At 43.8% G+C, this 72,089-nt stretch overlaps 1 protein-coding gene across 3 annotated transcripts; it reads left to right on the top strand.

The window, feature by feature from the left end:
• Nucleotides 1-40,974: 40,974 nt before the first annotated feature.
• On the top strand, nucleotides 40,975-71,602 carry SLC14A1 (solute carrier family 14 member 1 (Kidd blood group)). 3 transcript variants are annotated; one of them, XM_016228483.3, is made up of 11 exons: nucleotides 40,975-41,302; nucleotides 41,973-42,039; nucleotides 44,932-45,089; nucleotides 47,816-47,966; nucleotides 48,160-48,349; nucleotides 50,462-50,590; nucleotides 52,709-52,901; nucleotides 57,532-57,679; nucleotides 58,115-58,249; nucleotides 68,220-68,269; nucleotides 69,376-71,602. In XM_016228483.3, exons 3-11 carry the CDS (start codon nucleotides 44,943-44,945, stop codon nucleotides 69,547-69,549), a joined length of 1,317 nt encoding a protein of 438 aa, XP_016083969.1. In that variant the 5' UTR covers nucleotides 40,975-41,302; nucleotides 41,973-42,039; nucleotides 44,932-44,942; the 3' UTR covers nucleotides 69,550-71,602. The 3 variants fall into 3 exon arrangements, with proteins under 3 accessions (XP_016083969.1, XP_007670877.1, XP_016083970.1); XM_007672687.4 differs by lacking the exon at nucleotides 44,932-45,089 and having other exon boundaries at nucleotides 40,977-41,302; XM_016228484.3 differs by lacking the exon at nucleotides 44,932-45,089 and having other exon boundaries at nucleotides 40,977-41,302; nucleotides 41,973-42,043.
• Nucleotides 71,603-72,089: the final 487 nt, after the last annotated feature.

Raw genomic sequence — 72,089 nt, 5'->3', positions numbered from 1 at the left:
TCTCTGCCATGAACCTCCTCACTGGGCTTCATTCTCTCCTGTCCTGCCACTGACCCCTGGCCCACATCCTTCCTCTGGCCTGGAAATCGCCCCCCTCCTCACATCCGCCAAATGAGCTCTCTTCCCCGCTTCAAAGTCCTACTGAGAGCTCACTTCCTCCAAGAGGCCTTCTCAGACTAAGCCCCCCTTTTCCTCAGCTCCGCCTGACCTCACCCTGACTCACTCCCTTTGCTCTACTCCACTCCCCACCCCTCAGCACTTATGTATATATGTACATACTTATAATTCTATTTATATTAATGATGTATATATATATCTCTATAATTCTATTTATTTATATTGATGCCTATTTACTTGTTTTGATGTCCCTCTCCCTCCTTATAGACTGTGAGTCCACTGTGGGCAGGAATTGTCTCTGTTGCTGAACTGTATTTTCCAAGCACTTAGTGCAGTGTTCTGCACAGATTAAATGCTTCTAAATAGACTGAATGAATGAAGTGCAGTTTCTAGTACAATATCTACCCTCTGCCCTCCCAGTCCACACCCCTGCTGACTTGAGAAGCAGCATGGCTCAGTGGAAAGGGGATGGGCTGGGGAGTCAGAGGTCATGGGTTCAAATCCAGGCTCTGCCACTTGTCAGCAGTGTGACTTTGGGCAAGTCACTTAACTTCTCTGTGCCTCAGTTACCTCCAAAGTAAAATGGGCATTAAGACTGCGAGCCCCACGTGGGACAACCTGGTCACCTTGTATCCTCTCCAGCTCTTAGAAAAATGTTTTGCACATAGTAAGTGTTTAACAAATGCCATCATCATCATCATCATCATCACCTGATCTCAGCTAGGAACCCACACAACTCTGTTCTTGGGGGATTTTCTCCCCCTTCAGATTCAGGCGCTCAGTGTATGAGTCCTTCCCTGGGGATTGTCTCCCCTTTCAGTGCTGGTGCTCAACAGATGAGCCTGTTTCAGGGGAATTGTTTCCCCTTCAGTTTCAGGCTCTCAGGGATAAGTTCAAAACTGAAACCAAGCCAATACTATATTCAGCGGAAACATTTTATTTCACGCTTAGCCTAATTAAAAGGTGTGGGGGAGCGTTTAGATCCCTACACACTTACACACAATTATGACAAAAAATAGCTACCAAACCGACTGGCTTCCCCACCTTTCATGAAGATAGTCCCACATCAGAGGAGTTTGAAGGAGTCTGGCCCCCCACAGCATGCCATCCTCTTTCAAGTCTTAGGGGCTTTGGCTTCGGGCCCAGGAAGGTGTCTCTGCGCAAGTCTTAGGTGTTTTTTTCAGTTCTCAGACTTTTGAGCATTATAGTTCAGTTTCTCCTCAGCCTTTCAAGTTCTCCTCAGACTTTTGAGCAAGATAATTCAGTTTCTCCTCAGGAATTCAAGGCCTCCTTAAACTTTTTGGCAAGGTAATTCAGTTTCCCTTCCAATTCCTCCTTTGTCCTTGTTGCTCACATGGTCGCAGAATAATCTCTGAGGAAATGGATTCTGCACTCCTGCTCACCACAAACTCTATTTCTCAGAGAGGAATGGGATAGACACACTGCTTGACATATGGTCCTCGTCCTTCTGACGTAGATCCCCAGAAGCCATGCCGTTTCTAGTACAATACCTGCCTGCTGTCCTCTCAGCCAACACTATCGCTGACTTGATCTCAGCAGGAGGCTGCACACTCTGCTTCTGGTGGCACTGATTTTTTTTTCCCCATAATGTTTGTGAAGCACTTACTATGTCCCAGGCACTGACCTAAATGCTGAGATAAGAGATAAACTCATCAGGTTGGACACATTCCAGGTTCCATGTGGGGCTTGCGATCTTAATCCCTCTTTTAAGATTCAAAGGGAGATGCAGCATGACGTAGTAGAAAGAGTACGGGGCTGGAAATCAGAAGATGTGGGGTCTAATCCCACCTCCGCCACTTAGCAGCTATGTGACTTTGGGCGAGCCACTTAACTTCTCTGTGCCTCACTTCCCTCATCTGTACAATGAAGATTAGGGCTCTGAGCTCTACATGGGATAACCTGATGACCTCATATCTACCCCAGAGCTTAGAACAGTGCTTAGCACATAGTAAATGCTTAACAAATGCCATCATTATGATTATTATCATCTCCGCCACATGTCTGCAGTGTGACCTTGGGCAAATTACTTCACTTCTCTGAACTTCAGTTACTTCATCTGTAAAATGGGAATTAAGACTATGAGCCCTATTTGGGACAGGGACTTTGTCCAACCTGTTATTTTGTATCTACCTCACCACTTAGTACGGTGCTTGGCATGCACTGGTCTGCTGTGTTACCTTGGGTAAGTCACTTCACTTTTCTGTGCTCCGATCCCTTCATCTGTAAAATGAGGATTAAGAATGTGAGCCCCATGTGGAACAGGGACTGTGTCTAACCTGATCAGCTTGTATATACCACAGCACTTTGTACAGTGCTTTGCACACAGTAAGCGTTTAACAAATGCCATTTAAAAAAAAAAACTACTGCTGCTGCTGCTCCTCTTCCTCCTCCTCCTCCTAACCCCCATTCCCAGTGCTGACAACTCTGCTGAGACAACAGAAGCACAAACCCTGGAGAGCTGCTGGTGTTGCCAGCAACAGGGAGTTCTTGGCAGCTGCTCTTACAGTGAGTGAGCCAGGAAGTGTCTGCAGGAGAAATCCATCTATCATTTCTATTGAGCACTTACTGTATGCAGATCACTGTCCACAGAGCTGGGAAGAGGTCAATATAAACAGGGTTGGTAGACATATTACCTGCCCATAATGACCTTACCGACTAGAGGGGTAGATGGTGATATAATAATAATAATAATGTTGCTATTTGTTAAGCGCTTACTATGTGTAGAGCACTGTTCTAAGCGTTGGGGTAGATACAGGGTAATCAGGTTGTCCCTCGTGAGACTCACAGTCTTAATCCCCATTTTACAGATGAGGTAACAGAGAAGTGAAGTGACTTGCCCACAGTCACACAGCTGGCAAGTGGCAGAGGCGGGTATCGAACCTATGACCTCTGAGTCCCAAAAAGTAGATAAATTACATATATGGACATAAATGCTGTGGGGCTGAGGGGTCAATAAAGGGTGGGCAAAGGCAACGCAGGAAAGAGTGGGAAAAGAGGAAATGAGATAAGAATTAGTGAGACAAAGAGTTTTAGGCTGCGGGGTGGAGGAATGGGGGTCCGGGGTTGAATCTTTGGTCCAAGCCTTACTGACAGGCAGTCCAAGCAGCATTAACAAGGAACAGGCGTAACACATCCCACCATGAAATCTGAAGCCAAGGACGTGGAAGAAAGCCTGCAGACTGCTTTCAAGAAGCTAAGAGTCACCCTCGATCTCGTCATCTCCTACCGCTGCACTATCTCCTCCCTCACCAACTCTGAAATCCCTCTCTCAGACCACAACCTTCTCACCTGCCTCCTCTCTCACACTCTCTCCCCCTGCAAATCTGTACTAATCTCTCACAGAGACCTCCGCTCTCTTGGTCCCATCTCTCCAAAAGCATCCTCTCTTCCCACTCTCGATGATCAGGTCACTGCTCTCAACTCCACCCTCTCTACTCATCTCAACTCTCTCGCCCCCCTTTCCCTCCGCCGCTCCAGCTCCACTAACCCCCAGCCCTGGGTCACTGCCTCTGTCCGCCTCCTACACTCTTATGCTCAAGCTGCTGAGCGGTGCTGGTGAAGGTCCAAGCACCAAGCCAATCTTATCCATTTTGAAATTTATCCTTTCCTGCCTTAACTCTGCCCTCTCCTCTGCCAGGCAAAACTACTTTTCTTCCCTCATTGACACCCATGCCCGTCACCCCCGCCAATTGTTCTGGACCTTTAATTCTCTCCTCAGGCCCCCTGTTCCTCCCCCTCCCCCATCCCTCACCCCCAACGATCTGGCCTCCTACTTCATCACGAAAATTAATACAATCAGGTCTGAGCTCCCCAAAGTCACCCCTCCCTCTTCTGCTTCACCCTTCCCAACCCTCTCCCCTACTTTCCCAACTTTCCCTGCAGTATCCTTAGAGGAGATCTCCTCCCTCCTCACAAGTGCCACCCCCTCCACCTGTGCCTCAGACCCCATTCCCACTCACCTTATAAAAACCATTGCCCTTTCCCTGCTCCCCTCCTTAACTTCTATCTTTAACCACTCACTCCCCAATGGCTTCTTCCCCTCTGCCTTCAAACATCCTTATGTCTCCCCCATCCTAAAAAAACCCTCTCTCGACCCCACTTCCCCTTCCACTTATCGCCCTATCTCCCTACTACCCTTCCTTTCCAAGCTCCTAGAACGAGACATCTACACTCGCTGCCTAGACTTCCTTAACTTCAATTCTCTCCTAGACCCTCTCCAATCTGGCTTCCGTCCCCTCCACTCTACCGAGATTGCTCTCTCAATGGTCACCCATGACCTCTTTCCGGCCAAATCCAATAGCTCCTACTCTATCCTAATCCTCCTTGACCTCTCAGTTGCCTTTGACATTGTAGACCGTCCTCTTCTCCACACCTTATCTCACCTTGGCTTCATGGACTCCGTCCTCTCCTGGTTCTCCTATCTTTCTGGCCGTTCATTCTCGGTCTTCTTCGCAGGCTCCTCCTCCCCCTCCCATCCTCTAACTGTAGGAGTTCTTCAAGGGTCTCTTGGGCCTCTTCTGTTCTCCACCTATATTCACTCCCTTGGTGAACTCATTCGCTCTTACAGCTTCAACTATCATCTCTGCAGATGACACACAAATCTACATCTCTGCCCCGTCCTCTCCCCCTTCCTTCAGGCTTGTATCTCCTCCTGCCTCCAGGACGTCTCTACCTGGATGTTTGCCCACCACCTAAAACTCAACATGTCCAAAACTGAGCTCCTTATCTTCCCTCCCAAGCCCCGTCCTCTTCCTGACTTTCCTATCACTGTGGATGATAGGACCATCCTTCCCGTCTCTCAGGCCCACAACCTCGGTGTCATCATTGACTCAGCTCTCTCATTCACCCCACACCCCACCCCATGTCACCAAGACTTGCCGGACTCACCTTTATAATATTGCCAAGATCCACCCTTTTCTCTCCACTCAAACGGCTATTTTACTGGTACAGGCTCTCATAATATCCCTGCTGGATTACTGTGTCAGCCTTCTCTCTGATCTCCCTTCCTCCTGTCTCTCCCGGCTCCAGTCTATTCTTCATTCCGCTGCCCGGCTCATCTTCCTGCAGAAACGCTCTGGGCATGTCACTCCCCTTCTTAAAAACCTCCAGTGGTTGCTTATCAACCTCCGCATGAAACAAAAACTTCTCACTCTAGGCTTCAAGGCTCTCCATCAACTTGCCCCCTCCTACCTCTCCTCCTTTCTCTCTTTCCACTGCCCACCCCATAGGCTCTGCTCCTCTGCCGCCCACCTCCTCACCGTCCCCCATACTCGCCTATCCAGCCGTCGACCCCTGGGCCACGTCCTCCCGCGGTCCTGGAATGCCCTCCCTCCTCACTTCCGCCAAACTAATTCTCTTCCCCTCTTCACAGCCCTACTAAGGGCTCATCTCCTCTAAGAGGCCTTCCCAGACTGAGCTTCCCCTTCTCCCTCTGCTCCCTCTGCTGCCTCTCTTCACCTTCCTTCAGCTAAGCTCCCTTTCCCTCTGCTCCTCCCCCTCTCCCTTCCCCTCCCCTCAGCACTGTGCTCGTCAGCTCATTTGTATATGGAGAAGCAGCGTGGCTCAGTGGAAAGAGCACGGGCTTGGGAGTCAGAGGTCATGGGTTCAAAACCCTGCTCTGCCACTTCTCAGCTGTGTGACTTTGGGCAAGTCACTTAACTTCTCTATGCCTCAGTTACCTCATCTGTAAAATGGGGATGAAGACTGTGAACTCTTCGTGGGACAACCTGATGGCCCTGTATCTCCCCCAGTACTTAGAACAGTGCTCTGCACATAGTGAGCGCTTAACAAATACCAACATTATTAGAGAAGCAGTGTGGCTCAGTGAAAAGAGGTCTGGCTTGGGAGTCAGAGGTCATGGGTTCGACTCCCAGCTCTGCCACTTGTCAGCTGTGTGACTGTGGGCAAGTCACTTAACTTCTCTGTGCCTCAGTTACCTCATCTGGAAAATGGGGATTAACTGTGAGCCTCACGTGGGACAACCTGATTACCTTGTAACTACCCCAGTGCTTAGAACAGTGCTCTGCACATAGTAAGCGCTTAACAAATACCAACATCATTATAATTACTTATCCCCATTTTACACGAGGTAACTGTAACAACGAGAAGCTAAGTGACTTACCCAAAGTCACACAGCAGACAAGTATTGGAGCTGGGATTAGAACCCAGGTCCTTCTGACTCCCAGGCCCATGCTCTATGTAATAATAATAACCGTGGTATTTGTTGTGGAAGCACAGTGGTCAAGGTCCTGCTTTTGTCCACCTTTCTCTCTGACCAGTCCCTCTACCTAAGGCCCACTTGACCACTTTGGGTGTGCCTGATGGGTTGATTGACTCAAACTGAGGAGCCAAACTCGATCTCAGTCAAGATCAATACAACATGGTAAAACCACGCCCTTGAACCAATTAAGCCCCTGGCCCTACTTATCACCTTATCAAAGTAAGGCCAGGACTAAACAGGAAATGCCCCAAGGACACACTGCTTTCTATCCGAAAGTACTTCTCCTACTGTATTGTTCTGATCCTTATGAATGCTGTACTAATGGTATATAAAGAAGCTCTGTATTGCTTGAAATTGAGTGCCAGATGAAGCACTAATAGTAATAAAACTTGTCTCTGACATACCTTTTTCTGAACACAACGCAGAGTCTCTAATCCCAGCCTTGCCACTTGTCTGCTGTGTGAGCCTCGTGTGGGACAGGGAATGTGTCCAACTCAATTTGCTTTTATCTATATCAATGCTTAGGACAGTGCCTGGTAAATAGTAAGCACTTAACAAACACCACTAATACTATTATTATTAATAATAACCAGAATGCTTCCCACTCTGGTGCCCCCAGGAGCTCTGTGCTTTCAAAACAGGTAGGTTTGAATCCCAGCCCCTCCCGATCCCTCTTTTGGTCTTGCCATTCTTGACCAGTCACCCCAGGTATTTCCCCAGGATGCGGTTTCCTCTGCTTTCACGACTCCAGTAAGCACCTTCCCCCAACTGACTGTTGTTAAACACCTCTTTGGCATTTTGTCAGAAGTAGGGAAACCAACAAAATGTAAACGTAGATTCTTTCCCCAGAATTCCTTCTGCCATTAGTTGCTCCCACACGTGCATAAACATGGAACCCAGTCAAATAAATGAGATGATGATTGTGGAATTTTAAGTGCTTACCTGGGCCAAGCACTGAACTAAGCACTGGGACCTAGACCTAGCTGAGCACCCGTGCTGCAGCAGGGCTGAGCTGCTTGAATCACTTTTATTTCCAGAATTGGAAACCTTCCTCCTGGAAGGGCAAAGATGGTAAGCATTCAGGGAAGCCTCTTCGAGGTCATTTTCAATCCCTAATTTGGCAAAGGCTTCAAGGTTCTCCATCACCTTGCTCCCTCCTTCCTCGCCTCTCTTATCTCTTTCCACTGCCCACCCCGCACGCTCCGCTCCTCTGCCACCCACCTCCTCACTGTCCCCCGTTCTCGCCTATCCCGCCTTCGACCCCTAGGCCACGTCCTCCTGCTGTCCTGGAATGCCCTCCCCCCTCACCTCCGCCAAACTAATTCTCTTCCCCTCTTCAAAACCCTACTTAAAGCTCATCTCTTCCAAGAGGCCTTCCCAGACTGAGCTCCCCTTTTCCCTCTGCTCCCTCTACTTCCCCTCACCTCTTCGTCTCTCCGCAGCTAAACCCTCTTCTCCTCCCTTTCCCTCTGCTCCTCCCCCTCTCCCTTCCCATCCCCTCAGCACCGTACTCGTCCGCTCAACTGTATATATCTTCATTACCCTATTTATTTTGTTAATGAGATGTACATCACCTTGATTCTATTTATTTGCTATTGTTTTAATGAGACGTTCTTCCCCTTAATTCTATTTATCGCTATTGTTCTTGTCTGTCTGTCTCCCCCGATTAGACCGTAAGCCCATCAAAGGGCAGGGACTGTCTCTATCTGTTACTGATTTGTACATTCCAAGCACTTAGTACAGTGCTCTGCACATAGTAAGCGCTCAATAATACTACTGAATGAATGAAAGACACTGGATTACAAGCTTTGTGATTCTTTATGGGAGAAGCACTTTGGCCTAGACTGAGCTCGTTGTGGGCAGGAATCTTTCTGTTTGTTGTTATACTGTACTCTCCTAAGAGCTTAGTACAGTGCTTTGCACACAGTAAGCTCTCATACGATGGAATGAATTGAATGAATGGATGAATGATGGAAATAAATCCATCGGTAACATTTGCAGACATATTGCCTGTGGGTTGCAATAGTGAGCACAGATGAGCTCCTGCTCTCAAGGAGCTTACAATCCTGCCCTCAAGGAGCAATGATCGAGGGCCAACCTTTGAGTAATGTACAACTGGGAGCAGGAGAGCTGGGAGCCCAGGAGCAGCTGTCTGGATCAGATCTGCACACCGGATCTCCTGGTAACAAGCAGGGAAGAAGTGGCAGCCATGGAGGAAATGGGGGCTGTCAAAGGCCAGAGAACATATTTTGGATTTTACTCGATCAATAGTTTGGGCCCAGTACCACACAGACAGGGACTGCCTGACCTCTCCAATGTTCCCTGGGTAAGGCTTGCTTTTTTAAAAAAAAGACAAAAGTAATAATATTTGTTAAGCATTTACTATGTGCCAGGCACTGTTCTGCGTCCTGGGTTAGATACATCTGGTTCATCAGGTAGGACACGCTCCATGTCCCACGTGAGGCTCACAGTTTTCAATCTCCATTTCACAGATGAGGTAACTGAGGCACAGAGTGACTTGCCCAAGGTCACACAGCAGACGAGTGACATACCACAGTTAAAATCCAGGTTATCTGACTCTCAGTCTTATGCTCTATCCATGAGGTTAGAGGTTCATGCCCACCTGTTCTGCAGAGCCCACAGCCAGCTCTGTTCATTTGGCAAGAAGGAGATCATTGATGATCTTTGAGAGGGTGGTTTCTGTGGAGCGAAGGGGTTGGGCGCTAGATTGGAGGGAGTCAAGGAGAGAGTTGGAGGAGAGGATCTTGAGATGGTGGGTGTAGACATCTCGTGTAAGGAGTTTGGAGAGGAATGAAAGGAGGAAGACAGGGCAGAAACTTGAGGAAGTTGGGAGGTCAAGGGAGGGTATTTTTAGGTTAGGAGAGACATGGGCATGTTTGAAAGCAGTGGGAAAGAAGCCATTGAAGAGCAAACCACTGAAGATGACAGTTTGGGAGGGAAGAAGGGAAAAGGCAAGCATTTTGATAAGGTGAGAAGGAATAGGGCAGGATGCACAGGTAGAGGGTATGGATTTTTAGAGGAGGCAGGAGATTTCCTCTAGAGATACTGTTGGGAAATCTGGGAGAGTTGAAGAAGGGGTGGGAGGGAGGAGGGACTGGGGAGAGGCAGGGGAGATCATCATAGTGCCAACTGTCTCAAAACAGATCACTAGGGGCAAGGGATGGGGGAGGTGGAGGAAAGAGAGTTTGAGGAGGAAGGTGAACATCTGGAACAACGGGTGAGGGCAATGGGCGTGGGTAGGGGATGGTCCTCAAGGCCAGGGTGAGTTGTTGAGTGGTCTCTGTTTGAAGAGTAATAGCCAGTCAGACTCTCCCTCAAGTCATTCTACCCTGAGCTGTGCACTGCAGGCTACTGGGGCTGCAGAACTCCTGTCTGCATCAGAGCCTTTCAGACATAGACCTCGGGTTGTTTTGGGGGAGACTTGTTACTCACCACCAAGGCCTCCTCTGGGTAGGGGCAGTAGAACCTGGACCATGGTCCTGTGGGAGTCAAGGTGTCACTGGAGCTTCTCCATCAGTCCTGGCTGGAACCTACCTGAGTTGTGGAATCTGGCCTTAAGACACATGTGGATTAGTGAACCTAAGGGTTTTGGTTCCCCTATCTTACCCTCTGAGGTCCACCTCTGCGGCTAAACCCTTCAGGCTCCAGCAGACTCAATTGTCTCAAAGCTGGAGAATGAGGGGTAGGAGATTGCAGACAACTTTTTTGGTTTTGTTTTTTTCTGTGGGGGGAAACATTTCACCTAACCCCAAACACTCTGCCCTAATAATAGTTAGCTGTCTACTCAGAACCCCAGCTTTGTTAGTCCAGGAGGGACTCATTCTCCAGACTGGGCTTGTAAATAATAATGATTATGGTACTTGTTAAGTGGTTACTCTGTGCCAGGCACTGTTGAAAGCATTGGGGTAGATACAAGCTAATCAGGTTGGACACAGTCCCTGTACCCCATGGGGTTCACCCTCTTAATACCTATTTTCCTGATGATAGAGCCGAGGCCCAGAGAAGTGAAGTGACTTGCCCAGGTCACTCTACTCGGGGTCTTGCTCAACCCAGAAATGAGGAAAGCTTGACCACTCTGCAGAATAAAGATTTGAGACCGATCCAAGCTCTGACGCCTCGTTGACCGGGCAGAGCAATGAATGGACAGGGATTGTCTGAAACATCACACAGTTGATAAATGGCAAAGTAGGAATTAGAACCCATGTCCTCTGACTTCCAGGTCTGTGGTCTTTTCACTAGGCCATGCTGCAACTCCCCTTTAATCTTAAAAGGGGGATTAAGATCACGAGCCCCATGTAGGACCTGGACTGTGTCCAACCTGAAGAGCTTCACTCTATCCCAGCGCTTCGTTTGATGCTTGGGACACAGTAAGGGCTTCAGAAACACCATGGGAAAAAAAATCAGTGCCACTGGAAGCAGAGTAAACAGACTCCCAACTAAGATCAAATCAGGAAGGGTGTTGGCTGGGAGGACAGAAGGCAGGTATTGTACTGACACTGCACTGGCAACTGGCGAGAAGCAGTGTGGCTTAGCGAAAAGAGCAGGGGCTTGGGAGTCAGAGGTTGTGGCTTCTAATTCTGACTCTGCCACCTGTCAGCTGTGTGATTTGGGGCCAGTCATTTAACTTCTCTGTGCCTCAGTTACCTCATCTGTACAATGGGGATTAAGACTGTTAGCCCCACGTGGATCAACCTGATTACCTTGTATCTATCCTAGAGCTTAGAACAGGACTTGGCACATAGTAAGTGCTTAACAAATACCATTATTATTATTATTATCTATGTCAGGAGGAGGATGTCAAACAGTGTGTCCATCCCATTCCTCTCTGAGAACTAGAGATTGTGGTGAGCAAGAGCGCAGAATAAATTTCTTCAGAGATTAGTCTATGATTCCGTGAGCAACAGGGGCAAAGGAGGCATTGGAAGGGAAACTGAATTACCTTCCCGAAAAGTTTGAGGAGGACTTGAATTGCTGAGGAGAAACTGAATTTATTTTTCTCAAAAGTCTGAGGAGAAATGGAATTGCTGAGGAGAAATCGAATTCTTTTGCTCAAAAGGTTGAGGAGAATTTGAATTGCTGGGGAGAAACAGTAATTTTGTGGAAAAGTTTGAGGAGGACTTGAACGGCTGAGGAGAAACATAATTGTTTTGCAGAAGGCTTTGAGGAGCAGCTAAATTGTTCTCCTGGCCAGGACAAAGACTGGCAGATGGGTTTGAACCCGAGGATTGTGGTCCTCCCTGTCTTCTTCTGGTAATGAGCTGCCTGAACCGCAGACCCCAGGGAGTCAGAGCAGCAAAGGAGAACTCCCACCTCAACAGCCCCCCGCCCCCACAAAAAACAAAACAAAACAAAATGATAAAAGGGGGAAAGAACTCTTCCCCTGGGGTCGCAGAACCAAGGGCAAAAAATCTAAGACTTGCGCTGAGACACCTTCCAGGGGCCGAGGCCAAAGCACCTAAGACTTGAATGAGGATGGCATGCTGAGGGGGGCCAGACTCCTTCAAACTCCTTTGATGTGGGACTATCTTCACGAAAGGTGGGGAAGCCAGTCGGATTGGTAGTTATTTTTTCTCATAATTGTGTGTGGATGAGTGCAGAGATCTACCCCCCCTTTTAATTAGGCTACACAAGGACTAAAATGTCCCCGCTGTATACAGTGGTGGCTTGGTTTCACTTCTGAACTTGTTCCTGAGTGCCTGAAACTGAAGGGGGGACAATTCCCCTTCAGCAGATCTTTCTTTCTTTAAATTGTTTATTATAAATAATGTATTCATATTCATGTCTGACTGGATAGAAGATTAGAGACAAACATTACAGGCAGGGAACCTATCCATTAATTCTCTTGTACTTTACTCTTCCAAGGGTTTAGAACAATGATCTGTACATAGTAAGCACTCTGTAGATATCATTAATTGATTGACTGATTTGGCCAACACTTGCCCCCTCTTAAGAGGTTAGGGGGTCACCCACACTGATAGACCTTCTGTCCTCCTCCTGTCATTAGATGCCACAAACTTCTGCTTTGAGCCCAGAAAGGTCTCCAAAGGAGGGACCAAGTCTGTTCGGTGACCCTGCAGACAGGACTATGGAAATAGGAAGCCTTGATCCATCTGTAGAATTAAGGGCCCCGGCTCTTCTCAATCCCAGTCAAGTCAGACAGAACTAGCTTCCTCCACAGAGCCCCAGTTCCTGTTCTTCCATGAGTCGCAGCCACCTCATCACTCTTCTTCCCCCTTATTATTCACACACACACACACACACACACACACACACACACACCCTTGCTATCCCATCCGCTGTTCTGAGAGTGGCAGCGCTTGGTGGCAGGAAAGTATAGAATAGTGTGGTGGCAGTAGGCTTGTTCTGGGATGTTGCTCCTCTCTACCACCCCATGGTGCTACTAGGCATTGTTCTATTAAGCTGCATCTCTCCATCACACCCTCAGGGCATCAATTCTTGGTCTGGAAGGCTGGCCTCATGGTGGTACTAAGGCATGGTTGTGTGAGGCTGTGATCCTCCATCACCCTCCCATGGCATGATCTTTTTTTTTCCCTCATGCTGTTTGTGAAGCACTTACTATGCACCAATAAACTAACTGAACTAAAAGCTGGGATAGAGATAAGCTCATCAGGTTGGACACACTCCAGGTCCCACATGAAACTCAAGATCTTAAGTCCCATTTTAAGATTAAAGGGGAGCTGCAGCATGTCTAGGTCTCACAGCAGACAGGTGGCAGAGCAGGGATTAGAACCCAGGTCCTATGACTCCCAAGCCTGTGTTCTTTCCACAAAGCCATGCTGTTTTTCTGTAAACTAGAGCCATACCAGTGCTGCTGTCCTCATTCTTGGGGGTACTCCAGTTTCTCTGGAGTCATTTTTTAGTTGATTTGAAATTTTGAACTATTTGAACTTATTCTTTTGCTCCGACTCCCTTTAGTGACTAAGCCACCTTCCCCTTCTCCTCCCCTGTGGCCTCTCCTCTTACCTCTGGCTGGCAGCTCTGCTTGCCCCTCACTGAAACCTCTTGGCTGGCTAGTCAGTGGCTTAGTGACCCAATGGGTCAACAGCAAATGAGATAGGTGCTGAAGTGACCTAATGGGTTACAGAGAGGTCAGGTCAGTGCCTGAGTGACCAAGTGGGTCAACGGGAGGTCAGGTCGGTGCCCGAATAACACAACGGGTCATCGGGAGGTCAGGTCTGTGGCTCAGGGACCCAATGGGCAGAGCCAATGCCATCCCTCTGACTAGCATATTTTCCCTCCACTCCATTGCGCCCTAATTGGAAAAAGAAACCATTTTCCCAACTATTCTTTATAATCCATTTCATTCTGTCTTCTGATATCAAAGTAGCCCCTAAAAATGACGAATACAATGCAGATGTGGAACCCCATTCATCAGTATTCCACCACAAACCATTTGAGGAGATTTCTGTCTGTAATGAATACTTGCAGAAGATCATGGGTTCTAATTCCTACTCTGCCACTTGGGTGCCATGTGACCTTGGGCAAGTCAATTAAGTTCTCTGGGCTTCAGTTCCCTCATCTGTAAAATGGGGATTAAGAGCGGGACTCCCACAGATAGGACAACCTGATTATCTTGAATCCACCCCAGAGCTTAGAACCATGCTTGGCACATAGTAAACATGTAACAAATAACATTATTATTTACATTATTTTTTTTAATGAATGAAGTTGGCTTTTTTGTCTGTTCTGGATTAAGGTCTCCTTTTCCCACATCCTTTCCATTCTTTATCACCTATGCAATTGGATTTGTAACTTTTAAGCACATTACTAGAGGTTTTAGAAGGCTACAATACTGTTGATAGATGTGATCCCTAATCCCAAGGAATTTATAAACGGTAGGGGAAACAGATGAGAAAGTAAATTAGGGGAAGGGATGGAGTATAGAAATATGTTTATGAGGTATTTTTGTCACCTAAACTGCTGGCAGTAGGACATATCTTTCCTGTATTAAACCATGGTGTGGTGTTGGAGTAATGTCCCCCCTAAGACAAGGAACCAGACGAGGGGTCCGATGGTGTTTTCCTGGAGAAAATGTGCAATAGTCTGTCTCAAAAATTCAGATCCTCATAGATGCTGTCACACCAGCAGAGTTACCTGAGACCTGAAAGCCCAATCTCAATCATGCACCAGAAAGTTTACCATGTGAAAAGCAAGGCGTCCCCAGATGAATATCCAGTAGTAACCAAGGATTCTTCTGATGTTAAATAGAACACCCCAATATGGATACCTTCTTTAATGTTTTCCTGTATGCGTGGTTTGTCTTTATAAAAAACAGAATTTAAAAACCTGTATATTTGAAATGTTCCATTGTCATGTAATAGTCACATAACTTTCAGAGGTTCAGTTGTAAAAAAAAATGCTCCATGACTGTTTCCACAATATGAGAAAGGATTTAATTTTTTTTATTACTATTCTGTAGGTCCCTAAATTTAGCAAGGAGGCAGGGATGTCTAAGAAGACCACACCCACAGCCCTTATAGGAAGTTACCAACTTTTACTCCTACACATCAAAGCTCTGCCCTAACTAGATGTCTACAGTAGCTGGTCACTGCATTCTTAGAATAAAATCTCACAGATCCCAAACCAAATCTAGATCTCTTTCTTCCACCATTATCTACAAATATTTGAGGTTAAAAAAGGGAAAGGAAATGAATTAAGGCAGATAAAGGTCACACAATAAAATAAAATATACATCAGATTACACAAAAAAGTGGAGTTTGAACTGAATGCTTTGGGATTACAGATAGTAATCCCTGATGAGTTGTTTCCACATTAGTGACAAAATGTCTGCCGAGAAACAGTACCAACTTACTGAAATGACTAACTCCATCGGACTTTGTTTAGTCATATGGGCACAATAAAGTGCTCCCAGGAGCACAAATTTAAAGTCAAAGGCTTTATCTTTAAAACAGAAACCCTCCTCCTCCTTATTCCGATGCATGATCAGTGATACTTCCCCAGCCATTATTAGCACAGAGGAGAGAGTCTCATTCCTCTAGACTGTAAGCTCGCTGTGGGGAGGGAATGTGTCCTTTTACTGTTACATTGAACTTTCCCACAAACTTAGTACAGTGCTATGAACAAAGTAAGCACCCAATAAATACAATTGAATGAATTTCTAAAGCTTTGCCTAGCCAGGTAATTTAAAAGATTTGATTCACATGAACGGTACAAGAATTAAGGAAATGAAAGGGATTCCGAGAATGAGCCCCAGCAAAATACGTTCCACGGAAAGAAAGAAATGTAATCACTTTGCTATTAATAACTTCCCACATATAAGACGCAATGATCATTAGCCATTTTGCTTATAAAGTCTCTTCTCCTGGCACACTCACAATACCCTAGCTTGCGCGCAAGAGAAAATAAAAAAACAAAAAGGGACCAAAAGGTAAAATAAAGTGGGGTTCACCCATCCAGGAGGCCCAGATTGAAAAGATCAGTTGACTGTGCACTCGGATGCCACACCACACTAACTGCCACACCAAAACAGGAAGTGAAGTGAGATATGTCAGAGCCTGACTGCTCAAACACCCTAATAACCAGCGAAAACTGACACCTCAGCAAGAAAGACTTTCAACGGAGGGCAGGGAACAAGGTCTGAAGAGAGGAGCTTTTGAAGCTGACAGGTGAGCCAGGGCAGAGGGAATGTGCCTTAAGGCGTGGCTTAGTGGACAAAGTCCAGGTTTGGGAGTCAGAAGGTCCTGGGTTCGAATCCCCCCAGCTCTGCCACATGTCTGCTCTGTGACCTTGGGCAAGTCACTTAACTTCTCTGGGCCTCAGTTACCTCATCTGTTAAATGGGGATCGAGAGTGTCAGTCCTATATGGGACAGGGACTTGTCCAACCTGATTAACTTGTATCTACCCGAGTGCTTAACAAGTACCATTAGTATTATTATTAATAATATTAAGGAAGGAGATCTTGGAAGGACCAGCTATGGGACATCAGCAGAGGATGCCTGACCTGGCTGCAGTCCTCCAGAGAAGAGAGAAAACAGAAGGCCAAGAGACAATGTGTTTCTTAGCATGGACCAGCTGGTCATTTGGAAAATGCAATGGGAGAAAAGTGGATGCCCCAAATGTCAGGAAAGAGAAGAATGGGCTTTGTGGAAGGAAGTTTGGAAAAATGAGAGACATGAAGTCAGGGAGGGAGAGGACATTCATTTTAAATGTGAATTGCTCCTAAGAAGGTGGGCTTTTTGGCAGTGGGGGGAGGTTTATCCCAAGCCCTATTAGAAGCCCAAATGTACCCTGGCTCACTGCCAGATTTTTCCCTTTCTCTCTTCCATCTCCTTCGTGGGATGATGGACTGGGTTAGGGGATGAGAGAAGGGCTGGAAAATAAACAGCGTCTTGTTGAGTGTTGAGGGGAGGAAGGACCCTAGAGTCATGGTTTTAAACTTACTTCCAGGGAGAAAGGAGTGAGCCTGGTTTCCCAATTTCTGTTTCCAGAGGCTCAAATGGGGTTCCCCTTTCTGTCTTCTGTAACCCCACAAGGAGAAGGAAAGGCAAGAAGGGAAGGGAGAAGAGATTTTCCAAAGGGGTGAATTCTAGGGTTGGAGACCATCATGGTGAAAACAATAACTTTGCTCCCTCAGCCGGAAACCCACACAGTTGCCACCCACAACTTCCTCTCTACCACCACTTGCCTACTTCAGCCCTTTAAGTAATTGCTGTGGGTAAGAAACTTGTCTACCAACTCTGTTATATTGTAGTCCTCCAAGTGCATAGTCCAGTGTTCTGCACCCAGTAAGCTCTCAGTAAATATGATTCTCCCTGTTATTCCTTCCTTTCTTTCTTTCTCTATTCGACTATGGCCTCAGCTCTCTGCCTGTACCCCATCTGTCAGTGCCATCAGTGCCTCTCACCACTCCTTAGTTCCTCCACTACTATCCCAATTTTAATTTCTCTGAGCCATTTGGAGATCTGAGCTGCCTCTGGAGAAAGGATAACACCAATGCATGAGGCCAATTTGAGAATTTTGCAGGCCATCCAAACACTCTGACACTTCCTCAACTTCCCTCCAGACTGGCAAATGTGTCAGACAAACTCAACTGGGGAATCTTACTGTTAAAATAAAGGGTACAGGGTTGAAAGTCAAGAGGACCTGTGTTCTAATCTCAGCTCTAACCTACCACTTGCTTGCTATGAGACATTGGGTAAGTCATTATACTTCTTTGTGCCTCAGTTTCCTCTTCTGCAAAATGGTGATTCAAAATCCATTCTCCCTCTTATTTAAATTGTGAGCTCCATGCGGGACAGGGACTGTGTCCAACCTGATTACATTGTATCTACGTCACTGCTTAGAACAGTGTTTGTCATAGAGTGAGTGCTTAACAAATTCCTCATTGATTATAATTTTAATTATTAGGGTGAGGGTACCATTGTTCCTTGCCCTTCTAGGGGAACCCATCTGTCCTTAGTCTTAACTTAGCTATAATGTATGAGCAGTAAATATTATTACTTCTATTGTTATTATTCTGCAGCACATTGCTTGGTGTACCAAAAATCGTTTATATTTTGTATTAATTGATAACAACATTACATTACAATATGATAATGTTGTAATAATGTGCTACATAATATACGTTACATATATTACAATACAATATAATGATTTAGGATGAAAATGGGGAGTGTTTACCTTTACACATTCTACAACCACCATTAACAGACCTTTCGGTAACTACGTTCACTCCCAGAGTTCAGTAAGGAGGCTCATACAGCATATTTTTGACTTTTAGATGCTTTGAAATCTGTCACCAGAGGGCACCACAGGCTCAGGGACGGCCTTCTTTATCAACGCTCCAGGATGTCTTGTCGGTTCCAATGACAGTTCCAATTTCTTTTCCCCCTTATGGTACACAAACTACCATCAATTTTAAAGAGGACTATGCCCATTACGAAGATTTTGGCAAGTCGTAACCATAGACTATTAGGGCCATCTCATAATCTAGCTAAAATGCTAGTACTTTATATGTTATGTGAAAGAAAATGAAATGATTTCAATGAGCTCCTATATTTTTCATCCACCAGGTTTGGTCCCACCATAAAGGTGGGCTGCAGTTGGATAGTTTGTTTTTTTTAAAGGCTTTCAACTCTTAACGTTGCTGATTGGATCAGGTAACACAAAATCACTGCATCATCTTGCTCACCTCGGCTTGATTACACACCATCACAATCCAATTCTCCCATAGCACAAGCACCTCAAGATTGAGCCAATCATAATTCTAAGAGGGAAAATCAAAAACAGCACCAGACACTGCTGTGACTAAAATGCAACAGAAATTCTTTTGCACTTGCAGAAAGTAGAAGGCGCTGTGGTTGCACGTAAAAAAGCCCTCCCCACTAGCCATCTGCTCTAAGGTGACCAGTCATCCTGCCTTGAGACACCCCCAAATCACTTGGCCTGCTCCACCACCCTCAGTAGGGTCTACAGAAACCTTTTGTCCCACAGGACCTAAAAGCAAGAATATGTATGTACCGTCAATGGGAGGGGTCATGAAAGATAGGAGATCTGCACTTCATTAGTTAAAATCTCCCTTTCTACATAAGGAAGGAGGATTCTGGGAAGGTGCCAGAGGAGAAGGAGATGGGGAGCACAACTAAAGATATAAGGGTCAGGGGCTTCAGAAGACACCCATTCTGGGGTTTGGGGTCTGGGGCCAGGCCAGGCTGGATAGTCAAAGTGGGCATAGCCAGCCTGGCAGCCCTGGAAGAAGAGTGACCCAGGACAGGTCAGTTTGCCCAGATTCCACACTTCCTCCTTCCCAACCACAACCCAGACAGAAGTGGGGGTGCCAGAGCCCCTGGGAGCCGGCCCATCTGGTATGGGGACCACTGTGTGAAAGAGGCAGAAATGGCAGCAGGAGAGGAAGAAGGAGGTGCTTTCTCTATACTTGCCCTCTAGATATATTGTACTCCGCCAAGTGCTTAGTGTAGAGCTCTGCACACAGTGTCTCAATAAATATGAGTGATTGATTTCTCTGCTGCTCCTTGCCCCTTTTCCTTTCTCCCCGGCCCTATACTCATCCACTTTCCTTTGCATTTTTCCTTTTCTCCCCTTTCATTTCTTTTCTCATTTTCCCTTCCCTCTGGTTGTTGCTCACTGCACTAAGAAGTAGTATGGCTTAGTGAGAAGCAGCGTGGCCTGGTGGCAAGAGCCCGGGCTTGATAGTCAGAGGGCATGGGTTCTAATCCCCGCTCTGCCACTTGTTTGCTGTGTGACCTCGGGCAAGTCACTTAACTTCTCTGTGCCTAAATTATCTTGTCTGTACAAGAGATTAAGACTGTGAGCCCCATGTGGGATTAAGACTGTGAGCCCCATATGGGGCAACCTGATTACCCTGTATCTACCCCAGTGCTTCCAACAGTGCTTGGCACATAGTAAGCGCTTAACAAATATCCTCATTGTTATTATTATTCAATTTCACCTGTCTCACCGCTGATCCCTTGGTTACGTCCCTCTAGACTGTAAGCTCACCGTGGGCAGGGAACATGTCTACCAACTCTGTAATATTGTACTCTTTCAACAGCTTAGTACAGTGCTCTGAACACAGTAAGTGCTCAATAAATACGATTGATCGATCCTCCCTCTGGCCTGGAGGTCCCTCCTTCATATCCAAGAGACCATCTACCCCCACCTTCAAATCTCTACTAAAACTGCACCTCTTCCAAAAGGCCTTCCCTGTCTAACCTTTCATTTCCCCACTCTATTTGCCCTCCCTCTGGGTCACCTATGGACTTGGGTCTGTACCCCTTAGGCTCCTTGACACTCATCAGTGTCATCATCAGCCTTGACCTCAGCACTTAGGTGCATAACTTGGTAGTCTGTTTTTTCCCGTTTCTGCAATTGATTTTAATGTCCATCTCCCCTTCTAGATTGCAAGCTCCTTGTGGGTAGTTATTGTCTTATTGTATTGTGCCCTCCAAAGTGCTCAGTACAGTGCTCTGCTACACAATAAGTGCTCAGTAAGTACCATTAATAATAATAATAGTAATAATAGTAATGAGTGGTATTTGTCAAGTGTTCTAAGAGCTGGGGTGGATATAAGCAAATTGGTTTGGACACAGTCCCTGTCCCATATGAGGCTCACAATCTTAATCCCCATTTTACAGATGAGGTAACTGAGGCACAGAGAAATTAAGTGACTTCCCCAAGGTCACACAGACATGTGGTGGAACTGGGATTAGAACCCAGATCTTTCTGACTCTCAGGTCCGTACTCTAACCACTAGTGCACGCTGCTTCTGCTTAATTTCTTGACTATCTTTTGGGTGCTGGGACTAGAAACTATCCTTGGTCTGAAGAGACCTGAAAGGGTAGCTGGAAGGATATAGTCTATCCTACCCTGCCCCAAGGCTGACCCGCCTTTCCCAGATCTGCCTCTATCTTCCCTGACTCATGGACCGGTTCACTAACAATAACCTCATCTTCAAACATGAAAGACAGAGGATAGGCATTTGTGGCTGGAATTTTTCCCCTTGTTAACTCTTAAAAGCCAAATAATTAAGCCTCACCCTGTTTCGCTCTTTTTGTTTTCCAATTATTTTCACTCTGCCTCATTCTCTGGGCTTTCCATCAGTAAAGTCTCTGCCTTTCTAGAGTTAGTGGCGTGAAGCAATTTATTTCATAAACTAAATCCTGAAGCACTTATGGCTTCACTATTCTAAGTAGCATTAAGCCAAACTTGGATCTCTCCTATTTTTACAGTCACTCACATTCTTATACATTGACCATGACATAATCTACTAAAAGTAACTCTATCTTACTTGTTTTTCCATTTCCTTGCCACTCAAAATGATGAGAAAAATGAAGAAAAATTATTTATCCACATTAACTTGACTTTTCTTTCAGATATTTGATCAGTTTATAGCACAAGCTTTGTGCCCACCCATTGCCTGCAAGGCTGACAATTGCACATTAGCTTCCTCAAAAAAAAAAAATTCAAAATTTCCTTTTCTTGTTTGGTCATGAAATACAGACCAACACCCACTTTAATCTGCCGATCTGAGGGCCCCTGTTGCAAATGCCCAGAGGAAGCACCTGGATAAACTCCAAAGCAAAGAGGCCCGAGGATGCCACTCACCTCTCTTCTAGTGGCCTGCTCAGGTTCTGGGCTTGGCCCCAGATATGAAGGCTTCTGGGAGGTTACCTGTACCCTGGGGTCACTGTGGAGATTTGGATCAATTCTTGAGCACTCTAGTGCAGGCAGGGAGCAGGGTGGGGTCCAGTCCCACATGACCCCCCAGTGAATCGATTCTATCTGCTCCCCCACCCCCATGGTAAGTGATGTCATATGTAGTGCTCAATATGTAGCCATCGGGCACTGGCAGTAGAAGGAGAAATAACAAGAGATAAAGAGAGAGAGGGGAAGGAGAAGAGAGAACTACCCATATTTCCAGGATCTCCCTTCTCTTCCCCCCATCAAATGATTACAAACAGATGGGAAATAACAACTGTGGCATTAAGCGCTTACTACGTGCCAGGCACTGAACTATTCATTCAATCAATCATATTTATTGAGCGCTTACTGTATGCAGAGCACTGTACTAAGTGCTTCAGAGAATACAATATAACCATAAACAGACACATTCCCTGCCCACAACGAGCTTACAGTCTGGAGGATGAGCTTAGCGTTGGGGTAGATTCAAGCTAATCGGGATGGACACAGTCCCTGTCCCACATAGGGCTCACAGCCTTAGTCCCCATTTTACAGATGAGGTAATTGAGGCATGGAGAAGTGAAGTGATTTACGCAAGGTCACACAGCAGACAAGTGGTTGAGCTGGGATTATAACCCAGGTCCTCCTGACTCCCAGGCCCTTGGTCTATCCACTAGGCCACGCTGCTTCCTGCTCCCCGATGATTCCCAGGTTCTTCTAATGACATGCCTAGCAGCCTCAGCTTGGTTTTCCTATGTCTCCCCAAGCCAGGTGTCTGGGCCCAGTGAAATGTGGCACCAGTGAATGAAGGTCAAGCGAGCCTCAGCTAAGGGGTGCCTCAGAGGGGCAGACCATGCCAAGTTGGACAGAGAGCTGAATGGGGGGCAGTCACTTCCTCTTCACCCTGCAGGTGGAGATAGAGGACCAGTAAACAAACTCTTCGGCCCAGGAAGACCAGTTATTCAGATCTTGACCCTTTTCGAGCTCAGTTAACTGGGAGAATGACTGTCTTTTCTTAGAGTGAGGAATCTGGAGATGCTCACTGTTTTATGTTTTGGTTTGATTTTGATGTAAATTTTTTATGGTATTTCTTAAACACTTACTAGGTGCCAGGCACTATACAAAGCACTGGGGTACAGACAGAATACTCAAGTTGGACGCCATCCTGTCCCACATAGGGCTCACAGTCTTAATCCCCATTTTAAAGACAAGGGAACTGAGGCACAGAGAAATGAAGTTACTTATTCAAGGTCACCCAGCAGACAGGTGATGGAATTTAGGATTATTACTCAGGTCCTTCGACTGTCAGTCGGTCCCGTGTCCTGTCCATTAGGGCATGCTGCTTCTAATGGTTCATGGGGTTGCTGCTGGAAAAGCAACAAGGACATAGAACCTGGATGAGGAGGGGGTTGGGAAGGAGGTAGAATGAGAGAGAGAGAGAGACATTGGGAAGGAGAGAGAATATGAGAGAGAGAGCGCTTGTGTGTGTGTACGTGTGTACGCAGAGGCAGGCCTCACCCCTGAGCAGGAAGATGCCCATAGCTGAGCCTAACCTGGCTTCGAGGACAACCAGTCAGTCAGTAAGTCAATCATATTTACTGAGCACTTACTGAGTGCAGAGCACTGTACTAAGCACTTGGGGGTATACAGTATACCCCACAGTATAACAGACACATTCCCTTTCCACTTTGAGTTTATAATCTAGTGGATCGTTTACTATCTGGTTAATCTCTCATACTGAGTAGGAGCAGCTGACGTATGGCTCAGCAGGTTCCCTCCCCAAAGATGCCATCCCCTTCTCTTCCAGCCAACCTCACCTTCCTGACATTCTGCCCAGCCCTTCTCCATCCCCCCAATCCCCAACCCGAGCGCGGGCAGCTCTGCCTGCCAATCACGTGCCAGGATTGACCTCGGAAACAACAGGTCAGAGCCGCAAGGAAGGGGAAGCAGCACTGCCAAAGGAGCAGAAGTGATTGAGAGGGCAAAGGGGGGAAAATCATGCTCAGTGGAAAGAGCACGGGCTTGGGATTCAGAGGTCATGGGTTCAAATTCCAGTTCAGTCGCTTGTCAGCTGTGTGACTTTGGGCAAGTCACTTAACTTCTCTGTGCCTCAGTTACCTCATCTGTAAAATGGGGATTAAGACTGTGAGCTTCATGTGGGACAACCTGATCACCTTGTATCCTCTCCAGCACTTAGAACAGAGCTTTGCACATAGTAAGCGCTTAACAAATGCCATCATTACTATTATTATTATCCAGTCATGGTTCAGGGTGGCTTTGGGCAGGAAGGGGCTGTAATGGCAGCTGGGGGCCATGCAAGGGTAGGGGGGCTAGGTTTTGGGGTCCTGGGCTTCAGTCCCAGGCTCCCCTGTTTTAATTCAGTCCTGAAGTGGGGCTGGTGGACCTAACCAGATTCCCTGTAGGTCAGGCTTGCTTCCCCCTCACCTATGCCTCATCCTGACCCCACCCTCGAAGCCATCTCTCCTGGTGGGATAGCACAGTGGGGAAAAGGGTGAGAAGCAGTGTGATCTAATGAATGGAGCATGAGCCAGGAAGTCAGAAGGACCTGGGTTCTAATTCCAGCTCTGCTGCTTGTTTGCTGGGCAACTTTAGGCAAATCACTTCATTTCTCCATGCCTCAGTTACCATATTTGGGGATTAAGACTGTGAGTCCCATATGGGACACGGACTCTGACCAAACTGATTTGCTTGTATCTACCCCAGTGCTTAGTACCATACCTGGCACGTAGTAAGTGCTTAACAAATATTATGTAAAAAAAGGGGGTGTCCATCACTCCCTCACTCTGTTCCCCTACTGACTTTCTAATCGATTGATCAATCAATCAATGTTATTTTTGAATACTCACTGTGGGGAGAGTACTGTATTAAATGCTTGGAAGAGTACAATACTTTGCTGTACAATGTTCAGTCGCAAGTAAGCATAACACTAATTAGTTCAAGTGGATCCAACCACTGGATATTTTTTCCACTCTGACGACAGAAAACTCCCTGCTTCATGGTATATTCCATTCTCACTGTGGCTGACTTTTTACTAGTACCTAGGGGGAAAACTACTGACTCTCCTATTGACTAATCTCCTAGACCCTAAATGAGTAGGAATTGTTTGTGACAGCCATTCCCTCCCTCTGAAATCTATCGGCGCTATCACTTGTTTGCCTGGGCACCCTGACCTTTTGACTTGAAATTAGGGTAGGAAAAGCACTAGAACAGCAGAACGTGCAATAACATGGTTGTTGTTCAGTATTTCCCGAACATTTGCAAGTTGCAGAGTTTTGTACAGGTTTTCTACTACTTTAAACTGGGGCCTCAGGTAATACACGGGATGATATGTCCGAATGAATGAGCTAAGCAGCTGGGAACTTCATCCCTTGTGAGCTTCTATGTCATCAAAAAGCATTTCTCAAGCCCTTACCTGATCATGGAATTTTGGTGGACCTCATATTCTTTGAAGGGCTTGGGTTCATTTTTAAATGGTACTTCAATGTTTACTATGTGCCAGGCATTGTACTAAGCACTGGGGTAGATAAGAGTTGCTCAGGTTGGACGTAGTTCATGTCCTACATTAGGCTTACATTTTCGCCCACAAACGGTTTACAATTCTAAAACAGACAATTCTGATGCCTTCTCTCTCTCCCTGTTTCTTACATTAAGAGCCCACTGTGAGGGACAGAGACTGTGTCTGGTATAATTATTCCCTTCAGTGCTTAGCACACAGTGAGCACTTAGTAGATTCATTAATTCATTCAGTCGTGTTCATTGAGCGCTTACTGTGTGAAGAGTACTGTACTAAACACTTGGGAAGTACAATTCAGCAACAAATAGAGGCAATCCCTGCCCACAACGGGCTCACAGTCTAGAAATACCATCATCATTATTGATATGAACTGACACAAACCAATACGTGCCTACAAACCCTGGCAACTAAGCCCTTACATTCTGTTTAAATAGTAGGGAACCACTTCCTGTCTATTGATATTTTCAGCTGCCTCATTTTCTGCTTCCAGCAGTTCCCTCTCCTCCTCCTCCTCTTCCTCCTCCTTCATCCCTCACAACTGCTTCTCTTGAGCCTTATAAGGCCCCCCTCTTCCTGGAGCACTAAAGCAATGGGGAGAGTTGGGGGAAGGACCTTTTTTCCAGAGAGTAAGATTCAAATGAATGGTGAGATCCTCATAATTATGTTGGTCAGCTCTATTGTATTATAGACCTCCAAGCACTCTGCACATAGTAAGCGCTCAATAAATACTACTGAATAATTTCATCTCGGGCCAAGCCTGGGCCCAGAAATCTCCTCATTCTGTCTTCCCCTCCTCTGATCCCAAGCAATGGACAGAGAAGGCTATTTTGGTTGCCGCTGATAATGACGGCCTACATCAGAGTTCTCAACGTCTCTTGTTTGGATTCCTCTACTGTAAACAATTCTGAATTCCTAGAATTATTAATGGAAATAAATAGCTTGATAACTATAAAGCACTTAGCAAGATACAAAATTCACAGTTTAGATCAGCTAAAAGGACAAGCACTCACTCTAAATTTATAATAATCATAATAATAATGATGGCATTTGCTAAGTGCTTACTATGTGCTAAGCACTGTTCTAGGTGCTGGGGGAAATACAAGGTAATCAGGTTGTCCCACGTGGGGCTCACAGTCTTAATCCCCGTTTTACAGATGAGGTAACTGAGGCACAGAGAAGTTAAGTGAGGTGCCCAAAGTCACACAGCTGATAAGTGGAGGAGCCAGGAATAGAACCCACGACCTCTGACTCCCAAGCCCTGGCTCTTGCCACTGAACCACACTGCTTCTTGGTACACAGTGCCTAAGAGACTCTTGTTTGAGATTACAATAATACATTCTGCAGATGTAAAATAATGAATCATTCAGTCACTCTAGACAATTTTGCAATTTCACCATCTTCTTCATAGTTGGGTCCCAAATTCATTCCTTCTTTCCTAATTCAGCTTTCAGCTGAAGTTTCCTGCCTGGTGTAAAGTACCGAAGGGGAAGGTTTTTTCTGTTTTGTTTTTTTTTTGGTGTTTGTTAAATGCTTTGTCAAGCACTGTTCTAAGCACTGGGGTAGATACAAGATCATCAGACTGGACCCTTAGTACAGTGCTCTGCACACAGAAAGTGCCCAATAAATACAACAGCAAGTGATTGATACAGTCCCTGTCCCACAGGGGGTTCACAGTCTAGGTCAGAAGAAGGAAAGTTCAATCCTCATTTTACAGATGAGGTAACTGAAGCACGAAGAAGTGAAGTGACTTGGCCAGGGTCTCGCAGCAGTCAAATGGCAGAGCTGGGATTAGAACCCAGGTCCTCCGACTCCTAGGGCCAGGTTCTTTCCACTAGACCACGGTCCTTCCACTAGGCCACGCTGCTTTTACAGCAGCATAGTAACAGCAAGGTTAAGCATAATAGGAGGTATAGCCAGATATGCAAAGGCCAAGGAACTTGGGCAGCAACAGCAGCAACAAGAGAAATTCCGTTGTTCTTCATCTCAGCCATTCCAGTTGCTGCTAGTCAGCTCTGGCTCTTAATGGGTGTACCTCTCCGGGGCTGAAGGGGATGGGAGAGGAAGAGGAAGAGACCACCACCTTCTTTACCTTGCTGATCTCTTATTACAACTGAACCCTCACCCTTCATTCACCAACCTACTCTCTGTAACACCATCTCATCTTTCTTGCCACCAACCACTTGCCCACGTCTTCCCTCTGGTCTTCCTTCCCCTTCAGATCCAATAGACCACCATCTCTCCACCGTCAAAGCCCTACTCAAACAACAGCTCTTCCAAGGGCCCTTCCCTAAGCCCCCTCACTTCTCCCATCTGCTGTCTCTTCTACAGGCACTTGGGTCTGTAACCTATGAGCACTTTGAAATAAATTACAGATGAACATGTACATGAATGCTGTGGGGGTGGGGTGAAAATCAAAGTCTATCTCCCCTTCCTAGACTGTAAGTAGGAGTGTGTCCACCTACTCTACTGTACTGTTCTCTCCCAAGAGCTATGTGCAATGCTCTGCACCTAGTATGAACTCAATAAATACTACTGATTGACTGAAGAGGTGAAACCTTGAAACTGCAAGTATACATTACTAATCAATCTACCCAAGGTATCAAGATATTTCTTGAGGGGCTATAATAATGTTGGCATTTAAGTGCTTACTATGTGCCGAGCACTGTTCTAAGTGCTGGGGGAGATACAGGGTCATCAGGTCATCCCACGTGAGGCTCACAGTTAATCCCCATTTTACAGATGAGGGAACTGAGGCCCAGAGAAGTGAAGTGACTTGCCCACAGTCACACAGCTGACAAGTGGCAGAGCCGTCGAACTCATGACCTCTGACTCCGAAGCCCAGGCTCTTTTCCACTGAGCCACGCTGCTACTGGCTATAGAGTCCAGAGTTTTGAACTAAGCACTTGGGAGAGAAAACCAGAAGCAGAAGGTGCCCCACAAGGAGCTTACGAACAATCAGTGGTGTTTACTGAGCTGCTACTGTGTGCAGGGCGCTGTACTAAGCACTTGGGAGAGTAGAATACAAAAAAGTTGGTAGACACGTTCCTTGCCCATCTAGCGATTATAATCAAGAGAGAGATTTTTTGGTACAAATCTAAATTTTAATGGAGAATGCCTACATTAGACCAACTGTGATTGAAAAAAAAATTAGATCAGGCCTAAAAGAAATCAAGTCAATGCAAGTTCAAATTATGAGTTTTCAAATGCAAGTCAGAACCCTAGTTCTGACCTATGCAGATGCAGCAAATGTGACTAATTGCCGCAGAATAGACTAAGATGGCACTGACAGTTACAATTGACATTGAGCAGTTCCCTCCATACTACACACCAAGACTGTCCTTTGTATGGCAGTGCTATTCAGGGGAAGCAGCGTGGCTCGGCTCTGCCACTTGTCAACTGTGTTACTGTGGGCAAGTCACTTAACTTCTCTGTGCCTCGGTTCCCTCGTCTGTAAAATGGGGATTAACTGTGAGCCTCACGTGGGATGACCTGATGACCCTGTATCTACCCCAGCGCTTAGAACAGTGCTCTGCACGTAGTAAGCGCTTAACAAATACCAACATTATTATTCTCCTTGCTGTTAGAAGTGACGGTCACTGTCTATTGCTTTCTCTCCATTTTCAAGGGCTCCCAGAAGCTTTTGCTCAGAAAGAGTAGCTGCCCTCTGCCATTATACATCTTAGTTTAGGGTTTCATTTTAACACGTCCTTAAAGGAGTTTTGCTTACTATGTGAGAGGCACTGTACTAGGCATTCCTTCATTCAATTCGTGTTTATTGAGCTCTTACTCTGTGCAGAACACCGTATTAAGAGCTTGGGAGAGTACAATAAAACAAATAAGCAGACATGTTCCCTGCCCACAACGAACTTGCAGTGGGGTAGAGACAAGCTAATCACGCTGGACATAGCCTACATCCCATATGGGGTTTACCGTCTTAGTCAGCCAGTCAGTCCATTGCATTTATTGAGCCTTTTCTATGCCAGAGCATGGTGCTAAGTGATTGGGAGAGTACAATCTAACAATAAACAGACACATTCCCTGCCCACATTGAGTTTACAGTCTAGAGGGGGAGATAGACATTAATATAATTTGACAAGTTTAGAATTGCTACACTTGGCCCTGCCGTAGGGAGTTCTGAACCTCCTGGTGAGCAGAAATCCTGGCAAAGGGTGAGGGGAGAAGCAATCATGGGCACAATTCACCAACTTCTCCTTGTCCTCCCCTCTCTCACTGACTGGGACAGGTAGCCTGTCTCTTGCTTCCCTGAGGCTCCTCAGGACCCAGGGCCTGCCCCAAGCCCTGAAGGAAGGGGAGGAAAAGTGTCAGAAAGCATCAGTCTGGGCCCAGGGAGAAGATTTATGGGAATAAATGTCATTCTTTAAACATCCCTACCCCTCAGCCCTCTGACCAACAGGGCCTCACAACAGGTTAAATGACCCAGGCCCCATCACACCTAAAGATAACCCTGTGACCCCCACTTGTGTTTCACACATAGCTGCTCCTTAGGTATTGTGCACTTACCTCTTCTTTACTCATAATAATAATATTAATAATTGTGGTATTTTTTAGGCTCTTTCTATGCGCCAAGCACTGACCTAAGCTCTTCGGGAGATAGAGCCACTTGTCAGCTGTTCTCTGCCACTTGTCAGCTGTGTGACTGTGGGCAAGTCACTTAACTTCTCTGTGCCTCAGTTCCCTCATCTGTAAAATGGGGATTAAAACTGTGAGCCCCACTTGGGGCAACCTGATCACCCTGTATCTCCCCCAGCGCTTAGAACAGTGCTGGGCACATAGTAAGCGCTTTACAAATACCAACATTATTAGAAGATGATCAGATCCCACATGAGGCTCACAGCCTAAATAGGAGGGAGGATGATTCAATCTCCAGTTTACAGAGGAGGGAACTGAGGCACAGAGGAAGTGAAATGACTTGCCCAAGGTCACATAGCAGACAAATGGCAGAGCTGGGATTAGAACCCAGGTCCTCCTACTCATTCATTCATTCACTCATTCAATCATATTTATTTAGCACTTACTGCGTGCACAGCACTGTACTTGGGAAAGTACAATGCAACAATAAATAGGGACATTCCCTGCCCACAATGAGCTCAAAGTCTAGAGGGGGGGAGAAATAAATCAATACAAATAAAATTACAGCTATATACATAAGTACTGTGGGGCTGGGAGGTGGGGGGAAAGCAAAGGGAGTAAGTCAGACTCCCAGGACTATGCTCTTTCCACTAGAACATGCTGCTTCACGCTACTTCATGTCTTGCTCAGTGGAACTGGTAGACTGGGAAAAATAACAAGACAATGGGCAAATAGCTCCCAGGGGTCTTAATGGCCATAGAGTGCTGCCATGGCCTGGTATTTCTGGATGATTCTTAGGACTTTCATGGAAAATTGTTTCCCCAGGAAGTTTGACTACAGAAAAACAGGGGAGAGTGGGGAAGACCAGGACCTCTAATGCTAGGCAGTAGGGAATGGTAGTTTGGGGTAGGTCCTACCCAACTGCAAAGAAAGCTGAGAAAGACATCAGCTTGCATGGAATTCCATCCTCCCCACCCCCCTCCTTTTCTATGCCTATCTTTCAAGCACTCCAGATAATGATCAATGCAAACACAAGTAAAGTCTCTATGGCATAGCACACTTAGTTTGTTCATTCTACCCGGTTTAGTAAGAAGCAAAGGCCCCAATCCATTATACGAACACTGTGAGGACGACATTCAAAAATGGCAGAAGAGGAGCCACTGTAGTGTCTGAAGATGCAAGCAACCCCACTGAACTCTGCCTCTGCTAAGTAAATTTAACACCTTCCTACCAGTATGGCAGCCAAACTTGAAGGTTGCCTGTCTGATACTTTATTCATAATAATAATAATATAATGTTATTATTATCATTTATAACTATTTGTAATGGATGGGGAGAAGATTGAAATAGTTGACAATTTTTCTCGCCTGGGATTGATACTCAATAACAAAGTAAATAGTAGCCAAGGAATACACCGAAGATTAATGTTAGGAAGCCTAGCTATGAAGAGCCTGGACAAAGACACAAAATTTGCTGACGTAACAATTGCCACAAAAATACAAATTGTCAACTCTAGGATATTTCCACTGACAATGTATGACTCTGAAAGCTGGACAGTGAAAAAACAGGATAGAAAGAACATCAATTCTTTTGAAATGTGGTGCTGGAGAAGGCTTTTGCGAATACCATGAACAGCCCAAAAGACAAACAAATGGATTATAAGGCAAATTAAACCAAAGTGGTCTTTGGAAGGCCAAATGACTCGATTTAGATTAGCATATTTTGGACCCATAATCAGGAGGTCTAATTATCTGGATTAGACACTAATGCTAGGAAAAGTCCAGGGAAACCGTGGAAGTCAGACCGGCATCTAGATGGAAAGAGACCATAACAACAATAACAGAAGAACCGTTAGAAAGGTTGTGGATTATGGCAAAGGACAGGAAGTTCTGGAGAAAGTAGATCCATGGGGTCACTATGAATCAGAAATGAATGACTCGACGGCACTTAATAATAAATAATAAATTATTATTATGGTATTTGTTAAGTGTTCACTATGTGCCAAGCACTATTCTAAGCGCTGGGGTAGATACAGGGTAATCAGGTTGTCTCAAGTGGGGCTCACACTTTTAATCTCCATTTTACAGGTAAAGTAACTGAGGCACAGAGAAGTTAAGTGATTTGCCAAGGTCAAACAGAAGACAAGTGACGGAGTTGGAATTAGAGTGCATGTCCTTTGACTACCAAGCCTGTGCTCTTTCCACTAAACCAGGCTGCTTCACTCCATCAGGTCTAGACCTGTCAACCTATTTTATGCTATCCATGAGTATGCCAGAAAAGATCTGGAAACTGGAATCACATTATTGAAAATTTCCAAGACGATCATCTGGGGTGTTGATCATTATGTTCTGGAAGCCCACACAGAAGGTCTTCAGACCCAATAATTAGGGATAGGTACCCACTTGGATCTGTGATCTTTGTTTTTTGTTTTGTTTTATGGCTTTTTTTAAAGTACTTGTTAAGCACTTACTATGTGTCAGGCACTGTACTAAGCAGTAGGGCAGATACAAGCTAATCAGGTTGGACCCAGTCCCTGTCCCTCATGGAGCTCAGTCTTGATCCCCATTTTGCAGATGAGGTAACCATGGCACAGAAAAGTGAAGTGACTTGTCCAAGGTCATGCAGCAGACAAGTGGTAAAGCTGTAGAAACCAGGTCCTTTGATTTCCAGGCCTCTGATTCTCTGTACAAGCCTCTGCTCACAATAAATTCTCAATAATTATCATCTCTAGATTGTGAACTCGTCTGTAGACTGTAAGCTCACTGAGGGCAGGGAACATGTCTGCAAATTCTGTTGCATTATACTCTCCCAAGTGCTTAGTACAGTACTCTGCACATAGTAAGTGCTAAATAAATAAAACTGATTATTGACAATGGATTGACTGATTGAGTATGAATCACACGAGGAAGTGCAAAATGATGAACCAGGCTGCAACCAGGAAATCTTACACAGAAGGAGATATTTTAATCAACAACTCAGGATTTAATACTGTCACCAAGTTCTTCTACCTAGGCAGTACACTATCCACTGAACAGATAAATAATTTTAAAAAACTGAAGTCCCCTTGGGTTGACAGTGTCTGGTGACAAAGTGACATTAGACTTCACACCAGCCTTCATACAGCTGTGAGAACTGAGCTGTACAAAAATGTCTCATCAGACTTCTCAAGCATTTTCATCAGAATCACCAGGAAAAAATGATCGTCCACTACAGAGATCCTTGAAACACTCGGATCATCATCATTAATCGTATTTATTGACAGCTTAGTGTGTGCAGAACACTGTACTAAACACTTTTCAAGTGACTTACCAAAGGTCACACAGGAGACAGGTGGCGGAGCCAGAATTAGAACACAGGCCCATGCTCTTTCCACTAGGTCACACTGTTTATTATGGGCAGCAAACTGTCTACTGATTCCATTATACTGTACTCCAGCATGGCTTAGTGGATAGACCACGGGCCTGGAAGTCAGATGGACCTGGGTTCCCCCACTTGTAAGCTATGAGACGCTGGGCAAGTTGCTAAACTTTTCTGGGTCACAGTTCCCTCAACTGCAAAATGAGGATTCAGAGTGTGAGCCCCATGTGGCACAGTTCCAACCTGATGAACTTGTATCTTCCCCAGAGCTTAGAACAGTGTTTGGCACATATTAAGTGCTTAACCAGTACAATAATTATTATTATTACTCCTCCAAGCACTTACTACTGTGCTCTGCACACTCTGACTACTCAATAAATGCCACTGATTGATAGAGTCTTTGCATCTGACTCTGAGGATAGGTTGGATTGACTCCATTTTGTGAGCTAGAATGGGCATGTGGAAAAGAAAACTGGGACCTCATATCATTACTCGAAACCAAAAGTACACTTAGGGGAAAAGCTTGAGCTCAAAAAAAAAATCTTTAATTTTCCTCAGTCAGTGGTATTTATTGAGAACTTATTGTGTACAGAGCACTATACTAAGCGCTTGGTAGTGTTCAATACAATGGAGCGCTTTATCTGAAAATCTTAAAATAAACAAATAAGCATTAAATGTCATTATCCTCCTTAGGCAGATGTTGAAACTGGATTGTAGTTATGGCAACAGATTCAAAATTATCAAGTAAATGGTGAAAGGGTGGTCAGAAAAGACTCCCGATTTAACCTCTGGCTTTTCTACAATAACCTATATTTCTTCATTACCTTGTACTTTTCAGGCAGAGAAATACAAGCATATAAAGATATTCAAACATCATACCTTTCCCCTAAAACACTGGTCTTCCCACCATGGACCAGTTTTACAAACATATGAAAAGAGACATCAGTCAATTCACTCTCCAAAATCTAGAGGCAACAAGCTTTTACAGAACATTCCTTAGCCTTGGATTGATAGAAAGCTCACATGCAACTTGTTAATAATAATAATAATAATAATAATGTTGGTATTTGTTAAGCGCTTACTATGTGCCGAGCACTGTTCTAAGCGCTGGGGTAGACACAGGGGAATCAGGTTGTCCCACGTGGGGCTCACAGTCTTAATCCCCATTTTACAGATGAGGTAACTGAGGCACAGAGAAGTTAAGTGACTTGCCCAAAGTCACACAGCTGACAAGTGGCCGAGGCGGGATTCGAACCCATGAACTCTGACTCCAAAGCCCGTGCTCTTTCCACTGAGCCACGCTTGTTAACTCTAGGAATCAGTGGTATTTGCTGAGCACTTACTGTGAGCAGAGCATTGTACCTAATAAGCACTTGGGAGAGTACAATACAACAGACTTGGTAGACCTGGTTCCTGCCCACAGTGAGCTTACAGTCTAGAGGACGACACAGACGTTAATATAAATAAATTACAGATATGTACATACATGTTATGGGGTAGAGGGTGGAGCAAATATCAAGCACCCAAAGGGTACAAATCCAAGTCCATAGATGACACAGAAGGACCCTGGATGATGCACTGAGAGAAAAAGAAGATACAAAAAGAATTTGCATTCCCTTTAATAGAAGGTGTGAAGTATTATTGCTATAACTCACAGATGGTTAAAAATGGGAGGGTTAGTGCTGTAAAATGGGTGTGTTTTTAATAAAAGAGATCTAGTCGATTTATCAAATAAACCCATCTGTGACTAATTTAACTTGAATGATACATTTTCCATCAGATATCAAAGATGAGTCACTGTGACATGAATTAAAGGCTTTAAATTTAAAATTACAAGCTCTATTTAGATGTCTGGTCTTTGTTTTTGAAGATGATACTACCCATGATGGGATCCCATACATGTGTACAGATCTGTCCGACAAGACCAAGGGTCTTGGACAATTCTTTTGTTGAGAAGATAGGTTTTGCCACTTGTAGCAGACATTTCACAGTATTAACACTAGATCGCCTCACCCCGCACCGGCCATTTATACGCAGTTTTGAGTTATAGCAGTCCAAGCTTTGCCACCTAGTAAAATAATAAATAATACTAATAATAATTATACTGTTTTTAAAGTGCTTACTACGTGTCAGGAACTGAACTAAACACTGAGGTAGACACAAGGTGATTGAGTTGGACATAGTCCCTGCCTCAGGTGGGGCTTACAGTCTCATTCCCTAATCTACAGATGGGGTAACTGAGGCCCAGAGAAGTGAAGTGACTTGCCTAAGGTCACATAGCAGACAAGTGGCAGAGCCGGGATTAGAGACCATGATCTTCTGACTCCCAGACCTGTGCTTTACCCACTTAGTCACTAGTCACGCTATTTTTGTGTGACCTTGGGCAAGTCACTTAACTTCTCTGTGCCTCAGTCACCCCCTCTCTAAAATGGGTTTTAAATCCTCCTTCCTCCTATTTAGACTGTGAGCTCTATGTGGGATAATAATAATAATGTTGGTATTTGTTAAGCACTTACTATGTGCCGAGCACCATTCTAAGCACTGGGGGAGAGACAGGGTCATCAGGTTGTCCCATGTGAGGCTCTCAGTTAATCCCCATTTTCCAGATGAGGCAACTGAGGCACAGAGAAGTCAAGTGGCTTGCCCACAGTCACACAGCTACCAAGTGGCAGAGCCGGGATTCGAACCCATGCCCTATGACTCCCAAGCCTGGGCTTTTTCCACTGAGCCACGCTGCTTCCCCAAGCAGGGCCTATGTCCAACCTGATTACTTTGTATTTACCCCAGCACTTAGAACACAGCTGGACGCATAGTAAGTGCTTAACAAATACTATTAACAGACAGCATTACAGTCTAGAGGGATAGACAGATATTAATATAAATAAATTATGGATATGTACAAAAGTGCTGCGGGGCTGAGGGGGGTGGTGAATATCAGTGTTTAAAGGGTATAGATTTAAGTGCATAAAACGTTAAGTCTGTTTCAGTCATGTCACGTGGTTCATAATCATGATTGTGATATTTGTTAAGCACTTACTGTGTGCCAAGCACTGTTCCAAGCTCTGGGGTAGATCCAGCTAATCAGGTTGGACACAGTCTCTGTCCCAAATGGGGCTCACAGTCCTAATCACCAATTTACAGATGAGGAAACTGAGGCCCAGAGAAGTGACGTGATTTGCCCAAGGCCACACAGCAGACGGCGTGGAGCCGGGATTAGAACTCAGGTCCTTCTGACTCCCAGGCCTGTGCTCTATCCACTAAGCCACGCTATTGCACATTGCAGAATTGTCATTGCTTAGGCCACTACTGCCTCCGTGTGCTTTGAACAATGGCTACCTTTTGACCCAGGGATTTCAAAACCTCCTTTGCCCCTCTCCCTCCAGCTCTCTCCATGCCCCCTCCAGTGGGATAAGGTTTCTGTGTGAAGTACTGATCAGATTTCAAAATGCCCTTTATGTTACCATACCAATATAGCCAAGCCTTTATTACCCACAATCACGTTCCTCCCTGGCCAACCAGTACCAAAGTTGCTAACAAAATTAAACGGATTCCAGTGTTACCTCCCAACCCAGCCCTTGCCCACCCCTGGGGAGGGTGCCAGAGATGAGTGAAATGCCAGACAGGACAGGGATAATAACAATAATAATAATAATGATAATGGTATTCGTTATGTGCTTACTATGTACAAGGCACTGTACCAAGTACTGGGTTAGATACAAGCAAATTGGGTAGAACACAGTCCCTGTCCCACATGAGGCTCACAGTCTCAAACCCCGTTTTACAGATGAAGATAAGTGAGGCCCAGAGAATAATAATAATGATGATGATGGTATTTGTTAAGCGCTTACTATGTGCCAAGCACTGTTCTAAGCACTGGGGTAGGTACAGGGTAATCAGATTGTCCCACATGGGGCTCACCGTCTTCATCCCCCTTTTACAGATGAGGTAACTGAGGCCCAGAGGAGTGAAGTGACTTGCCCAAAGTCACACAGCTGATCAGTGGCGGAGCCGGGATTACAACCCACAACCTCTGACTCCCAAGCCCGTGCTCTTTCCAGTGAGCCACGCTGGGAAGCGAAGCGACTTCCCCAAGGTCACATAGCAGACAAGTGGCAAAGCCGGAATTAGAACCCGTGACCTTCGGACTTCCCAGTCCCTTGATCTCACCACCTCACCACTTCTTCAGAGGGAGGAGAAGATGTGCATGACCCGGGATCATCGGCTTCCAAATCGAGAGAGAACTTACAGCACTTTTAACATCCGTAAAGGCCCAATTTTCCCTGAACCAATGGTGGCCCAGCTCTTCAACGCCCTTTTGTGTGCTTCCTTATTGAATAAGCACAGCTCTAAATGCTTGTTGATGCACTAATGCCTGCATGCACATAAACGCTTTTGGGTATGCAAAAGTTAAGTAATTGTGTAATTAACTTTAATCAGTTAAAAAAAAAGTGCAGGGACTGGTTTTCGCCACATCCATTCCAATGGACAACATTTCTCTCTGGCCAAACTTGGAATGAGGGGTGGAACAGGAAGGTGATCAGGTCATCCTCCACCACTTTCTGCCCCTGGCCCTCTGCCCCGGATAGCTATGCCCTCTCTTCCCTCTCCAGGACACACCTTCTTTCTTCCCTTTCCTTCTCCAGAAAGAGCTACAGAGCAAGGACTGTCTGTGATCCAGGATGTTACGTCCTATGCAAAATCGACAACCCAGAACCATTCGGCCTCCTTCTCGCTTAGGTTTATAATCAATCAGTAGACATTTCTGAGCACTTAGTCCAGAGCTTGGGAAAGTACAAGATGATCATTCTCCCCAGCTTCAAAACTTATTAAAAGCATATCTCCTCTGAGAAGCCTTCCCTGACTAAGCCCTCTTCTCCCACACCCTTCCTGTTGCCCTTGCCCTTGAATTTGCACCCTTTATTCACACCTCCCTAAGCCCTACAGGGCAAGTCACTTAACTTCTCTGTGCCTCAGTTTACCTCATCTGTAAAATGAGGATGAAGACTGTGAGCCCCACGTGGGACAACCTGATTCCCCTGTGTCTACCCCAGCGCTTAGAACAGTGCTCTGCACATAGTAAGCGCTTAACAAATACCAACATTATTATTATTATTATGTACAAATCCGTACTTTCTAATAATGTCTGTCTCGCCTTCCACCCTGTAAGCTCGTTGTGGATAGGGAACATGTCTACCATCTCTGTTGCAGCGTACTCTCCCAAGTGCTTAATACAGACAGTGCTCAATAATATGACTGATTGATTGACTCATTACAATATAGTAGAGTTGGTAGACTTGTTCCCTGGCCCCAAGGAGCTTCCTGGGCTCAGTGGGCAGTCCTTACCTCTTTTTTTTCGGTGAATTTGCTCCTAATGGATGTCCCAGGCCTCCTCCTCTCTCTTTCCAGGTCAGACCCCCTTCCCACTGCCCCCAACCCAACTTTCACAAGGCTGGTAGCGGGGGGGCACATGACAGTTGGATATCCTTCCTAAGCAGCCTAGCATAGGGGATAGAGTCTGGGCCTGGGAGTCAGAAGGTCATGGGTTCTCATCCCTCTGCTGTGTGACCTTGGTCAGGTCGCTTCACGTCTCTGGGCCACAGTTACCTCATCTGTAAAATGCGAATTGAGACTGTGAGCCCCACGGGAACAGGGACTGTGTCCAACCTGATTTGCTTGTATCCACCCCAGCTCAGTAAAATGCCTGGCATATAATAAGTGCTTAACGAATATCACAGTTATTTTTAGGATTATTATTAACTTAACTTCTCTGTGCTTCATTTTCCTCAACTGTAAAAGGAAGATTAAATCCTTCCTACATAATCCATCAATCTAGACTGTAAACTCGTTGTGGGCAGGGAATGTGTCTGCTATATACTTTCCCAAGCACTTCGTACAGGGCTCTGCACAGAGTAAGCCCTCAATAAATACGATTGACTGACTTATTGAGCGCTCACTTTATGAAGAACAATGTACTAAGCGCTTAAACTGTGAGCCCCCATCTGAGAGAGGACTGTGACCAACCTGATCAATTTGTATCAATTTGTATACCAGCACTTAGAACAGTGCATGACATATAGTTAGGGCTTAACAAATACCATTAAAAAAAACCCAAACAAAAAAAAACTTGGGGGCCTCCCGCTCTGCCAGGCATTCTACAGTGGCCCTAGAATCCGGTTTTCCAAGCACAAGAACTATTGCAAAGTAGCTGTTTCATAGTTGGAGGCTTTAGCTCATTTTCTCAGTCTATTGAAGTCTTTTACAGGGAAACACTGCAGGCTCCGTTACCAAAGACAAGAAGGAATCATTCTGTTTTCAAAAGAATTCTTTTCACAGAGCACTTGTCAGTCAGTCAATCGTACTTAGTGAGCACTTACTGTGTGCAGAGCACTGTACTAAGCATTTGGGTGAGTACATTATAAGAATATAACAGGGAATGTGTCATTCCCTGCCCACAACGAGCTTACAGCCTAGAGTGGGAGATAGATATTACTATAAATAAATAAAATGACAGCTCTATATAAGAATATTGTGGGGCTGGGGCGGGGATGAATAAAGACAGCAGGTCAGAGTGACGCGGAAAGGAGTAGGAGAAACACTTCATTGGAAACTCCCTTCTGCATTGCCTCTGCATTTGGATCTGTGGCCTTTGGACATGGGATATTCATCTCACCCTCCACCCCAGAACGCTTATGTACATATCTTTTATTTAAATATTATAGACTATTCGCTTACATTAATGTCTGTCTCCTCCTCTAGACGTAAACTCGTTATGGACACGGAGCCTGTCCACTAATTCTGTTGTATTGTACTCTTCCAAGTGCTTAGTACAGTGGTCTGCACAGAGTACATGCTCAATAAATACCACTGATTGATTAATGGAAAAGGGAATTTTCTAGGAAGCTCTCTTTATAATTAAAAAGCCCCTTCTAAAATGCCTTCGCTCCCTCAAGCGGCCTGTGGATTATGGGTTTTTGGGAGAGGATTACCAGCCACTTCTGCCTTGGCTCCTCCCCATCCCTCATGCCAAAATTAGAGACAGAGAAATGTCCTGAGAGGAGATCCAACTGAGAGAAAGCAAATTGGACATGGAACATTTGTGCATTTCACGGTTTCAGTAAACTCTGGCCACCCTCCAGAGGGTGGTGCAAGAGAGTTTACTCACTCAGACACCGATGTTAAAGGCAGACAAAAGTTGACACCGATGTTAAAGGCAGACAAAAGTTATCGGCAATTCCACTCTAGTCGGGTGGAGGTTGATTAGAGTTGGAGTTCACTGCCCACACTATCAAAATGTTCTTTCCAAATTCAGCAGCCAGAATAATTCAGCTTCAGGTGAAATGTGTGCCTCACCCATCCACCCACCAAACTGCCTCTATTTTCAAATATTAAAAGCAAAGCCACAAGGCCCAAGTCCAAGAAGAAGGGGAAATGAAGAGGATTTGGGTTTTCCCTTGTCATTTCACCTGCTTTATAAGTGCTTACCTACAACCATTTCAAAACACAGCCTGCCAAAGTTCATTCCTAGTGCTGCTACTTGGAATTGTCTTAACGGAAAAGTCCTCATTTTTGATTAAAAAAAAGCCTAAACAGAAAATGTTTCTAGTTGCAGTGAGTTCATCTCCCCAGCCCATTTTCCTTAATAGTCCCATTCCGGGAAAGTTGGCTTAGGAAAAACTGCAGAAGTAATAGTACCCTATTAACATGCATTCACGTTCTTCAGAACCATTTCTGATGGTTTCATTTTCCTGGTTCTTGCCAAAGCCGTTTGCAGGGAATGCGTCTGCTTCTTGTTGCACTGTACCCTCCCAATCGCTTAGTAAAGTGCTTTCTACACAGTAAGTGCTCAAGAACTACGATTGAATGAATGAATCAAGCTCCGCAAGGTCTAAACGTTTTTGGGCTTCTCTTTTGTGGGGGTAGAAAACCACTGGGGACAATGAAAAGTTGGACTTTTATGGGAAAAGGGGCTGAGCAAGAATACAGAGGAGCAAGCCCAAAGGATGGTGTTTGGTGAGCCACTTGGCAGCCAGACAAGGTGGAAGAAGTCAAATGACCAGTTGCTCAGCATTTCTCTGCAACTGTGTGCTTGAAGTGGGAGGAGAAACTGTAATGAGGTTGACACACCAAGAGTCGGTAAAGAGTATATAAACTGTTAGATACCTCCCTCTAGGCACTACTGAAACTCTGTGTGAGTCGCTCCTTTCTGATGAATTGAACAAGAAGGATTTGATAACCGCCGCCTTACTGAAGTCACTAGGATGTAAGTATCATTTTCATTTCAACTGTTGTGAACCTCCATTCTCTTATGCCTTATTTCTTTGCAATTCTGTATTTCTTTTCTTGGAAAAAACACTGGTCTATTTTCTGTGGTAGGAAAAAACAGGGAAGCAAGAGATCAAGTACTGTTCAGTGTAACCTGGGAGCAGTGGAAATGTACTTACTGCCTTTTGCAAAAGCCTTTACAGCTAAACACATGTTTTTACTCACTGTTGATTTTTGCTTCTTAAAATTATCAGCTTCAGTTATGCCAGTTCTGTAACTGTTGATACACGCGGTGTGTTCCTAGTTGAGAATGTTCATGCTTTAGGCAGCAGAATTTTATTTGAGAACACTGAAAGTGTCTGGGTGCAAAATGTGTGACACCGGATGTAATGTGTGAGAGATGTAATACTGAATTGGCTTTCCAGTTTTGCATCTGAGTTCTACATGCTTCAGGTCCATTGTGAAATGGAGTTATCAAGTGAGTTTATGCAAAAGACAATCTCAATCCCTACAGCAGTTACTACTTGCAGTTGTTTTGCAGCACACTTGCCATGCGTCAATTATAATTCTGTATTAAATGTTCAATGCACTCCATGTAGTTGACTTAAGGGAAAACATAATTTTCACCAGAAGGCAGGAACGTCTGACGGTTTCTTTTCTATTTACAGCTTTGACTGTGAGCCAGTGAGACCCAAGCACACAGACGCCAAAACCGCCAAAAATTTAAAATATTAAGTAGGTAATGAATTAATCATTATTAACTGAAAGATGCATACTATCAATATGCAAATGCCATGCAAAACAGTTGGAACATGTGAATTTTAGAATGTTGTGTGTTTACAGTTGTTTGTAAGAATGTTCTCCAAGTCTTCCAAATGTGCCTCTTTTAGCTGTCGTTTAAAAGAGAATGTGAAAGCCAGTTTCTCTCCAACTTTGCAGGGTTTTAGGAGCATTTTAGAGAAACTGATTTTATTTAGTACAGTGAGAAGCTGTCTGATGAAAAGTGTGAGTCCCTGGAGGGCCCGGGATTGTGTCTGATTTCTGCCAGTGTATTTTTTCCCAGTGCTTTGCACACGGTAAACATTTTCTAAATATACCTGGCTTTTTCGGGAGTCAGCTCAATAGTAACAGAGAACCAATGATTGATCGGCTTTTTCTCATAATTGGTCACCTTGAGTGCTTTCTGACCTCAGCAGTAGGCAACCCCTACAGCAGTAGGGCATTCTACACAAAAGATATCTATTAGAAATTGTGTGCACTGACACCCTCACACAGCATCCCTAATATTGCAAGGCACTAATTAGAGCAGCAAAATGTTAGCACGTCACACAGATCCAACTACTCCAAGCTGGGTAATCAACCGAGTTACTAAATCCTTAAAACACTAAAATCCTTAATCTTCCATGAGCCCTGAGCTCTGGGAAACTGGAACTCCTAATCCATACCTCAAAGGAAGGTGGGAAATAGTACATCCTGAAAAAAGAACTGAAACAGAATCAGAGAAGCAGAGTGGTCTAGTGGTTAGAACAAAGGTCTGGGAGTCAGAAAGGACCTGGGTTCGAATCTCTTTCTAGACTGTAAACTTGTTGTGAGCCAGGAATGTGTCTGTTATATTGTACTCTCCCAAGTGCTTAGTACAGTGTTCTGCACACAGTAAATGCTGAGTAAATGCAATTAACTGACTGGCTCGGTCACTTATCTGCTGTGTGACCTTGAGAAAATCATTTAACTTTTCTGTGCTTCAGTTACCTCATCAGTAAAGTGGGGATTAAGACTGTGAACTCCACGTGGGACAGGGACTGTGTCCAATCTGATTAACTCATATGTACCCCAGCGCTTAGTACAGTACCTGGCAGTAAGCGCTTAACAAATAACATTTTTAAAAAATCATCAGAATTGAGTGCAGCCCTCTGAAACTGCTTTAGGAATATTTCTTCCATTTCTCACCTCATTTATAGGGTTTCTGCCTAATTTTGCTATAACATTATTGCTTCAGACCAACCCAGTGGTAGAAGGAAAGAGAAAACTTAGTTGGAATCTCTGAACAAAAAGTACTATGCTGTTCTTAAATTCAGTCAACCATGAAGACTTTTCATCCATATTATTTTCCAGTGTAGAGTTTTGTTTCCTTAACTAGTAGAGATTTCCTATCATTTTAACCTGCTCCTTTAAAAAAATTATCTGGAATTGAATCATGTTTTTAACTATTTGGAGGAGGGTTTTTGACTTCAGAACTTCAGCTCCTGATTTGAAAGTGAAAATATAGCCTCTGCTAGGTAGATGACCTGCTCCCTGGAGGAAAATGCTAATCTGCCCCATAGAAAGAGAATGTAAAGTTCCTCTTGATTTCAGCGAATGACTGAAGAATTCCCTTTGGTCATTCCTCCTGAATACCATAAGGGTCAACATACACTTGTCAACTGCAGCTGAGAAGCAGCATGGCCTAGTAGATAGAACATGAGCCCGGGAGCCAGAAAGACCTGGGTTCTAATTCTGAGTCTGCCACTGGTATGCTCTGTGACCTTAGGCAAGTCACTTAACTTCTCCGTTCTTCTTCTTCTTCTCCGTTACCTCATCTGTAAAATGGGAATTAAGACTGTGAGCCCCATGTGAGACATAGACTGTGTCCAACCTGATTAACTTGTAGCTACCCCAGTGCTTAGTACAATGCCTAGCTCATAGGAAGCTCTTATACCAAAAAAAAAACCCCAAAACAAACAAAAAAAACTACAGTTGACCACAAGATGGAGATGTTAACAATTCATTGCAAAAGATTTTGGCAGGCAGCAATTTCGGAGCCTCTGTTCTGAGGTGTAAAACTGGAGAAGCAGCTTCCAAGTGTGCTGACAATTTGCTAATGAAGAAAGCAAAAAGACAAACTGATTGGGTTGAGATTCCTTCATCCAAACACTTGGTAATTCACACACCTGCCTTAGGACTTAAGCACACAACTTTAAAGTTGTGAGCCACGAGAAGCAGTGTGGCTTAGTGGAAAGAGCATGGGCTTTGGAGTCAGGGCTCATGAGTTCGAATCCCAGCTCTGCCACTTGTCGGCTGTGTGACTGTGGGCAAGTCACTTAACTTCTCTGTGCCTCAGTTCCCTCATCTGTAAAATGGGGATTAAGACTGTGAGCCCCAGGTGGGACAACCTGATTCCCCTATGTCTACCCCAGTGCTTAGAACAGTGCTCGGCACATAGTAAGCGCTTAACAAATACCAACATTATTAAACACTGGTCCTTCCCCAAGAGTTTAGTACAATGCCCTGCTTGGAACAAGTGCTCAATAAATACTATTGCTTGATTCATTTTCCAACGACATGTGACTTTTGCAGATAAGTGATGAGAGGGGAAAACTTGACAACGGGATAGCTCACTCTGAGAAAATTGTAATCTCCTTTTTATCCACCTGCATTTTGCTACCCCTCAGATGACCAGAAAGCGCTACCAAGGCCTGACCTACAGGACGATCACTTTCTAGCAAAAGTTAGCAGGCTAGGAATACGTTGACACTCTGGCCCTCTTTCTGAATGTCCTTTCTGCCTCTATTTTACATTCCGTACTGCTCTTCAAAGCAAGAGCACTATCCTGCTGATTCACATATTGTTTACCCTTTATCGTCTGTGGAGGGGCAGGAAGGATGAATGGACATACTTTGAACAACACTTGTGAACCCCTCAGTAGTCCACTTTTGGCAGAAACTCTTGGAAGCAAACCTTTTAAGTCTGAGACACAACCCCAAGGCACTCATCTAAACTTGCCTCTTGTGGATATGCTGGAAGAACAGGTATGCATATTTTTTAATGCTGCCTTTCTCTGTGGGTGAATGGCAAGCCAGGATGGTGGAAAGGGATGCTTTGATTTTGAGTAATATCCAAAAAGCATCCCACCAAATTTTGATGAATTATATGGACATTAATTAATTTATCGAAAGTACGAGCGTGTTTCCTTGAAACCAATCAAGGTGAATGGGCAAGATGAGAAGTGATTTGATTTGGACAACAAAGAATTGCATTAATATCCTAAATGGGCCTTGGGCATGTTTTGGCAAGAATACTGAACTCCTTGTCCTGATTCCTGAAGTTGTTTCTGTTTCATTAAACCTTTCTCTCACATCATCGTCTCCTGCTGCATAACAGATGTACATTATGTTCTTTGACTTTTCTTCTCCCTCATCCTGTGAGGGTGCATGAATGAGTGGAGAGTTTAAAGTTGGCCACAGTTTGTTGGCATGATGTTCTAGTGGGCCTCAGTACTTGAGGTACTTCAGTACCTCAGTACTATCTAAGCTTTCTAGCTGCATTGGAAAGCTACCTTGAGAGGATAAAAATCAAGCCACTTTGAAGGTCATGGTGCTAAAATGATCCTGAGGAAAATGCTGCAGAGAATGTGTAATATTTATGCCAATCCTTAAAAGACTGACTGTGTAAAAAGTGATTGCTACATAGACAGAGTCAAGAAAAGTCACTTAGGTCACACTGGCTTCCTCGTTTCCCAGGCAGCAATGACCTCATCTCAGAGTTGACAATAGAGGCAGCAGATAGATTAAATTTAGATTAAACTTCAGCAGAAATAATTAATAATTCATCTTTGAAAATGTGTGTTGAATTTCCTTGTCACATTCTGGTTGGGTAGTGGATGTAGGCTAGGGAGTCTAGGTATTCCCTCATCTATGGTTAATTTTTAACCCAGTTCCTAATGAAATCTCTGAAACATCCATGGAGAAATCCTAATGATAACAATAATTAATCATGCTTAGTAGGTGTACAGAACCGCACTAAGCACTAGGGTAGATAGAAGATGATCAGGTTGGAAACAGTCCCTGTCCCACTTGGCGCTCTCTAATAAAAGTCCCACTCTGTAATGAGAAAGTTATGAGACTCAGTCCAGAACAGCCCTACTTAATAGAAGAAACAACATCACTTGGAATTCCCCAGAAGACCTCCTCCTAGGAATTTTAGCCACAATAGCCTAAAACTGTGGGTGACTCAATTAATCGATGACATTCAGTTAGCACCTACTGAAGACTAGGCTCTGTACTAAATGCTTAGGTCCACACAACTAAAACAAAACAAAACATATTCCCTGCCCTCAAGGAGCATACAATCCAATGGACGAGACAGACAAAAGTTATTTACGGAGTGAAAGCAGAAGAAAGTTCTGGAAAAAGCAGGAAACAGTACAGACACATTGGCACAAGACCCCTGAACAAATAACTGAATGTACAGCTAGCATTATAGATTATATTAAAAAATTGAAAGATACATATATTCACAAGTACTTAGGGACAGGAATAAAGTAATGGCTCGTGATTTCATTCAATTAGCCTGCTCTGGAGGAAGGGTTCCTTAAACAAGCATAAAAGGCTATTCTGGTTTGGCAAGAGGGGTTGCTCTGGTGACAGAAAAATGTTTATGAAGTTGGAACCTTTGCTCTTAAAATTCTATTTTCTTTCTATGCAATGGGGTTCAGAAGAGCCAGCTTACTAATTATGTATGAGTTCAAATGCCTTCTCATAACATCTGTGCCCCAAAAGTGCAGTTTTATGGAAAAGTGTATTCAGTCCAGAGGAACCCCAGGGCTGCTGAATGTTATTTCAATAAATCAATATAGGCTTGGCCTAGAATTTATGAAATCATGAATAGCTTATCCTTTTTATAAATGATTAATGTCGCCATTGTTCAAATGGGGCAATCTCTCGAACATGCCGAGATGTCAGTTATTTTGTCACTTTCACATTAAAAGTGTCAACACTCTGCTTGACTTGGGGGTGAGAAATATGGGGCAGCTCCTTAAATATTTCAATATTTTTAATTGATAAGAAGTGAATGTCTTATCTAGAAACAGAAATCTAGAATGTCTTCTCTAAGAACTGCTCCCAGCCTGGATAGGAAGGCGACTCTAATGAACTGATTTGCCCTTATATAACTATGATTGTGCTCTTTGGAGTCCTGAAAATTTTTTTTTCCTTTCCCATCCTCCTCTCCATTCCCCTCAGACATCTGGATCATTTCAGAAGGCAGGGCAGGTTTATATAATACCCACAGATGGTCAGTATTAACAGTAATGAGCATTGGTGGAAGCCCCATTGAATGCAGAACTAATAGCCCCCTCTTTCGAACTTCTTATATGATTATTTGGGAAAGCCACATGGGATTGGGTAACTTGGTTTCTCAAATGTCTTATTATAAAGCAGGCACGGGGGAGATTGTTTTATTTAGGGAGATCAAACCAAATAAAAGGACTTTGAATGCCTTTACTGTTAATGTTATTAAAGCACATTATTAGTATGATATTTCCCACTCTGCTGGTGGCGGGACAGTACCTTTTTGGTCTGGGATTGCCAGGGCATTTTCCACACTTTACCAATGAAAGAAGCAGTGCACTTTTTCACTGTCTCTCCCCCTGATGCCACATATACATAAGAACCTAATCAATGTGCAGTGCGATTATCTGATTTTGCAAGTTGGCACTTTGGGTTTCAAGGCTGGTAACATATCTCCTTTCTTCAAGGAGCCAGACCTCAAAGCCATGGAGGGCACTTCAGTTGTCAAAATGGACAGCGATGAAGAAAAGTGCTCCCCTTGCAGGGCTGGAAGAGGCTTCCCCAGAGCTATTGGCTATGTCATGGGAGATATGAAGGAGTTTGCCAACTGGCTTAAAGGTACATGCCCCTTTTTTAAAGAAACATTCTTGGAATATCTTCGGTAAAAAGAACCGTATCTTGCTAGGGTAGCTCCTTTAGACTTTGTTTAGCTGCTGGATATCACCCAGGAGAGGAATGGCATCTCTGGTGATGCATTCTTTCTGAGCCATCTTAATAAGACTCTTCTCTCTGTGCTTTTGCTTTTTTTCAGACAAACATGTAGTGCTACAGTTCGTTGACTGGGTTCTGCGGGGAGCATCCCAAGTGGTGTTTGTCAATAACCCCATCAGTGGGATTATTATTTTAATTGGACTCTTGATACAGAATCCCTGGTGGGCCCTCACAGGCTTCATAGCGACTGTGGTCTCCACCCTCACAGCCCTTTTGCTGAGCCAAGACAGGTAGGATTTGTTGTGTTTCTTCACTGAAAATCAGTTCGGTCACTGCCTCCTTCAAGAGAGGGCAAACACCTTGTTTATTTTTAGGATTTAAGTGTGAACAAGGAACTCTTTGCTCCATTCTACTGCTGTTCCTGGTTCTCATCTCTCCAACAATTTTCTCCTTCAACAGAATCTAGCCTAACCTCTTCTCCAGCTATTTTTAGAAACAGTAATGATTCCTGGGAATTGCCTTTTTTTTCCTCCACCTGCTCTCAGTTGCAAGTCCACTATAAAATATTTCCAACCATCTATTCTGAAACTTTGAAGGATTTATTTTAACTCGCCGTCTTTTCCTTCACCTTCCTTCTCCCTTGAATCTAGTTTAAATTAATTCCTGAAGCCATGTTGTGTCTCTTCACTGAGAATCAAACCAATCTCTGCAGGCTTGTGTTGGGTTTTTTTTTAAACAACCAATAATATGTTTGTTTTAGTGCTTCAGGATTTGCTATTGAGTTTTTCTCCTACTCAGTTCTATGTTTTGCATTCCCTCTCCCTAATCTTCCCTCTAAAAAAGTCACTGTGCTAAGGGTTGTCTTTTTTGTTTATGCTTTTGTTTTTGTTTATGATCTTGTTTAAGAACTTTGTAACTGGAGGAAGTAGTAAAACATACCCTGTTTTGGAAGAAGGTCCTTTATCCTAAATAGGAACTAAACAATCTAAACCTGCTTCCCATTCTATTTGTATAAATGGTATTGTTTAATCAGCAGAGAGTCTCAGAACCTTTAAAGTGCTCTCTGGCAAAGTAAATTCCTGCTAATTCTCCTCCCATCCCCCTTCAAAATCTACCCCTCCACCTGCACCTCTGACCCCATCTCTTCACACCTGATAAAAACCCTTTTCCCCTCCCTGATTGCCATCTTCAACTTCTTGCTCTCCAATAACTCCTCCACCTTTAAACATGCCCACATATCCTCTAATCTTACAAAACCCTCTCTTACCCCACCACTCTCCCCTCCATTTATTGCCCCATCTCTCCTAGTATTCCTTCCAAACTCCTCAAACTAGTTATTTAGACTTGTTACCTCCACTTCCTCTCCTCAGCTCCCTGAAATTCCAGCTTCCAGTCCCTCTGTTCTACTGAAACTGCTCTAAGGTCACCATTAGCGCCCCCGCCCCCACCCCCCGCTTTGCTAAATCCAGTGGATTCTACCCCATCCAAATCCTCCTGGATCTCTCAGCCACCTTTTCCTGGAAACACTAGCTAATATTGGTTTCACTGACACTGTCCTCTCTTGCCTGGATCATTCATTCAAATATATTTATTGAGCACTTACTATGTGCAGAGCACTGTACTAAGCACTTGGGAGAATACAACAATAAACAGACATATTCCCTGCCCACAATGAGCTGGCAGTCTAGAGAGGGGGCACAGACAATAGTGAACTGGTTGCTCCTTCTCAGTCTCTTTCTCAGGTTTTTCATTCTCTTCTCATCTGCTACGGGTGTGCCTCCAGGTTCAGATCTGGGTCCCCTTCTATTCTCCATCTCAACCTACTCCTTTGGAGAACTCATTCACTCCCACAGTTCCAACTACCACCTCTAAGCAGATGACTCAAATCTACATCTACCTCCAACCTCTCCCTTTCTCTCAAATCTCACATTTCCCCCTACCTTCAAGACATCTCCACTTGGATATCCTGCTGGCACCTCAAATTCTTCATGCCCAAAACTGAATTCCCTATCCTCCCACCACCTTTTCCATCACAGTAGACAACACTATCATCTTCCTAGTCTTCACAGGCCACAATCTTGGGGTTTTCCTTGACTCATTCCTCCTTCGGTCCACATATTCAGTCATTCACCAGATCCTATTTTCTGTTAATGTTATTTACAGAATCTTCCCTCTCTAATCCCTGAGGACAGCATGCAAGTACTTGTCATCCCATTTTGAGGGTTCCATCAGTCTCCTCGCTGAACCTCCCTGCCTCCAGCTTCTCTCCATCTAGTCCATACACCATCCTGTCCCCTGCCCGTATCATTTTTCTAAAAACTAATTCTGCAAATACCCTCAATTAATTGACTGATATACACAGAGTCCCAAAACACATCAACATACTGTGTTTTCCCTACCAGGGGTGCAATAGCGGCAGGACTTCACGGATATAATGCTATCCTGGTTGGATTGCTCATGGCTGTCTTCTCAACCAAGGGAGACTATTACTGGTGGCTTTTATTTCCTGTGATTATTATGTCCATGACATGGTAAGTCATGCTTGTCTCATGGAAAAAAATGTATTTTGCATTTAGATGTCAGTACCTCTCTTCCTGAGATAACAATAATACCGATAACAATAATGACCTTAATATATATTGTTAAGCACTTACTATGAGCCACACACTGTACTAAGTCCTGGGCTAAATTAAAGATAATCAGGTCCTAAATGGGGCTCACCATCTAAGTAGGAAGGAGAACTGGTATTGAATCCCTATTTTGCAGATATCACTCTAATTCGTGTAGAATATCATTTTATTCCCCAATTTACTTTTGGATAAAATATCATATATTTAGGTGGAGGTTTTTTAAATATGTATTATGAATAATTTCCCAATCTCAAAGAACCTAATAATCTGTTAACCCTAACCTCCCTAGAGAGAGTAAAGCTTTGTGTTTTAAGGATGTCATTACTGGCCATTTGGTTTACTGTGCACACGGCAGAACTTCCCACACATAAACCGGAATCTAAAGAGTCTAGAGTCTAAAGGGGAGAGAGAACAGCTATTTAATCTCCATTTTGCAGAAGAGGAAAATGAAGCACAGAGACATGACTTGTTCAAGATCACTCAGCAGATAAATGGCAGATTGGAATTAGAATTTTGATTCCCTGATTCCTAGGCCCATGTTCTTTCCACTAGTCCACATTGCTTCTCTAATGGTAAATTACAACCCAACATCCCACAGAAATGGGGGTTCTCACATCCAGCTCCTATCTATGGGGGGCACACATGGAGTCCTTGTCCCTCTGCCCCCTTGGCTTTACTGAGACCGCTCTCCCCTCTGAGGTCCCCAATGTGACCCACTTACCAAACTCCTCACTCAACTCCCGCTGATCCTTCCTCGACCTCTCACTGGCCTGTGTGCGACCCTGTTGAGGGCTCCCTTCTCCGGGGAACTTCCCAGTCTTGGTTTTACCGACCCCCGCCCTCTCCTGGTTGTCCCTTGTCAGTCATGGGTTCTAATTCCAGCTCCGCCACGTGTCTGCTATGTGACCTTGGGCAAGTCACTTCACTTCCCTTTGACTCAGTTTTCTTAACTGTAAAATGAGCTTCATGAGGTACCTTTTTACTTATTTAACTTTTAACTTTTACTTGCTCTGGAATTTAGAACAGTTCTGATATATAGTAAGTGCTTAACAAATAACAAATTAAAAAAAGATCAATAGAAAAGTGAGCTATGGCAGTTCCTGATCTTGAAGCTATGGTGGCAGTTGAGGCTTTTTTTGTTGGTGTTGTTAAATGCTTACTCTGTGTCACCCCATTCCAAGCCCTGGGGTGACAATCAGGTCATCACAGTCCCTAATCAGGTCAGACACAGTCCCTCTCCCACATGGACTCACAGTCTAAGTAGGAGGGAGTAGGTATTAATACCCATTTTGCAGATGAGATAACTGAGGCACAGAGAAGTTACGTGACTTGCCCAAGGTCACGCAGCAGGCTTCTCTTGGAAGCCCCCTCCTGCCAAGCACTACTGCCCCCGACAGAGCAAGCAGTGAAACTGCAGAGCCTTGTTCCCTGACCAGCTGGATTCAATCCTCAAGGCAAGCAGGAGGTCATGCTTGGCAAGTGGCCAAAGGCTATTCTGTGTCTCAGCCTGTCCCCTTCCTTTCTGGTCTCATGTCCTCAAAATTCACTAATGCCATAATCTTCCTCACAGAACCAAGTCTCCATGCCATATTCATTTCCATCTGCAGGGCTGATCTTACAACATTAAGTAGTGACACCTGCTTATATCGGAAGAGTGTACTGATTGCAAACTGAAAAGAAAATTTCCAGAAAGTAGGAAGAATTTGGACTTGCACCTTAAAATAATCAGTGACTATCTTTTGAAATCCCAGATTGTTTGTTAGTGTATCCCTTATGGCCTGGGTTTCCTTGACCTAAAATTCTTGTGGCTTGCTTTTGAATTTCTAAGTTGACTGTAAAAGGGTCCATTCCTTTACCCTCACCTAGCATGCCAGAACAAGAGAAGTTGTTTCACGTGGAAAAACCAAAACGACAAGCATGAATTTTCCAAGACTATTTCCTAAAATAGGGGACTGTTTCAATGCATCTAAATGGGTTGAATAATTCACAATCTTTTTTATCATCTCTCTTTCTTTCCAGTCCAATTTTTTCAAGTGCTTTGGGTTCAGTCTTCAGTAAATGGGATCTTCCCGTCTTCACCCTGCCTTTCAACATGGCCATAACCCTGTATTTGGCTGCCACTGGGCAATACAATCCTTTTTTTCCTATTGCCTCCTTTAAGCCTGTATCATCAGTGCCCAATGTTACATGGAGTGAAATTGACGTGCCCCAGGTAAGTCTCTTTTATTCCTTACAAAAATGCTGCCCTCCAAGTACCAAATGCAAGCAATGGTATTTACTGACAACCTACTTGAGTGCTTGCCACTGCATTCAGCACTTGGGAAATCAATCAATCAGTGGCAGTTATTGAGTGCTCACTCTGTGCAGAGCACTGCACTAGGCACTTGGAAGAATACAATATAACAGAGTTGATAGATGCATTCTCTGCCCACAATGAGCTTAATGATCTAGAGGGAAAGGTTTAACAGCAACAAGGCACGTGTTCCTTGCAGTTTTTTATTACACTTCAGTGGGGGGTGACTGATAAAAAGTGTTCACAGGGGGTTCAAAGCCAGAGGAAAAATTTCCCCCATCTGTAATCTATTTTAATATCTGTTGCCCCCTGAGGACTGCAACTTCCATCAGTCAATTGTATTTCTTGAGCGCTTACTGTGTGCAGAGCACTGTACTAAACGCTTGGGAGAGTAGAGTATAACAGACACATTCTCTGCCCACAATGGGCTTACAGTCCAGAGAAGGAGACAGGGATCCCATGTGGACAGGGATTGCACCTACCAACTTTGTTGTACTTTCTCAAGCTCTTAGCACGGTGCTCTGCACACTGTAAGTGCTCAGTAAATACCACTGAATGAATAGGAAGAGGTACAAATAAAAATATCCTGGCAAACCAGCTGAACAAATAGCTGAACCTGAGACCAGCCTGAGCATTGCCCACTTCCTGCCATTTTATAGAGACACTAGCAATTGGTCAAGTAGAACTTTTGTTCTCCTGTACATCACTAGGCATCAAAGCAGTATTCTATGCTTACTCCTATCCCCTTTTTTTAAAGCTTGTATAGAGCCATTATGGCGAGGTAGCACCCTTTGAAGTTACTAATAGCTTCAAAGGATGCTAATTAGTAATAAGTGGCTCTTCTGTGGATGGACATAATGAGAATTTGATCCTTATGAAGTACATGTTTTCACCCTTTTATCAAGAACTTTATTCTGGATACACACACCACACGCATACACCACGATTTTTGGTATAAACTCCTAGATGTGACAGTGATACTCACTAAATTCCCCAACTCATTTTATTATCACTGGTCAGGCACGCTTTGGATAGGTTTTGGGAATGAAATTTTTCAGCAATCATGTTCTTATGTAGGGAGGCAACATGGCCTAGGGGAAAAAGCACAGGCCTAGGAATCAGAGGACCTGGGTTCTAGCCCCAGCTCTGCCAATTGCTTGCTGAGTGACCTTGGGCAAGTCACAACTTCTGTGTCTCAGTTACCTCATCTGTAAAATGGGGATTCAATCCTATGACCTCTTTCTTACTATGAGCCCTTTGTGGGACAGAGACTGTCCGACTTGATTGATCAAATTTTAGTTTCTTTAGATTAGTAAGAATAGTAATAATGATGATGGTATTTGTTAAGTGCATACTAAGTGTCAAGCACTGTTCTAAGCACTGGGGTAGATGCAAGGTAATCATGTTGTTCACAGTCCCTGTTCCACATGGGGCTCACAGTCTTAATCCCCATTTTACATATGAAATAACTGAGGCGCAGAGGAGTGAAGTGACTTGTCCAAGGTCACACAGCAGACAAGTGATAGAGTGATTATTAAAACTCAGTTCCTTCTGACTCCCAGGCCCTTGCTCTATCCATTTCCACTAGGCCATACTGCTCTCCTAATTGAGAGTAATCTATCAACTGGAGGCTTTGCTTTGAATGAAGTAAATCACATTTCATCTTTGGTGTAAGTTCAGATGAGAACAAAAGGGTGAAACTATTTGGAGAGCTCCATTAGCAAAGACCACATAAATAGGATGAAGTCAATGTGGGAAGTCAAACCGGACAGTTTAGCCCCCTCTCCCCACCCTTTGCCCAGAAACTGGTCTGCCAGCTCCAGATCGGACTACCAGACTGAATTGGGGTCTGGCCTAATTGACAGTGGTCCTAATCTGTCCCCAGGCTGGAGAAGTCTTAAGAAGTTTAATTCCTCCAGACTGTAAACTCCTTGTGGGCAGCAAACAGGTCTATCTACTCTGCCGTGTTGTATTCTCTCAACTGCTTGATATGCTGCTCTGCACACAGTAAACACTCAAATACAACTGACGGATTGTTTCAGGATTTCCTTAAGGATTTAAATTTGCTTGCCAGAGAGCCCATTTCAGATTACTTTTCTAGCCCCTTTCTTGACCCCCCAGCACCAAGTAGAGTTCACCCCTTCCAAGATCTGCTGCCCTCATTTGAAATGACTTGGTCCTCTGCTCCAAGGCTTTAGACTATAAGCTCTTGCAAAGCAGAGCCCAGGTTTTTTGTGGGTTTTTGTTTGGATAAACATGCTTGGACCACTGTGGACAATCAAAGGAGAAAATGAGTGAATAGTGATGGGCAAAATGTATCTGATGAGGAACTGTACTGATGTAGGCTAGTGAATAAAAGATTGAAAGGTGACAGTTCTCAGATAGATGAAAAGTCTGTAAATGAGAGTGAGGACTGCTGGGACCAGAACAAGTGGCAGTAACTTCTTTTATGAAATTTGAGTTGAGCAGTTTCTGTTGATCATTTAGTAACATGGCTCTCTGAGATGGTTCCAATTTTTTTGAATCTAGGGTAACCAATTGATCAATGGGATCTATCAAATGCTGTCTCTCACTTCAGAGGCTATAATAAAGTAGACAACTCTTGACCTCAAGGAGTTTATAATCTAGCAGGGGAAATGGGCGCTAAAATACATTACAGATAGCAATAAAGGTTAAAGATGTATGTGTTATCGTGGAAGGCATAATTCACTCTTGGTGGGCTCTAGAAAGTCAGATGACATTTTGTTCAGATTGTACAGGAAGAGAAAAATCATATAGCTGGAATCAGTCAGTGCACTGGATTTGTGAAGGGGTGAAAGCAATCATCTAATATTTCAGTGGATTTTTTTTAATAAAAGAAAAGGTAGATTGGCATAATCTGGTGAAATGTCAATGCTGCCAGAATTGAGGTTTAGTTAGGGATGTTTATTTGGGAAGCAGCATGGTCTAGTGAATAGAGCATAATCTGGGAGTCAGAAGGACCTGGGTTCTAATCCCAGCTCTGCTACTTTTCTGCTGTGTGACTGTGGGCAAGTCACTTAATTCTTTGTGCTTCAGTTACCTCAGCTATAAAATGGGACTGTGAGTCCCATGTGGGATGGGGACTGTGTCCAACCCAATTTGCTTGTTTTCACTCCAGTGCTTTGTAGAGTGCCTGGAACATAGTAAGGGCTTAACAAATGTCATAATTATTATTATTATTATTTTATGTTTGGAAACAAATGGAAAGGTATGGAAAGATGAATAATCAGGCTTGTAGATAATTTCAAAATCTCTACCAGCCTACAAACATCCTCACTAGCCAGGCTCACTCTCACTGAAGCTACTTTTGCATCCTCAGCAGGGCTACATAGTAATAGTAATAATAATGTTGGTATTTGTTAAACACTTACTATGTGCAGAGCACTGTTCTAAGCGCTTGGGTAGATACAGGGTAATCAGGTTGTCCCACATGAGGCTCACAGTCTTCATCCCCATTTTACAGATGAGGTAACTGAGGCACAGAGAAGTTAAGTGACTTGCCCACAGTCACACAGCTGACAAGTGGCAGAGCAGGGATTCAAACCCATGACCTCTGACTCCCAAGCCCAGGCTCTTTTCACTGACCCACACTGCTTCTCTAACACATTCTACATCAAACACACATTCCCATCACCTCCAAACACATCCTCAGGGTGGAACTTTACAAAATGTGTTATAAATACTTCTTTCTATTTAGGAATTAGCAAACACTATAGTGCAAAACCAGCTTTCCTTTACCTCCCTGGGATTCTTCAAGAGGATTAAACTGTTTTTTTAATCAGCTCAGTCAGATTTTCTCAGCTGGTACGGCTGGATGGACACATGATTAGGTTACACAGCTGGAGTTAGCAGTTGAGCTTTGTTTGCCTCCTGTGGCATCAAGAGTAGTGTGGCATGCTTCTCCGCTAGGTTGAAAGATTCCAGACAGAAGTTAGACAGACCTTACTGGAAAGAAAAACTTAAGGAAACTTAAAATTCTTTCTTCTGATTCATTTTTGGTGCAGCAGTCAATGATACTGAACACACTTTATGCAGAGCACCGAGTTAAATGCCTGGGAGAGTGCAAGGCAATAAAGTTAGTGGACACAATTCCTGCCCACAAGGAGCTTCATTCATTCAATCGTATTTATTCAGTGCTCATTGTGTGCAGAGCACTGTACTAAAAGCTTCCAGACTAGAGGAATTTTTTTAAAAAATGGCATCTATTAAAAGTGCTTATTATGTACTAGGCACAGTACCAAGCACTAGGATAGATACAAACTAATTAGGTTGGACACAGTCCCTGTCTCACATGGGGCTCACAGTCTTAATCCCCATTTTACAGATGAGGCAAGTGAGGCAGAGAAATTAAGGGACTTGCTCAAGGTAGTATAGCAGACAGGTGGAACCAGGATTTAAACCCAGGTGGTTCTGAGTCCTAGGCTGCACTACTTCTCAGTTCAGATTTCTAAATGCCCTATTGTAAATATCAAGCCTTTAATCAACATTTGGGCAGAATGATAGATTGTGTTGTTTATTAATTTTGCAGCTCCTAAAATCCATCCCTGTTGGAGTGGGTCAAATCTATGGATGTGACAATCCTTGGTCAGGAGGGATTTTTCTGGCAGCTATGCTTTTCTCTTCTCCACTTGTTTGCTTGCACGCTGCAATTGGTTCGGCACTCGGCATACTGGCAGGTACGTTTGATTTTCATTCACGACTTCATTGTTTAGGAACATCCATAAAGAGTACGGCCCAGTCAAAAACGTGTGTGTGTGTGTGTGTGTGTCTGTGTGTGTGTGTGAGTCAGTCAACTATATTTAATGAGCATTTATGGTGTGCAGAGCACTGTACTAAGTGCTGGAGAGAGTACAATACAACAATAAACAGACATTCTCTCCCCACACCAAGCTTACAGTCTTGAGGGGGAGACAGACAATAATAGAAATAAATTACAGATATTTACACAAGTGTTGTAGGCAGGGAGGGAGAATGAATAAAGGGATTGAGTCAGGGTGATGCAGAAGGGAGCGTGTGTGTGCGTGTGGCGGGGGAGGCCATGTGTCTCAAAACACCCAGGTTCTAACTTTGTTTCAAAACGGCTCACCCTTCTGGTCTTTTCTGCTTAATAGGACTGAGTCTTTCGGTTCCATTCAGACTCATCTACTTTGGCCTGTGGGGTTTCAACAGCTCTCTGGCTTGCATTGCCATCGGAGGAATGTTCTATGCCCTCACCTGGCAGACCCACCTTCTGTCCCTATTTGGTGGTATGTATCCTTTGATTTACCGATCGGTGCGGATTACTTTGGAATCAAAAAACAATAATAATGTTGGTATTTGTTAAGGGCTTACTATGTGCCGAGCACTGTTCTAAGCGCTGGGGTAGACATAGGGGAATCAGGTTGTCCCACGTGGGGCTCACAGTCTTAATCCCCATTTTACAGATGAGGGAACTGAGGCACAGAGAAGTTAAGTGACTTGCCCACAGTCACACAGCTGACAAGTGGCAGAGCTGGGATTCGAACTCATGAGCCCTGACTCCAAAGCCCGTGCTCTTTCCACTGAGCCACGCTGCTTCTCAAGCCTATGCTTGTCCATCATGGACAAAAAAACAGGCGCAATTTGCTCTGATTCCTGTCATTCTCCCTCTCAATTTAATCACCAAAACCCTCGCAGAATTTTGAATTAATAGTAAGCCAGGTATTGGGTGAATAAGCTGCTTTCTAGGTATAAGCTATTAATCAATCAATGGTACTTTTGTTGAGCACTTCCTGTGTGCAGAGCACTGTATTAAGTGCTTGGGAGAGTACAGTCCAGAGTAGGTAGACACGTTCCCCACCCACAACGAGCTTACAGTCTAGAGGGGGAGACAGACATCAATATAAATAAATGTTCTGGCTATGTAAATAATTATTCCTGTGGAGCTGAGGGTGGGGTGAACACCAAATGTCCAAAAGGCTCTGACCCAAGCACATAGATGACACAAAAAGGAGAAGAAGCCGGGGGAAAAGGGCTTAGTCAAGGAAAGCCTCTTGGACAAGTTGTGACCTTTACCCAAGCTACATCTACAGCTATTTTACTATTTTGTAAATTACTGCTGCTGCACACTAGCCAGAACCCAAGAAGGCAGATAGCTTCAATATGCCCCCAAAGTACCTTCACCCATGGAGAAGCTAACTCACCCAATCAGCTCCTTTTGTCTATGATCCAGACAAGCTGTGTGGTCTAGTCAATAGATCATGGGTCTGGGAGTGAGAAGGACCTGATTTTAATTCCAGCTCTACCACTTATTTACTGTGTGACCCTGGGTAAGTCACAAATTCTGTGCTTCAGCTATTTCATCTGAAAAATGGGGATTTTTGAGAGAATGGTGTAACCAATCTAGGTTTTCCTGTATACCTAGTATACATCACAGTCTTCATAAGGGTATATAGGCCCTTGGAGAAATGGCTCAGAATCTCTGGAGGGTATTATTCACATTTACTCTGCTATTTCTTTGCCCTTTTATGGAATGTGACTTCTCTCTCCAACCTTAATCTGTCATTTAATTCTGGCAGGTATTTACTGCCTTCCCACATCTGTTTAGAAAGCTGAAGACTGTATTTTCCCTATGGTCACACTGAGAATCAGGGGTAACCCTTGAATTAGGACTAACTATCCCTTACTAAATCATTCCTGGCACCACTGAGTCAAGCCAAAACAGTGTCAGTGCTATTCTTAGTTCTGTTCCTGGTTTTGGCACTAACTCATGATTCATTCATTCAGTCATATTTATTGAACACTTACTGTGTGCAGAGCACTGTACTAACAGCTTGAAAATAAATTCAGCAATAAAGAGAGACGATCCCTACCCACACCGGATTTACAGCGTAGAAGACTTACATAGACGAGCAGACATCAATATAAATAGAATTATAGGTATATACACTTCAAAACAGGTAAACAGGCAATATTATAAATAAATAGAATTATAGATATGTGCATGTGGATAGCCATCAATTAATATTGGAGCACCCCCAATATTAGATCCTAAACTGGGATTCTGCATGGTCCCCAAAGACGTTGTGATGTGATGATGTGTGACACTGTGCCCTCGGCATTTCTGGCTCCAGATGTCCTTGGAAAGTAATAATAATAATAATAATGTTGGTATTTAAGTGCTTACTATGTGCAGAGCACTGTTCTAAGTGCAGGGGTAGATACAGGGTAATCAAGTTGTCCCACTTGAGGCTCACAGTTAATCCCAATTTTACACATGAGGGAACTGAGCCACAGAGAAGTGAAGTGACTTGCCCACAGTCCCACAGCTGACAAGTGGCAGAGCTGTAATCAAAGTAGTCTAAGTAGTAATAGAGTACAGTGCTCTGTAGTCAGTAAGCGCTCAGTAAATACGGTTGAATGAAATATGACTGAATGAATAGTCCAAATGGGGCATTAGAACTGCAATTCCCAGGAAAGCTTGAGGCAGCTATGTGGCATCGCAAATATTTATTGGCAGCTGCCACTACCTACATATCCCCATTAGAGTAGCCAGCTGTCCTGTATTATGCCAAACAGTCAGGTTTTTAGCTGGTTGGTCCCCTGTCTAGTTCCAATAGGCTCTGTTGTTTCCGGGATTTTATTTCGGTGCTGAGACTCCCTCTGCCCTGGCTCCTGCATCTCTGACGCTAAACCAGATTTTCCGCAGCCCTGGGAGGAAGAGACAGGCTCTGAAGCAGAGCTGGGGGTTCAAGGATCCCCCAGGGAAATGCTGTCAGAGCACACGTCTTCAGCATATAAGTGCAACATGAACAGTGCTCAGTGCACAGTAAGCACTTCACAAATACCATGATTATTATCTCAGTTGTAATGCATGCTTCACACAGCATTTGTGATTTTCATGGGTGCCTTCTGGGCTGGCATAGACGAGCTGTGTGTGGCCACCCAGTTCCCCACTGCAGAAGCAGCTTGGCATAGCGGATAGAGCACAGGCCTTGGAGTCAGAAGGTTAAGGGATCTAATCCCGGCTCTGCCACCTGTCTGCTGCGTGAGCTTGGGAAAGTGACTTTACTTCTCCGTGCCTCAGTTCCCTCACCTGTAAAATGGGAATGGAGACTCTGAGAGCCCCATATGGGACTCAGATTTGCTTGTATGTACCACCGCACTTAGTACAGTGCCTGGCACATAGTAAGCACTTAACAAATGACATTATTATTGTTATTATGGCCACTACCACTTTGACCCCAGGGCATGAACTCTCAGCTCTAGGCCTAGTCTTGGTGAATCAATCATATTTATTGAACGCTTACTGTGTGCTGAGCACTGTACTGAGTACTTGGGAGAATACAGTATAACAGTATAACAGACACATTCGCTGTCCACAACAGAGTTGGTACATCCATTCCCTGTCCCCAATGAGTTTACAGTCTAGAGAACTGACTGACATCTTTACAACAGCTCTGAGTCTACATAAGGCCCACTTTCAAGATGCAAATGGTCTAATGCATTGATTAGATTGTCTAATGCATTAGACAAGATGGCCAAGCTCAAATTCACCAGTATATATGCACAAGAATGGCAGGCTAAACCAGAGAATTGAAGTGGCATTCCAATGTTACCAGTCTGGCTTTAAATCAGGAAAACCTTTTGGAAGAGCTGGGTTTTTGTGTGTTTGGCAGAGGGGAAAGGGATAGCTATTCTTGCGGGGAGGAGTCAAGTAGAGCTCATTCTCAAAGGTGGGAAAGAGAAGCTAAGGCTTGTATGTAGGAGGTGGCTATGTTTGCCAGACTAGAAAGAAGGACTTAGCTTCAGATGTGGCAAGTGATTCACAAATGTGAATTAAGTTGGATGCTCATGTTCTATGCCAGAGAGGCACATTTACTCTTTCAAGCAAAAAAATAAATAGGAAAGAAGTCTAGTTTCAGACTCCACTTATTGCCAACCTGACAATTTCTGGGGAAGTTTAAAGGGCAGAGCATGCAATCTGATTCATGTCAACTTCCAGTTGACACTCACTTTATTATTTAGACTTTATTATTCTATCAGGACAAACTGTAAACATGCACTGCCTCTCCTTTTATTGGCTGAGTTTTCCAGATAATTCCAATGTTATTTTATTGACGTGACCCTTGCCCCTGATTTTTAGATGAAAGGCACAGCTAAGCGAAGGCCAGACTAACAAGTCCCAAAATGGTCACTGTTTTTAGGGAAGAGAAGGGAGGTGTTTTCCCAGTTGTGGTTTAGCCACTGGAAAAGCCTTTTTTAATTCAAGGAAATATGGCATGGCTCCTCCATCCAGGTAATTCTCAACCCTGGCATTATAGTGTCTTTGTTCCTTGGTTAGGATCAGATTGGGTAAGGGAAGGTTTGGATCCAGTTCTCATGCTACAACTCCACAGACAAAGCAAAGAGGAGCACTGACCATTTCCAATCAATTTCATCAACCAGGAAGTTCAGGTGAACAGTGAGCCCCACCCAATCCTTCCTCAGAATATTTCTTCCTCAAACAGTAGGGATCTGGGGAGCAAAACTGCGCAGTGTGTAGTAACTGCCCTAACTCTCCCACTGGGCTTTGCCTGTAGAATTACAGTGCAAGGGGGAATCAATATTGATCCTTACCACCAGAGGGGAAAAGGGTGCTGGAGGTGAAAAAATAAAATTTCATTTTGCCCATCTTGTCCATTTAGGAGTATAAATTCTAGCATTCAAGACCTGGGTGTCTACAAAGCTCTAATTGAATTGGAGATTTTGTATTTATGTGGTTAACCATTTCTACTCTGGCAGTAACCAAATCAGCTGTAGTGGATAGAGCCCGGGCCTGGGATTCAGAAGGTCACGGGTTCTAATCCTGGCTCCGCCTCTTGTCTGTGTGACCTTGGGCACATCACTTCTCTGGGCCTCAGTTACCTCATCTGTAAAATGGGGATTGAGACTTTGAGCCCCACGTGAGACAGGGATTATGTCCAACCCATATCCACCTTGTATCCACCCTAGCGCTTAGTACAGTGCCTAGCATATACTAAATGCTTAACAAACACCATCGTCATCATCAACGGACCAAAAAGGCCCCAAAATAGCATCTGTGGAGCCTGTATTATTCTGATTACATGCGGACAAGGAACAAATTAATTGGATAATTTGACAGATTTCCAATTTATTTTGCCTGGGCAGGCATGACCTTAGAGTAAACAATATTCACAAATATTCTTTGAAAATTAACATCAGTTTTTCATCAGATTTTTTTAAAGATTTGCCTTGTGAAAATTCTTTAAGAATCCCCATATTAATCCAGCTCATACAAATGAAAGATTATTTGATTCTTGGCTGTGAATGTACCAGGCCGAGACCTATGATAGCAGATATTCACAGAAAAGCAAATTGTTACAAGGCAAGCTACCACAAACTTGGAGTGAAACCAGAGACAAAACCATTGTTTCACTCTACTTCTAGTCTTTGCAAATCTTGATTTGGCGATTGTTCATGAACATTTTATCAAAAAAAATTCTCGAGATAATACGTTATGTAGAATGGTTCACTATCTGCCACCTAAAGAGACTGCAAAGTTTAATTTCCAAAGAAGCGAAGTATGCTGTGAATAAAATCAGTGATACTCATGCCAGAACAAATAAGGTCTTCAGTTGGTATAAATCAATGATTCTCTTTGGAGTACTATCCTTCAGTATGAGAATCTGAGTCATTCATTGGGGAGGAAAGTCAAGCACATTAAAAGTAGGGACAGTGATAACTGAATTGTAATTTTCCCATAATGGATATATGCATATAAATTCTTCATGCAGCTTCAGTGTACCAAAGCCTTGTAGAGACTAAATAGGATGCCCATATCATTTGATTGAAAAAAACCAGTAGATAGGATCCAAATCCTAGTTTGTGCACCTTCCTCCTTTTCCCCTCTCTTTCTGGTGACTCCAAGAATGGTAGATTAGTAGGGGTAACTGGAGAGAAACCCATGAGGTTTAAGTTTCCAAAACTCTGGAACATCCAATTGCCAAGTCTCAGAATGCCAAAGCCTAAACTGAGCCTGCCCCAGCCCAAGACTAGAATGCCAATATTTAAAATGAGCAGGAGTCAGTGTCCAATCCTAATTTTGGAACAATTTTATAGTCTTATACAAATGCCCAGAGCAAACCATAAATATAGAACTCTCTTGATTATACCAGGGTACTTTATTCAGAGTAATGTCTGTCTGTCTCCCCCTCTAAACTGTAAGTTCATTATGAGCAGGGAACCTATCTGCTAATTTTCTTGTACTGTACTCTCCCAAGTGCTTAGTGCAGTGCACTATGTGCAGTGCAGGCACATAGTAAGCGCTCAATAAGTATGATTGATTGATTTGGGGCTTCAGCTCATTATGAGCAGGGAATGAGTCTACCAACTTTATTGTATTATACTTGTATATAATAAGCACTCAGATTCCACTGTTGATCTTGATCGTAATATTAAAGTATAAATATGATGTTATTTCTGTCTACCAAAAATAGGTTCAGGGACAAAAAAAGTCTTAGCTAAAGATTCAAAATACTCATCACAGGAATGATGATAAATGAATCAGTAGTACTTATTGAGCACAACTGTGGACAGAGCACTGTACTGAGTGCTTGGAAGACTACAGTATAACAGAGTTGGTAGACATGTTCCCTGCCCACAAGCAGATAACAATCTAGACAGGGAAACAGACATTAAAATAAATCACAGATAAGTGCTGTGGATCTGAGGGTGGGGTGAATAAAGTGTCTGAATCCAAGTCTGAGGGTGATGCAGAAAGGAGAGGGATAAGAGGAAATGAGGGCTTAGTTGGGGAAACCATCTTGGAGGAGATGGGATTTTAATAAGGCTTTGAAGTGGAGAGAGTGGTGGTCTCTCAGATATGAAAGGGGAGGGAGTTCCAGGCCTGAGGCAGGGTGTGGGTGAGGGGTGATTGACAAGATATACAAAACTGAGGTGAGTAGATTGATGTTAGAGGATCTTAGTGAATGTGCTGGATTGCAGGAAGTCACTGAGGTAAAATAGAACAGGGCAAGGTGACAGCACTTAAAAGCCAATGGTAAGCCAAAGAGTTTCTGTTTGATATAGAGCCAGATGGGCAACCATCAGCAAGAAGAAACATGGACTGAACATTGTTTTTTAGAAAAATGACTCAGCAGAGTGGAATATGTAATAGAAAGGAATGAGACAGGAGGCAGTGAGGTCAGCAAGGTGGCTGATACAATAGCTAAGGCAGGATAGGATAAGTGCTTGGGTCAACATGGCACACTTTAGATGGAGAGGAATGGATTGATTTTTAGGATGTTATGAGAGTAGAACTGACCAGATTTGGCGATGTGGGTTGACATGTGGAATATGTGGGTTGAATGAGAGAGAGAGGTGTCAAGGATAATGTGAAAGTTATAGACTTGTGAGACAGGGAGGATGGTGGTGCTGTCTACATTGATGGGAAAGAAGAGGAGAGGGTTTGAGGGGGAAGATAAAGAGTTCTGTTTTGGATATGTTAAGTTTGAGGTGTCAGTGGGCCATCCAAATAGATATATCCTGAGTCAGGAGGAAATTTGAAACTGTAGAGAAGGATGTAGATTTGGGAAGCATCCGCATAGAGATGGTAGTTGTAGCCATGGGAGCAAATGAATTCTCCAGTGGAGTGGGTGAAGATGGAGAATAGAAGGGGCACAAGACTGAGCCTTGAGGGATACCCACAATTAGGGGGTGGGAGACAGAGGAGCCTACAAAAGAGACCGAAATGGAGCAACCAGAGTGATAGGACAGTGGCACTGAAGTCAAGGTTGGGTAATGTTTCCAGGAGAAGGTAGTGGTCCTCAGTGTTAAAGGCAGCTGAGAAGTTGAGGAAGATTAGGATGGAGTAGAAGACATTGGATTTGGTCAGAAGGAGATCATTGGTGACCTTCCAGAGGGCAGTTTTGGTGAAGCAAAATGATGGAACCCAGATTGGACTAGATCAAGAAAGAATTGGAGGAGAGGAAGTGAAGGCAGTGGGTATGGACAACTTGCTCAAGGAGCTCGGAGAGAAATGGTAGGAGGGAGATGGGTTGATAACTGGAGGGATTTGTGGGGTCTAGAGAGGGCTTTTTTTAGGATGGGGAGGCATGAGCACGTTTGAAAACAGTGGAGAAGAAGCTATTGGAGAGTGATCAAATGAAGATGTTAAGGTGTTGAGGGATGGGTTCAGAGGCGCAGGTGGAGAAAGTGGATTTTGAAAGGGGGCCAGAGATCTCCTCAACAAAGTGTGTGGCCAAGTCATTAGGGGCAAGAGACGGGAGGTGGCGGGAGAAGGCGGGGTTTGAGGATGGAGTTAAACATCTGAAACAACTGGTGATGGTAACGGCATGGGAGTCCATAAGGATGGAGAAGCAATGTTATTGACTCCCATGCCATTACCCTCACCAGTAACATTTATGGGAGGAGGAAAGGGCTGAGGTAAATCAGGCAAGGATGAACTTGGGATGGATAAGGGTGGCCTGATATCTGATGAGTTGATAAATTAGGCTGTCTTGGAAAATGCTCAGTTGCCTTTCTTTCCATTTATAGTGTTTGGAGTTCAAGCAGAATTCACACTATTCCTTGGTCAAATCACTGATCATTCTATAATTGCCATTCATTCAGCTTTATACAGGACGGTATGGTTCTCAGCTGGTCTGACCCCTATCCAGTACTGAGGTGACATCAACCCATCCAGAGCATTCAATGGTGTTTGCAGAACATTGTACTAAGCACTTGGGAGAGTACAAGATGACAGAGGGCCCTGAATGCAAGCTTATAATTTGGGTTCTAGTAATAATAGTAATGGTATTTGTTAAGTGCTTACTATGCACCAAGAACTGTACTAAGCTCTGGAGTAGAGGCAAGATAATCTGGTCAGGCACAGTTGTTCACCAGACTCACAGTGTAAGAAGAAGGGTGAACCGGCAATGAAGGCCCATTTTACAGATGAGGAAATTGAAACCCAGAGAAGTTAAGCAACTTGCTTAAGGTCACACAGCAAGCACGTGGCAGAGCCAGGATTAGAACCCAGGTCCTCTGACTCCCAGACCTGTGTTCTTTCCACTAGGGCCCACTGCTTCCCTGTGTTTTTTCAGCAAATAACTTTGTCCTTATGATACAATTGTATTTCATAACCTACATAATAGATATAAGGCACAACTCTTGCTTCTGGTTGGTAAAGAAGTGTCCTGGGATCTTGAATGCCATCCATGACCTCTCTAGATCCAGCTAATCTAGTAATTCCACCTCAAACACTGCAACAAAATAATAATAATAATCACAATTGTGGTATCAGTTAAGCATTTACTATGTACCAAGGACTGTACTAAGCCCTGAGGTAGATACAAGATATCAGGTCCCAAGGGAATCACAGATTAAGTAGAAGAGAGAACAAGTATTGAATCCCCAAATTGCAGATGAAGGAACTGAGGCACAGAGAAGTTAGTGACTTAGCCAAGCAGGTACGTGGCAGAGCCGGGATTAGAACCCAGTTCCTCTGATCCCCAGGCCCATGCCACGCTGCTTCACAAGGTGCTTGTGAAGGTTGTCCTCCTAGAGAGTGATTCTAACATCAAGGGATGTTTCCTTAAGAACCATCTCCATTATTTTCCCTCCATTGGATGAGCAAAGCTTAGTGAATGTATACTTTGGTGAGAATATTGTAGTAAGCATGCTGAATTTCTTCCAGTACCATTACAACAAGAAAAGCATTACTGGTGTTAGGTTGGGTATTGTTGTGTATAATGAGAAGCAGCATGACTTAGTGGAAAGAGCACAGGCTTGAGAGTCAGAGGTTGTGGGTTCTAATCCCGGCTCCAATCACTCGTCATCTGTGTGACTTCAGGCAAGTCACTGAACTTCTCTGGGCCTCAGTTACCTCATCTGTAAAATGGGGACTAAGACTGTGAGCCCCATGTGGGACAACCTGATAACCTTGTATCTACTCCAGCACTTAGAACGGTGCTTGGCACATAGTAAGCGCTGAACAAATACCATCATCATCATTATTATTATTATTGTCCAGACTCCCCAGTGAACGATCACACATTTCGTTTTATTGAAATGGCCCTTTTCTCTTCAAGATGTAGAAGGGACATTATTCAGGAAGAGGTGTAATCACACAAACCTGTAAAGAATAATCTGCATTGGGTAGGATTGAAATGTGGAAATTTAGCTTTAATCCAAATTATCTGTCTACCCTTGATAAAGTTCATTTTGTAATATATGTCTTCTTCATTCTATTTGCAGCCCTATTTACGGCCTACCTAGGAGGAGCACTGGCACATATGATGTCTGTGGTAGGTTTGCATTTTTCTTTTTGTAATATCAAAATGAATAACCTATGAAAATAACTTTTGAACATCCATTTCTAAGGCAAAATGTATGACTATATCCCTAGTCCTTTTCCCAGCTGGACTAGCCAGGGCATTGACATCTGTTACACCTCTGGGAGAGTTGCATTTGATTTTGGTCATAATGAGTAATCATTTCTTTTGCAGAACTTAAGTGCTTACCCTATGTCAAGCACTGGGGTAGATACAGTATAATCACCCCCTGCCCTTCTTGGGGCTCACAGTTAAAGACAGAAGGAGAACAGGTATTGAATAACCATTTTTCAGTTGAGGAAACTGAGGCACAGAGAAGTTAAGTGACTTGCCCAAAGTGATACAGCAGACAAATGGTCGAGCAACCCAGGTCCTATAACTCCATGCTTTTTCCACTAGGCCACACTGCTTTCCTTGCAGTGTAGGAAGTAATTTAAGGGCTACTTGGGAGGGAAAGACAAATGAGGAGAGCAGAAGGGTGAAATCAATAGATGACTATTAAGCAGAGTAATGGCATTTAGATTTAGAAAATTGCTATCAAATTGTCTGTCTCACCTACTCAGACTTGTGCAAATTTACATGTCACCTTCCTAAGCAGGCTGCTTTAACTATTGAGCAAAAGGGTCAGTGGCCTCTAGCCCCCTGCTCTCAGTGGAGCCCACCCATCCTAAAACAATGGTATTTATTGAGCGCTTACTGTGTGCAGAGCACTGTACTAAGCTCTTAGGAGAGTAAAAATTCAAGAGTTGGTAGACATGTTCCCTGACCACAAGGGGCTTGTCAAAGAGGTATACTGTGAGGAGAAAGGAAACAGAAAAGGGGAGTGGGGGCCAGGGGGAGAGGAAAGAGATGAGGAGTGGGAGCAAGAAAGGAAAGAGGAGAAAACTATGAACTTTGTCTTCAAGGTCCCACTAGCCTGGATCCAACAGCCTGTTTCAAACTGCCACCCACACCTGGTCATTTCAAACCCTGAGCTTTGGGTTTGGGGACAAACTTAATGGAGGTCACTTCCTTAAACTTGAGTAAACATTCTAAATTGGATTAATATGGATTATATATTCTACTTCTTTCTTTTGCAGTTTGGATTGCCTTCCTGTACGTGGCCCTTCTGCTTGGCTACACTCGCGTTTCTTCTGATGACTACTAAAAACCCAGCCATCTACAAGCTTCCCCTCAACAAAGTGACTTACCCAGAGGCCAATCGACTTTTTTATTTGTCATCAAAGAAGAGACAGGTGGAAAGCCCCTTATGATTCAAGTGCCAAACTAGAGCTGTCCTTTCTGGTTTCTAATCCAGCTGCACATACACTGGAGGTCAAGGTGTGAATTGATATTTTCCATCATTCAGTGCCTTTTGATTACCAACACTATTAGGATTGGTTTTTGGGTTCATTTTTTAAAGAACCTCACAAGCAATTGCTGGTCCTGCTACATGAGAAGAATCTACAATTTGCGCTGGACAATATTTTACCAAGTTCATCTGAGAAGCCAGATGGTATGCACTGAAAGAGAAAGGGCTATTATTGGGGACTCACTAGTAGCCCCTTCTGACCCAGTGGGACAGTATGTAATACCAAACGAACACCTGGAAATACTGAAAGAAACCAGATTAGAGTTAGCACTACTGTTATTGATTCCCTTTGGTGTTGGATAGGGTGGTTTACTGGGGCTAAAGACAAACACAGAAAACACTTGACAGTATTATAAATTAAGCTCAACACCCAGCCAAGCCAGACTGAATACAGCATCAAAGCAAATCCTCAGCTTTGATGAAATCAGCTCAGAAGGCTAAAGTTTAACCTAAAACAGGCAAGAAAAAAGAAAAGCGATGAAAGATGCACTTTATGATGAAATGATCTAACTCTGTCAACATTCCAAATGTATCTGTCAGATCTGTTGGCTAATTCTCCAGTTTTCTACCTAAATTTCAAGTCATAGTCTTCATTGTTGTATCATTTATTAATTGGGCAGCGTGTTGGGGGTGACTGTTTTTCAAGAAGATATTTCGTTAGACAATCGTCAGGTAGACAGTTTTGACCTCTAAATATCAATTTTGTTGGAGATTATTTCTAAATGATTTCAAAAATGGGATTTGTGGGCTACTTCAGGGAGTTTAGGTTGTGTAAATGGTATGAATATAATACAGTGCTTTACAACATTTTATAATTAAAAGAAAAGTTTGAGGCAAGAAATAAAATTCTGGATAAAATGGCCTTTCCCCATAAAGCTACTTGTACCTAGGAAAAACTACTTGACAGTTATCTCAGTTTATTTCACACTAGAAAAAAAATCAAGTCATCTGCATCTTTGGGCATTTTAGGATGAATTTTCAGATACATTTGAGCAATACGTGTTTCTTTAATGTCGTTAGAAGATTTTAATATCTGAATACTTGAGGATATTAGTTTTAGAACTCATCATATATTTATACCATAAGGTTTAATTTAAAACTGCATCTTGCTAGATTTATAAAACTGAACCAAGAAAAAAGTTGTCAGAAATCAAAGACCTTTGAAGGACCAAAAGGATGCATATGAACCATACTCTATACCAAGTATTTTCTTAAATGTTACTAGCAAATTTATTCACCTGATTATTATTATAGCATGACTAACTAGAAAAAAATTGACCCTTCCATCTCACTTGTTAATCTCTATGCAGCTTTTTGAAGTTTTAAAAGATCAGACTTCAGAATTGAGAGTGTTTTCCTTTACTGCTTGTTTGCCAAATTCAGTGAGAAGTCTTTATACAACTTCTAACTGAAGCAACAAAATAAACCAACAGATCCAAAAGTAAGAAAGCACATGTACCCATTGGGAGCTTATAATTTGAAATTATCTGTTATGGATGTATTTCCATGTATGCATATAGTCCAATGGAAAAGGATCTTTTCAGTGTTTGAACTGAAATCTACCACATTGGGAAACTTGGTAGATTTTTCTTCTGGGGAAAAATGAAAAGCAAACATGATTCATCAGTACTGCAAATCTGGCCTGAAATTGCAAAGAACCTTAAATTTAAAATGATACAAGATTCATCTTCAAGATGCATTCCCTATCTCTGAATTGTAAGAAAGGTCACTGTTATTGTATTTTTGATGGATTTATTAATGTGCAAAATTAAGGTATTGTATAACATGAAAATTTAAATGTATTTTTGGAGGGGGGCTTTTCATGATAAAAATATTTTTCTAACAATATGTACATATTTTATCCATTTCCTTGAACAGCACTTAAATCTTTTCCTGTAATTTTGTTTGAAAAATTTCTTTGTAAAATTTATACCAGTAAATTATATTCACAGTTACATTGCATCACTCTTATTTGAAAGAAAATCCTTCATAGATTAAGATATACTAGGAGAGTTGCTTGAAAAATCCAGACAATTTGCAAAATTTCCTTGTGTTCTTAATTTTTAAAAAAAACCATGGCATTTTGCTCTCTAAATTAAGATGAAGCACTTGCCATTCGATCTGTGGAGTGATTCTTTGCCCATATTTCGCATAAAGAAAACTGAGTCCCCCAGGTTAAGATATCAGAAATCCCAGCCTCTGACGTCTCTCAGTCACCAGTGAGCCAAAATCAGACGTTCTTACTAAATTGGCAATAGACCATATTTAAGATGCTAGATCATTTGAGTCTTTGTAGTCTCACCAATCATCTATACAGTAGTAGGAGAGAGGTGGGTGGGTGGATGCGTGTGTGTGTGTGTGTGTGTGTGTGTGTATGGTGTGGGGGGGTGGAGGATGTTTATGGGGAACAAAAGGAAAAACCCAGAGCAGGGTAGGAGGATA

The sequence above is a fragment of the Ornithorhynchus anatinus genome, chromosome 3, assembly GCF_004115215.2.
Source record: "Ornithorhynchus anatinus isolate Pmale09 chromosome 3, mOrnAna1.pri.v4, whole genome shotgun sequence".
Lineage (NCBI taxonomy): Eukaryota > Metazoa > Chordata > Mammalia > Monotremata > Ornithorhynchidae > Ornithorhynchus > Ornithorhynchus anatinus.
This window is presented reverse-complemented; position numbering and strand designations above follow the sequence as displayed.

Excerpts from the sequence above, each read along its gene's own strand:
- SLC14A1 (XM_016228483.3), top strand. The coding sequence starts at position 44,943 with ATGAATGGACATACTTTGAACAACACTTGTGAACCCCTCAGTAGTCCA. Across the intron at positions 50,591-52,708 it reads ATTATTATGTCCATGACATG|TCCAATTTTTTCAAGTGCTT; the intron begins GTAAGTCATGCT and ends CTTTCTTTCCAG. Across the intron at positions 58,250-68,219 it reads CCTTCTGTCCCTATTTGGTG|CCCTATTTACGGCCTACCTA; the intron begins GTATGTATCCTT and ends TTCTATTTGCAG.